General features: G+C 36.8%; 3 protein-coding genes and 1 long non-coding RNA gene across 5 annotated transcripts; 3 read left to right on the top strand and 1 right to left on the bottom strand.

Moving 5' to 3' along the window:
- The first annotated feature begins 19,638 nt into the window (after nt 1-19,638).
- Nucleotides 19,639-21,799, top strand: LOC110695503 (LIM domain-containing protein WLIM1-like). The gene is made up of 5 exons (XM_021872731.1): nt 19,639-19,993; nt 20,563-20,659; nt 20,769-20,809; nt 20,927-21,013; nt 21,324-21,799. The coding sequence occupies exons 1-5, from the start codon at nt 19,856-19,858 to the stop codon at nt 21,534-21,536; spliced, it is 576 nt and encodes a 191-aa protein (XP_021728423.1). The 5' UTR covers nt 19,639-19,855; the 3' UTR covers nt 21,537-21,799.
- Nucleotides 21,800-24,402: 2,603 nt separating this feature from the next.
- Nucleotides 24,403-26,242, top strand: LOC110695580 (protein FAR1-RELATED SEQUENCE 1-like). Its single transcript, XM_021872795.1, has 2 exons — nt 24,403-24,604; nt 25,089-26,242. Exons 1-2 carry the CDS (start codon nt 24,403-24,405, stop codon nt 26,240-26,242), a joined length of 1,356 nt encoding a protein of 451 aa, XP_021728487.1.
- Nucleotides 26,243-48,994: 22,752 nt separating this feature from the next.
- Nucleotides 48,995-52,102, top strand: LOC110695502. The gene is made up of 2 exons (XR_002506082.1): nt 48,995-49,282; nt 51,654-52,102. It is a non-coding gene; the product is annotated as an uncharacterized LOC110695502 (long non-coding RNA).
- A 4,468-nt stretch (nt 52,103-56,570) lies between these two features.
- Nucleotides 56,571-62,036, bottom strand: LOC110695501 (F-box protein At3g12350-like). Of its 2 annotated transcripts, none has more exons than XM_021872729.1 (2): nt 60,696-62,032; nt 56,571-57,306 (listed from the first exon to the last, which is right to left on the bottom strand). In XM_021872729.1, exons 1-2 carry the CDS (start codon nt 61,587-61,589, stop codon nt 56,851-56,853), a joined length of 1,350 nt encoding a protein of 449 aa, XP_021728421.1. In that variant the 5' UTR covers nt 61,590-62,032; the 3' UTR covers nt 56,571-56,850. The 2 variants fall into 2 exon arrangements, with proteins under 2 accessions (XP_021728421.1, XP_021728422.1); XM_021872730.1 differs by lacking the exon at nt 56,571-57,306 and adding an exon at nt 58,449-58,960 and having other exon boundaries at nt 60,696-62,036.
- Between the last annotated feature and the right edge of the window lie 10,053 nt (nt 62,037-72,089).

Below are 72,089 nucleotides of genomic sequence, written 5' to 3'. Positions count from 1 at the left end.
GGATGCGCTCTCAAAATTAGCATCTTCGGCATCATGTGATACTCCCAGATCAGTGTTTTAGGAAGTAAAAGAGAAAAGGAGTATCAATGCCGAGCCAGTATAGACCATTGATAGAAGCTCCTCTTGGATGAACGGATTCGTCTCATACTAAAGGGACAAGATACTCCCGGCCGACCCAAAAGAGAGATGGCTGATGATGAAGAGAGCGGCCTGGTTTGAAATGAAGAGAGGGGAATTGTTGAAAAAAGCTTTTGTGAAACCTTACTTGAAGTGTATCACCCCGTAAAAAGGGCATGATTTGTTGGACAACCTCCACCAAGGGCATTGTTGATCCCATATAGGCGGACGTGCCTTAGCAGAAAAAGCTACCCACTTGAGGTAATACTGGCCCAGCATGAATGCGGACGCCATGAAAATGGTGAAAAAATGTGACAAGTGCCAAAGATTTGCAACCTCGATCCATCGACCAACCAACAGTTTATCGGCCATAAGCAGTCCCCTTCCTTGTGCAAAATGGGGCATGGACATCTTAGGGTCGTACACTCCAACATCCGGACAAAGGTGGTATGTGCTTGTAGCTGTCGACTACTTCACAAAATAGGTTGAGGCCAAGTCCGTCCAAGGGATTAAGTGGACGGACGTATCAGCCTTCATTTAGAATAATATTATTACTCATTATGGAGTATCTCAGTCCATGGTATTTGAAAACGAGCCTCAGTTTGAAACTCGCCAACTCAAGGAATGGCTAAGTGACCAGGGCATCACTCACTGTTTTGCCTCGGCCGGCCATCCCCAAGCCAACGACCAAGTTGAGGTCTACAACAAGATGATCTCCAACGACATCAAGCGAAAGCTTGAGAAAGCAGACGACTTGTGGGCGGATGAGTTGGTTAATATCTTATGGTCCATACGTACCACAACAAAGATTTCAACTGGAGAAACCCCATTTTTCTTAGTTTATGGTGCTGAGGCAGTGATCCCAATTGAGATGTACGAGCCCACTCTTCGAGTGATGTTGTATGATGAAAATTCTAATTAGGAAGCAATGAAGACCGCCTTGGATTTTCTCCCAGAGGAAAGGTGCAACGCGGCGCTTAGACATGAAATCTACCGTCTAAGGATGACAAGAGCTTACAATCACCGAGTGTTTAAGCAACCGCTGAAGATGGGTAATTTTGTCCTAAGGAAAATGGAAGTGGTCGGCCGAGCTAATGAGGATGGAAAGCTAACCCCAAATTGGGAAGGGTCGTACCAAATTAGAGAGGAAGTCCGAGACGGCACTTACCGTCTCGAAGCCTTAGATGTTCGTTCGATTCCCTGAACCTGGAACACGGACAATCTGAAGAAATATTATGTTTTAGTTTTCTTTTACTTAGCTAAAAAGTTGTATATACAGCTAGTTCTTGATGACCGAGCGATGTAATTAAGTTCGTATGGCCCCAACAATGTAATTTTGACATTTCCACTTTTTTAGAAAAGAACAACAATAGAATTTCACTTTTAATAGGAAGTCTTCGTATGATTCTTAGGTTTTTTTTTTCTTTTTGAGTTTATTTTCTTCTCATTTTAAAACAATTAGAAAAACTTCCATTACTCGAACTAGAACAAATTCCTAAAACGGATATGTGGCTTCGTACTAGAAAATTTTTTGATTGGTAAGATTTTATTTAGGATTTCAAAAGATAACCTAGTAGGTTTGGTTTTTCAATTTCTTGCGTCTATCTAATGGAATAGAATTCCAGATGTTTCTCAAGAGTACATGTATAAATGGAATTTGTTTCTTGTACAACACACCCAATTTTTTATTAAAATTACCTTGACAAAATACTTTTCAGATTGATCCCATTTTCTACTATTTTTTGTTTTTGGATTTTTAGAAGTGGAAACGAAAAAGTGAAAAAGAATGATAACTTAAGGGAATTCTTGATTAGCTAACAAATTCCATTTTTCTATTTTTTGGATTCAGTTTGGATAAAAGAGCTTCCTATAGTATACTATTCAATTTGCGACCGCAAATTGATATGATAGCTCAAATATTGTTATTCCTATTATTAATCTGAGATGTGGTGGGTTGTCACAAACAATCGAGGATAGCTACAAGCAGTGGTCTTTGACGATGGCGTTCACGAGGCACTGTGGGGGTCATCATAAAAAAAAAAAAAAAAAACAACAAAATTGGTTACTCCAGAGACGTGTGCTCGACGGTGCAAGATACGCGACACTAGTTTGCAGGTATCGGCGTTACAAGAATGATTTAGGATCCCAAAATGTTCTGAATCATTCTCCGTCCCTATCGCTACTTTGACTTTTGTTTTCGAAACTTGCGTTTCTCCAAACTCGGTTAAAGTAGGGGCTTCTTTAGACACCTAATTGTGTCTCCCCAAAAACCAAACCCTGTGATGAATATCTTTCACATCATTTGATTATGGAACGAGGTAAAATGTGAAAGAGACTTGTGAATGCTTCTGTTTTAACAAAAATACTTCTTTCTGTTTTTGAAAATATTTCTTTTCTTACTCTATTTATGGAAAACATGCAGTCTAGTTTAGTTTCATCCATGATATATGTTTAATAATAGTGTAGTTGGATTGGGCTTGAAAATATATTTCCAACGATATATTATAAGCCCAATTCCGATGAATAATGAGGAAGTTATGGCCAAAATACTAAACTGGACCCAAATCGAATTTTACATACAACCAATGATCATGTGGAGGGTCCAAAGGGTCTAATACCATTCCTAAATTAATTAGGATTTATTAGAATCTTCTATAAGTTTCTAAGGATCTTAATTATCCTTTTTTAAAAAGATAATATCAAAGAATTTGAAATTGAATAAAACTTCTCTTTTTGAGAGTCCTTAATATGTGCGAAATGGAAGATGGTCAGATGTTATTTTCAGGCCTTATAATTTTTATCCAAGTATTATATGGTTGGATAGATCTTGAAATTATCTTTCCGATAATATATTATAATATTAATTCTGAGCTATAACGAAATAGATATGAAAGACATACGAAACTCTATTCAAAACTGATACCCTTCTACTATTTCGGCCATCTATTTTATTATACAAATTATTATAACATGATTGTAATTGGTTTGGAAAGTATACTACAAGAGCTTTCCAACAACATATTATATGACTTATTTGAACTTCTGGATCAATAGTTATGATAAAAACAAAATCTGCAAAAACTGCTGACCGTCGAGTTTTATTTCGATTCGAATTCGAATACTTTTCTATTCCTTCGACCCTCTTTTTTCCTTATAAATAGAGGTCATATCACCCCCTTTTCAACAATTCACAATCATATAATTCTATTTTCTCTCTCTAAAAGCTAGAATCTTATTTTCTCTCTATTATTTTATAAACCTTTCCCTCTTACAAAATTCCACATTCACAAGTTCTAGACACACCTAGCAAAGTTTGAAGTTGTCTTTGCCCTAGACGTGAAAGGTTAATAATATCTGAGGGTTTGGTCCCAAATCTCTATTTCAATTATTTAAATTAATTGTTTGATTTAATATTTTCCGTGAAGTTACTAACACGTGTATTTTGTTATTAGAAAGAGATACGAGGCATTCAATTAAGTAATTTAATTGTTATTCTTCTGATATAGAAATCATGCTTTGATTATTTTGATTCCTAGTATCATGTTAGGATGTCTTTATGATTCCCAATGTTTAGGGTATTAACTAATATTTCGAATATCATGTATGTTTCTAGTATCATGTTTAGGTTGCCTTCTATTCTTTCTAATATCATGTAAGGGATAAAGCTTTGATCTTTATTGTTTAGTGACATGCTAGGATTTGTTATTAATCTTGTTAGTATCATGCCTAGGATCTTGCTAAAATTATTATAGATTGAGATTATTATGATGATGATTGTGATTATTATTTTTCTTGATTATTATTATTTTTTTTATTTCTTGATCACACCTTTTATGCATGTTTAAAGGGAATTTGTATTTGTAATCACCCTTAATAAGATAATTAATAATTTTTTAGGCTAATGTGATTATAATTCAAGTGATCGCCAATAATAATTTTGTTTGTGCATTGATATTCAACCAACATAGATTGATTAAACAGGTTTAGGGTTAACCTATTTATTGTATGTTAGTCAAAAAGCACGCATGAATATGAGAAGAATAAAGTAAAGGTCAATTTTTAGGGCAGGTTCAATCTCTTTTAGGTTATATTTGTACCTTCATCCCCAACAATCTAGTCATGGTTCCAGACCGCTATGAAGTTAGCGATCTCATGGATCGTGAAGGGGAGTAATCTTCACCCTGTGAACGGTTTACAAGTTCCTAAAACTTGTTGGAGACTCTTTTACTCTAGCTTCCTTCCTTTGGATGCCACCATGCTTAAGTATATGATCACAGTGGGGCTCAAGTGTGGGATGCTTGAAATATTCCCTACAACGGCTGATTAGGCTCATCGACCGCCCAAACTTCTTTTCTCTTTTTACTCTCTTCAGCTTTTTGAGTCAGCTGAGCAAACCGACTCTCTTTTTGCTTGTCAGACTACTTGGAGTTCGACTGATGGCTTGACGAGCAGAGGTTAGTAGCTTGAATCAAACTCTCCACCTCTTGAAGGGTGAAAACCCTCTTTTGGACAAGGTCGAACTTAAAAGTCGACCCACCCTTCATACCCTTGAAGAAGTCTGTATAGGCTACCTCGTTAGACAACCCCTGAATCTAAATTCTCACCAGATTGAACCGTCTGACATAGGAGCAAAGTCCTTCGCTCTCTCCCTTTCTCCTTGCCGTATGGTGCTCAAGTCAAGGATTGTTTTCTTGACAGGGATGTTCATCGAGAAGTTGGAGGCAAACAGGAAGGCAAGCGTCCTGAATCTGTCAATGCACTCGACCGACAGGTTGCCGAACCATTATTGGGCTATGCCCTTTAAGGTAACCGGAGTAGCGACACCACATAGCATCCTCCAACCCTTCATGTGCATAAGGTTGGAGTAGGCCATGAGGTTGTCCTCCGGGTTGGAGATACAATCATAGGAACCTACCAACACATTTTTAACCTTGGTCGTTATGACGCCTCGGTTATCTCCTTAGTGAACGCAGAAGTTTGTTCACCAAGTTTGAGAAAACAGAGCTGTCAGTCCAAAGGTTGGACATTGTATGTCGCCTGCCCCCCAAAGAGAGTCGACTGCATAAAATGAGGAGAATATGGGTCGTATACCATATGGGGTACGTACAGAGCATTCACAATCATCTGAGGGCTAGAGTGGACGGACTTGCCGCCTTTATGGCTCTCATGCAAGGACTGAGTATTACTTAAAGATGTATTCTTGAAGTTGTCTGGAAAGCTCGAGGTGGAGGCTGACTCAAATAGCTGCTGATTTTTATTTCGTTCGATAACATGTCGAGCATCGGTGAAAGTCTTTTTACTGCCATCTGACTGAACAGCACGGATGACCTTCCTTGTGTCCGTCTGGGGCAGAAGAATCTGTTACCAGTCAAGGGCAGTTGTAGTCTTCTCCTTGGGATGTGGAGTAGGCTGCCTGTACCTGCAAAACAACAAAGACTCCGGGTGTTTGGAGCTCTGCCTCCAACGATCAAGTTAGAACGCGTTGGAGAATGTGAAAAAGGTGCGGAAAGTAAAGTGAGATCTTCTCGGATTATGAGATCAGATGTTTTCTCTGTTGTGAGAATATGTAGGGTAGGTGTAATAAATGATTGAATGTTTCCCAAAAATGGGGGATATCTCCCTATTTATAGGGTCATTGGGAATGGTGCCCTCTCTTAGGTCATTCTGACCTAGATTTGGTGGGATGTGCCATTTTGTGGCGCTCTAGGGAATTGGGCCTTGAAGGCCGCAATTTTGAAGGCCGCGATTTTAGCGAGTATCTGAGGCTGACACGTGTCAGCTGGTGAGTGGCCCAGGTGGATCGATCCAGGCTTGACACGTGTCCCATTCTGATTTGTCCATATGTTTAAGGTATTTTTACCCAAAACACCTTCAAACCCATAGAGCTTTCAATGTCACAATTTCCAACCATGAACGCTTTCTTTAGCATGGCCAAGGTAGTCCCGACCATGGCTCAAGAGCTAAGCACCCCAGGCAATAGATCTACTAAATAAGATGAAGAGAACTCAGACAATTCAAGAACAAAGCTAATTGAAGGAGAGAGAAGAAAAAATGAGAATATATATTACAGAAGGGAATTAAAAAAAATCTAGGCTCCGTTACATTTCAAATTATAACGGGGTAAACCAAAGGTCAAGTCCACACATTGTACAACTAAGCTTGTGAAAATTACCAGCTTACCCTTCTATTTACTCCCCAAACCAATAAGGACTATGTGCCAGACTTACTCCTTTTTCATATGTTACACGCACCATTTCATCATCAAGATTTCTAAATTTTATTTATTTATTTTGAAACTTTTTTTAAGTTAATATACTATGTGGGTATATGTAAGGGTCTTAGTAGGGTATGGATCTTAAGGTTTTATGGGTAAGGTCTAGGTCTGAAACATTATACTCGAACCTTTACCCTACTTGGTACCACCTAAACCTATACCCTACATGGACCCAAATAAGGTCTTGAAAACTATAACTCATACCCATATTTTAGGGTAGGAATGATAATTGGGTAGGGTCCTAGATCCAATGCAATCCCTGGACCTACTTTCCAAACTACCAATGCACTGCCCACCATCCACCTTAGAATCCACCAATAGCTTTGAAATCCACCTTATCCACCACCCAAAATTACCCCTCCACCTGAAAATAAACCCCAACCACCCAAAAACAACCCCCAACCACCCGAAATCTACCCTACCCACCCAAACATCATCCATAATCATTTGAAAACCACCTCACCTCTCCTGAAAACTACCAATAACCATTCGAAATTAACCCACACCTACCCAAAAATGCCCCACCTTACTCGAAAACCGACCCAAATCTTCACAAAAATTCACTCAACCACCACCATAAGTGTGGTGAATAATTTCAAGCGTTAATCCCCTTGCTTGAACCCCACTGTGATCATACACTAAAGTACGGTGGCGTCCAAAGGAAAAGAAGATAGAGCAAAAGAGTCGCCAACAAGTTTTAGGAACTTGTAAACCGTTCACAGGGTGAAGGTTACACCCCTTAACGATCCACGAGATCGTCAACTCCAATAAGGTCTTGAACCAAATAAGGGTTCGGGGATGAAGGTACAAATCCAACCTAAAAGAGATTGAACCTGCCCTAATAATAGGCCTCTACTTTATTCTGATCGTATTCATGTGCGCTTTCTGGCTAACATGCAATCAATAGGATTAACCCTAAACCTGTTTATCTATGTTGGTTGAATATAATGCACAAATAAATCTATTATTGGCGATCACATGAATTATAATCAAATTAACCCTAAACAAGATTATTAATTATCTTATTAAGCGTGATTACAAGTACAAATTCCCTTTAAACATGCATAAAAGGCGTGATCAAGCAATAACAATAAATATCAAGCAACATAATAAATAATCAAAATAATAATAATAATAATTATCATCATAAAATTATAATCATAATAGTAAATTATAATTAAAATAATCATAATAATAATCAAAACAATAATCATCATAATAACAATCATATTAATCATAATAATAATCATGTTAAAGCATAGCAAGATCCTAGGCATGATACTAACAAGATTAATAACAAACCCTATCATGTCACTAAGCAATAAAAATCAAATCTTTAACCCTCACATGATACTAACAATCATAAATATTAGAAAGAACATAAAAGGCATCATAACAATCATATTTAGCATTAAATCTACCCTAGACATGTTACTTGGAATCAAAATAACAACCTAAGCATGAACTCTATATCATAACATCAATAAAAACCATTAAAGCACTTGCTTGGATGCCTCGTACCTCTTTCCTCAGAAATTAAACCTTTCACGTCTAGGGCGAAGGCAACTTCGAATATGGCTAGGTGTATCTAGATCTAATGAATACGGAATTTTGTATGTGAAAGGCTAGTTTAGAAAAAGAGAGAGAGAGAGAGAGTAATCAAGGAAAACTTGATGAGATTTGGTAAATGAAAACGGAGTTTTCACGACGTTATTTATAGAGAAAATCAGCCAAAAAGATAAAATATCAAAACAGAGTCTGGCGCACAAAAAACTAAACCAGCGCCAACGCTGGCGCCAGGCGCTACAGCTGGCGTTTGGCGCTGATTTAGAAAATCACGCTTTTTCTTAAAATCAGATAAAATTTGCCGTACAGGAGGATAAAATTGTATTTTTCCTCAAAAATGCTGTTTGATTTTAATTAAACTCTGAAAAGTCAACAAAAGTCAATTTATCAATGCTAATTGAATTAGGAATGAAAAGGACTTTCTAGAAGAATCTAGAAGACTAAAACCATTCCTAATTGCATTAGGAATGATAAATCATATTAGGCCCTCCCCTAGATCATTGGGCCGCATATAAAGCTCAAACCGGGCCCAGTTCAGTAAATTGGCCATAATTTCCTCAATGTTCATCAGAAATGGGCTTATAATATATCGTTGGAAAGCTCTTATCAAGCCTCATCCAACTACACTACTATTGGACCCATATAATGGACCAAAAAAACTAGATTGGCTGTTTTATTAAAATAAGTTTTCAAAAACAGAGATAATAGAAAAGAAATTAAAACTATCTGCAACACTAGACTTTTCACACTTTCGCTTCATTCGATTATGATTCGACGTGAAAGGTACTCATCACTGGGTTTGGTTTTGGGGAGACACATTTAGGTGTCTACACAAGCCCCCACTTTGACTGAGTTTGGAGAAACGCGAGTTTCGAAAACGAAAGTCAAAGTATCGATAGGGACGGAGAATGATTCAGAACGTTCACTACAACAAAAAGTGGAATAGGGAACTGTTAAAATAGGCTTTATAGAACGCCTCAGAGGCGTTCTTCTGCTAAGCGTTGAGTAAAGTTTATAGAACGGGTTCAAGAGACGTTCTATATGCAAAGGAAAAGAGAACGGGTACAAGAGGCGTTCTATATGGAAAAACAACCGTTCTCTATTCTGTTTCATATGCTTACAAAAAATGAATAATAGAGAATGGTTAGCAAAGATAACAGTTCTCTTTGTTGAATTTTTTTTTGAAAAAATATTTTTTAAAAAAAATATTAATTTTTGCATCAGGGAGGTTGCATACATACTAATCTACACCATCAATCAATAAAACAAATTGAATTGAAATTGTAAAAGTCAAAATTAAATACCAAAACAAACTTTATTATCCTTTATATTCAATTAATTACATCGCATGCTAAGAAATTAAAAAAATACCGTCTAATGTAATTAATAAACAAAATCATGACATTGCTCCCCTGCTACAATAACATCACCTACTACCAAAACAAAAGGAGAAAGACTAAGTTAAGGCTTCCCATTCGAGCTCGATCTTCTCACTCTTATCCCAGATGTCGAGCAAGCAGCAACCCGTACCTCGCAGCCAACACTTCAGCTAGTTTCACCGAGACCTTCCGTACAACAATTCGGACCCCAACAGCCACCAACTCCCCTCTGCTATTTCTGGCCACCAGACTAAGCCCCACACCTATACAGCCCATTAAAGCTGCATTAGTTTTAACGTTGACAGCCCCTAGAGCCGGTGGCAACCAACTATTGCGAGACACACTCCTATTCAATATCGGACTCGCACTAACCTCAACCACCACAGAGCCTCCACTAGTGCACGCAAATATTGATGTTGTACCAAACACTAATCAAAGATGAGAAATCAGAATTTAATCCAAATCATAACATAAAAATCAATTGATAAAAGTTATAGGTCTAGAATTAATAATTGAGAGTTAAACACTAATCAACCCGCAACAACTTGAGACCATAAACAGAGCAAAATATAACATTATTTGACTATAAAAATCAATGGTTCGATCTTTCGTGCTGGACTTTCACGCACCGCACTACATCAGAGTTGGGGTTGGAAAACAAGGCTCGTTGTCTTTCTAAATTATTTGTAACATTAGTGGTGGTACGGATAAGACAACTATGGTGGTGAGGAGGTTAATCGGATGTCTCAGCTTGGAGTTTTTAAGACATTGAAGGAAGATGGAAGAATAGAATGGAGTTAACGTTTTAGAGGAGAGAAGAAGTAAAAGAAGATGAAATGAAGAGGAGAAGATATGAATTAGGAGAATAAGGGATTGACGGCTATCTTAAGGAAAGAGGAGTTAGGGTTAGAATTCATTTGGGCCTTTTCATATGTTAGGTTTTTTTTTTCAAAAAAATAATGTTAAGCATATAGAACGGCTAATTAAGAGGGGCGATTTGTATCTTAAGTGTAAAATTTAGATATATCAAATAGAACGGTTAACTAAGAAATGCGTTCTATAAAATAAAATTAAAATTTAAAAATAAATAAATAAATAAAATAGAACGGTTAACTTAGATAGGTGTTCTGTATAATCCAGGAGATCGCCTATCTAAGTTAACCGTTTTGTATTTTGCGTTTCTTATTCTAGTTTTTGTAGTAGTGGTTCTGCGATCCTAAATCACTCTTGTAACGCTGATACCTGCAAAACTAGCGTTAGTTAAACAGATAAAAGAGTTAATAAACGCGTATCTTGCACCGTCGAGCACACGTCTCTGAAAGTAACCGATTTGCTGCAGTATCCTTGTTTTGATGACCTCCTTCCAAGAGAATGCCATCCCGCTTAAAAACCGCTACGTTTGTAACTGCTTCTAATATTGAAGACTGCTTCACTTGAAACGATCCTCTTCCGCCTTGATAATATTTCACGTCCAAGGGAATACTATCGAAGATTTCTTCGCTTGAAACAATCCTCATCCGCATTGATAATATTTCACGTCCAAGGGAATACTATCGAAGATTGCTTCTCTTGAAACAATCTTCTTCCGCATTGATAATATTCCACGTCCAAGGGAATACTATCGAAGATTGCTTCTCTTGAAACAATCTTCTTCCACATTGATAATATTCCACGTCCAAGGGAATACTATCGAAGATTGCTTCTCTAGAAACAATCTTCTTCCGCTTTATGACCATCTTCCACGTCTAAGGGAACATGATCGAAGACAACTTCGCCTGAAATCACCTTCAGTTGCTTTTTGACAACTTTCCACAATCTATGGAATGCCATCTTGTTGTTTGTTTTGACGATCTTCCGCAATCTAGGGAACGCCGTCGATCAATGTTGCTACATCTCGATCCTTTTCTTGAATCATAAGGACAACCTTTCTAATCATAGCAAAAGTCGTCGAAGACCGCCCCATCATGAACCGCTCTTCTCATATCTTGGTGACAACCTCCACAATCCTAGCGAACGCCGTCGAAGACCGCCCATCTCGTGCTATCTTCTCAAATCTTTACTCAAATCTTAGTGACAACCTCCACAATCTTAGCGAATGCCGTCGAAGACCGCCCATCTCGTGCTATCTTCTCAAATCTTCTCTCAAATCTCAATGACAACCTCCACAATCTTAGCGAATGCCGTTGAAGACCGCCCATCTCGTGCTATCTTCTTAAATCTTTGGTGACAACTTGCACAATCTTAGCGAATGCCGACGAAGACTGCCCATCTTGTGCTATCTTCTTAAATCTTTGGTGACAACTTCCACAATCTTAGCGAACGCTGTCGAAAATAACTTTACTTGAAGTCATCCTCAGTTGTTGCGATAATATTCTGAAGAAAAATTTCTGCTTGTCGATCTCTAAAGCTCGCTTGATCTTTGCTTCCGCTAAAACCAGTATGTCGGTGTCTCCGTGATGAGCCACTTCTTAGGCGCTTTAAGCTAAGTGAGACGATCTTTCGTCAGGTCGATCACTTATTTGCGGTTGTAATCAAATCGACTACTTAATCATGTCAAATTGCTTATAGGGGCTAACTGGCGTACCAAGGAACCCGGAATTGCTGTTCTGAGAGGCTTCGAGCTCTGTCGCTGCTGAAATATCTCTGGCGCCGCGATTTTGCTCTGTCGCCAGACGCTGGGATCTAGCGTCAGGCGCTGAAATCTATTGCCAGACGCTAGATGTTTTCGTCTGGCGCTGAAGTAGGGTCTTCCCTATTCTGCTGCACCTGTATTTATTTTTGACTATAGAACTTTGCCAATCTCTTTAATTATCTTAGGGTTGACCTAAGGTTTAGCGTCGCTTGACTCATTGACTCGGCACGACTCAAGGCATAAACTTGACTCTCTGTGATTAACTCGAGGTTGACTCGACTCGAAGTGTTTGACACATGTGACTCATGACCCATGTGTGCATAGTGTTGATTCAATGTTTCTCAAAAATGCAAAAAAGCAAAAAATTTCCGTCATTTTTGTGGAGGGCACCGACTTTCTCCCGAAAAAGAAAGACGCGAAAAAGAATGAAGCGAAGTTTTTGAAGGTGCATGTTGAATGAGATTAGTCAAATGTTGTTTGATACGATCTCTCAAGGTGCAAGGATTAATCCATCCTAGGAAATCTCAATGGTTGACTCAATGATGAAAGTATTTGGGTAACTTAGGCACAGAGGCTAAGCACTTCATACTTGACGCAATGACAAGTATGAGTGATGAGCGATGTTGATATGACAAGGCATGCTTCAGCATTAAGTTAAGATTTCATGACAAAGGGTGCCTAAGGGAAGTATATTTTGTCATGTATTTGTGCTGTGTGTGAAAGTGACACTAAAGCTAGGCCGCAAGAGCTAAGTGTGTGGGAAGATATTTTTTTTAGAAGAGTCAAATGATGGTGACTCTTTAGGCTAGGTAGGCTAATGATGTAAGGATCAAGCCCCCAAGTCTAGCTCTAAGTAAATAGGGATGAGCATAGGAGATCCCTTGATATCACCATGATGTGTGAATACAAATGTGAATATGAATGCATGTTTATTACGGCCGCACCTCGATGTGAGGTTGCCTACGTATCCGTTAGGAATCAGGCCGAACGTAGCTCTAGCCGAACCTCGCACAAGTATGTGTATACCTCAAAAAGGTCTTTTTAAGGGTTGTAACGTGGTTAGGATAAAGGCTGAAGAAGAAAGGGATAAAGGCTCAAAACCCTAGATAAGCCCCCAAAGTGTGCAACCTTGCTTTTGAATCTTTGTATCTTTATGCTTGAGTTTCTACTCTTTTTAGCTCTCTTTTTTTTTATTTAGCATTTGTTTTATTTTTGCAAGTGTGGGAAATCCCGATCATGCGGTCTATCACTCACTTGGCATTCATGTTTCTCAGGCACGGTACCAAGCACTCGATAAGAGACGCAATCTGAGACATGTTCTTATCGAAGATATTTTCATATCAATGACATTGGAACACTTTCCCTTTTGTACACTTTTATTTATTTTTTGCTTTTATTTTTATTTTGATCTTTTGAAATCACTCAAGCTTTTTTAGAATTGCATAAGTTACACACCATCCCATCCCAAGGTTAGGTAGATGTAGGTTGAAAAAAGAAGGGTATATCGTTAGACGAGGCTCAAAGTGGTTTATGAAGAAGGGATTGTAAATTTGAAAGGTGAAAGGAGATATGATGTGGCTACAAGGGGTACCTCAAATCATTGGTATACCTTGTTCTTAATTCGACATGGATTTTTTTTTTTAATGCAATGCAATGAAATGATCATATGCAAGAGAATAAATGCTCATTTTATTAAAAGAAAATAAATAATGATCCTACAAAATAAATCTAAGGAGAATAAAAAGGTGCCTATGCTAGACTTATTGGGGAGAGGGTAAATAAAAAAAGGAAATAGAAAAAAAAAAAAAAAGAGGTCACGATAGCCTCCCTCAGCTTCCAACAACTCTCAGTAGCATGACCCCTACCTTGATGGTACTTGAAGTGTTCATCAGGATTCCAACTAGGCAATCTCTTTTCAGGTACGGGATCTTGAATAGGTCCAATGGGAGTAATGAGTCCTTTGGCATGGAGTCGATCGAAGGCAGTATCGTAGCTCATCCCAATGGGGGTGAAGTCTTTCCTTAGTTGCTTCTTAGATCCTTGGTTATCCATGGCTAAAACTTCACTGAGATCAAAGGTACTAACATTGTTACTAGAGTGGGCGTTTTCGGAAGAAGAAGGATTGTCGTCCTTCTTTCCCTTCCAGCCACCGTGGTTACTATTGTTAGTAGCTTTTTGCTTTGCGAGGTCATCTTCGATTTCAATTCCGATGTCATAAACGGCCTTGAAAGTATTCAGATTGTGTTGATATTTTAAATGCTTCGAATACTTCTCTTGGAGATTCTTGATAAACATCCTCACAGATTCTTTTTCAGTGGGCACCTCAATCATCTTAGCGGAAATTTCCCTCCATTAATTAAAGAAAGAAGTAAAGCCTTCATTCTCTTTTTGTCTTAGCATCTCAAGTTGTCTATGGTCGGTTTCAACTTGAATATTGTACTTGAACCTATCAATGAAAGCGTTTACTATCGATTCCCAGGTAGAGGTTTTTTCTTTGTCAAGGGAGAAGAACCATTGTTGGCAAACGGTTTCAAGAGATAGTGAGAACAGAGAGGGGAAAACCTTCTTATCGATACCCTTAATGTTCATTATAGTTTCGAAAGCTCTTAGATGGAAGTAAGGGTTATCTGTTGCCTTGAATTTAGGGATGTCAGTAGCGTTGAACTTATGCGGAAGAAGTACCTTGTCCAGCGAGAACCCATGTGAACTCATTCCCTGAAATTTATAGTCACTAGATAGCTTGCTTAAACTCTCTTGCATGAGGTCCATCTGTTGTTGCTTCACGGGATCATCGATCTTAAGTCTGAGGAGCTTCAATATCTCAGTCACGGTAACCAATTGGTTCCTAAGCTCATTGACTTCTTCTTATGTTGCCATTATCATTTTAGCCTTCCTCTTTTGATGAATCGGTTTATCAAAAAGCGAGACCTGAATAAAGAGGTTGTCCTTGATTAATCGCCCTTCTCTCCTCGACCAAGCACTGTGGAAAAGGAATTTGGGGATATTCATAGTTAATTATTTGACTCAAACTCTATTCAACATGCAATGGATGGAGGAAGTGAAGAAAGATTGGAATAGAATGTGAAGAAAAAATGATGTAGATGGAGGGATATGAAGAATTAGGAGTAGAATGTACCCCCCAACTCAAATGACGGAAAGACCGACTCCTGCATGGACCTAAGACATGGTCATGGTGATATGTACTCGAAGTGTGAGATAAGACTAGTGAGTGTAGGTGGTACACTAAGACTCGTGTCATGACCGTGTGGCTAGACTATGTGACTAGACTCAATTAATGACTCGACAAGGTGTTATTGACAGCGAAATTTAACCGAATTATTTAGCAAACTGGTTAATTAGACACTAGGTGATGACTCAATCAATAAACCGAACTGTCGCCAAAACGACAGGACTGGCGCCGCACTGTGTAGTGTAGTGCCAGACAACAGAGCTGTCGCCAGGAACCACACTCCACAGAGTGGCGCTATAGTCCATACTTTGGCGCCAATGTTGGAGCTTCAATCTAGGACTGTTTTCGGTGTTATTAATCAACAGGGGTATGCCTAAAGTCGTACTAGGTCAATTCTGATTAAAATATTAGACTTTATTGACTCAAATTAATTAATTAATTATTTAATTAATTAGGCAAAGTTCATTAAGTCATTAATTTATTAAATCTCAACACAAGTCAAACAAACGGTTAAGAGAAACATAGAATATATGCACAACAAATAATGCACAATTAGTCAAGTAGGCACAATATGATGCAATGAGTTTGCAACCTAACCATGGCTCTAGTTCTCTAAAGTTTGGGATATGGTTTAGTCAATAGAGGGTCCATGATTAATTGTCCAGATGCACCGCGCGGAAGCCTAATCGTGAAGGGTTGGCGCGAGTGGATGGGACACCGCGAGTTTTAGAAAAACTCGCTTCCATGGTTTGGTGAATTCAACAATCTCGGATGTACCTTTTGTTGCTCAGAGGGTTCAATCAGGTAGATGGAGCATGAATTCCCAGAGGGTTATATCCATATGTAGAACACATATGGGTTTCAGAATAGTGAGAAAAACTCAATTAGGAAGTAGGATCGACCCAACAATACGAAAAACTGGTCGAAATTAGAACTCATATTTCTGGCTCGGTATTGGGGGAATTTGGCGCCAGCAAACAGAGACTGGCGCCAGGTTTTAGCTGTAGCGCCTGGCGCCAATGCTGGCGTCTGGCGCTACGGTTAAAAATTTGGCGCCAATGCTCTGGCTTCTGGCGCTAATTCCTACATGCCTCAGCAGCTTTCTGTGCTCGATAAAATTTTCCAGTTTCGCGCAGTGTTATTTCGGTCCTAGTTGTGAAAGATATTTCTCAAATTTCCTACGTGTAAAATCCTATGTTTTTAACTCATTACGGATGGTCTTTCCAATGATTTCTTTTTTATTCATATGACAATAATGTTAATCAAAATTACGCACATGAAATACTTAGAACGTTTTGAGTCTCATCCACTCATTCTAAATCATTACCGAAACAAGTTCATGAATTAATATAGATATCCTCCCCAGAGGAGTCACCATAAACTGTGGGGAATAATTTCAAGCGTTAATCCCCTTGCTTGAACCCCACTGTGATCATACACTAAAGTATGGTGGCGTCCAAAGGGAAAGAAGATAGAGCAAAAGAGTCGCCAACAAGTTTTAGGAACTTGTAAACCGTTCACAGGGTGAAGGTTACACCCCTTAACGATCCAAGAGATCGTCAACTCCAATAAGGTCTTGAACCAAATAAGGGTTCGGGGATGAAGGTACAAATCCAACCTAAAAGAGATTGAACCTGCCCTAATAATAGGCCTCTACTTTATTCTGATCGTATTCATGTGCGCTTTCTGATTAACATGCAATCAATAGGATTAACCCTAAACCTGTTTATCTATGTTGGTTGAATATAATGCACAAATAAATCTATTATTGGTGATCACTTGAATTATAATCAAATTAACCCTAAACAAGATTATTAATTATCTAATTAAGCGTGATTACAAGTACAAATTCCCTTTAAACATGCATAAAAGGCGTGATCAAGCAATAACAATAAATATCAAGCAATATAATAAATAATCAAAATAATAATAATAATAATTATCATCATAAAATTATAATCATAATAGTAAATTATAATCAAAATAATCATAATAATAATCAAAACAATAATCATCATAATAACAATCATATGAATCATAATAATAATCATGTTAAAGCATAGCAAGATCCTAGGCATGATACTAACAAGATTAATAACAAACCCTAGCATGTCACTAAGCAATAAAATTCAAATCATTAACCCTATCATGACACTAACAATCATAAATATTAGAAAGAACATAAAAGGAATCATAACAATCATATTTAGCATTAAATCTACCCTAGACATGTTACTAGGAATCAAAATAACAACCTAAGCATGAACTCTATATCATAACATCAATAAAAACCATTAAATCACTTACTTGGATGTCTCGTACCTCTTTCCTCAGAAATTAAACCTTTCACGTCTAGGGCGAAGGCAACTTCCAATATGGCTAGGTGTATCTAGATCTAATGAATGCGGAATTTTGTATGTGAAAGGATAGTTTAGAAAAAGAGAGAGTGAGAGAGTAATCAAGGAAAACTTGATGAGAATTGGTGAATGAAAACGGAGTTTTTACGACGTTATTTATAGAGAAAATTAACAAAAAAGATAAAATATCAAAACAGAGTCTAGCGCACAAAAAACTGAACCAGCGCCAACGCTGGCTGTTGGCGCCAGGCACCAAACGTAGCGCCAGGCGCTACAGCTGGTGTTTGGCGCTGATTTATAAAATCACGCGTTTTCTTAAAATCAGATAAAAATTGTCGTACAGGAGGATAAAATCGTATTTTTCCTCAAAAATGCTCTTTGATTTTAATTAAAACTCTGAAAAGTCAACAAAAGTCAATTTATCAATGCTAATTGAATTAGGAATGAAAAGAACCTTCTAGAAGAATCTAGAATACTTAAAACATTCCTATTTGCATTAGGAATGATAAATCATATTAGGCCCTCCCCTAGATCATAGGGCCGTATATAAAGCTCAAACCGGGCCCAGTTTAGTAAATTGGCCATAACTTATTATATCGTTGGAAAGCTCTTGTCAAGCCCCATCCAACTACGCTACAATTAGACCCATATCATGGACCAACCAAACTGGATTGGCTGTTTTCTTAAAATAAGTTTTCAAAAACAGAGAGAAGAGAAAAGAAATTAAAACTATCCGCAACACTAGACTTTCCACACTTTCGCTTCATTCGATTATGATTCGACGTGAAAGGTACTCATCACTGGGTTTGGTTTTGGGGAAACATATTTGGGTGTCTACAATAAGCCAATGAGAGCGCAACGAAATTCAATACAAGGAAGAAGTAGTACATGGAGAAGATACTCCGAGAGCTCAACAACCAATCTTCATTTACGGGAGAGCTTTGTAGGGTTTACTAAAATTATTGATCGGTGTATTTCAATCATTAAAATCCACAACGGCCATTGATCAATGATGTGAAGGAGGTTTTCATCTCCCCTTGATTTATTGCAGCCAACAAACGAAGAAAAGGAAAGGGGTTTTTAAGTCGATGGGGAAGGGTTTCATGTTGGTGGCAGTGGCAAGGCTAGGCCAGTGCAGGGTGGGTGACGGCTCAGGGCCCCCAAAAAATAAAAGGGTCCTGAAAATTAATATATATTGTATATAATTTGTTTCAATAATAATTATGTACTTTGTATATTACAAATGGATAAGTGGTTATATAGTTTATTAATTATACTCTCTAAACCAGAGTTTGAATCCCATTGGATTCTATTTTTTACTTTTTACTTATAAATTGACAGTCCAATTTAGAGGTAGGGATAGCCAAATGATAATAGGGTCATGGCCAAGGTTAAAGGGTCCTTAGTGGATAAGGTCTTTAATGAACAATACTCTCATTGGCAGATTCAATATAGGACGAAAATGGTTGTCTAATATAATAGATAAAATAATAAACAAAGACAATAGATAATTGACTTGTGACTCGCATCGGCCTGACCTGGTCTTGGCCTTATAAAATGTGATTCTCTTTGACCCGACACACTTAATAGCTATGGTCTAGTATGGTGGTAATGGGTGGCGTGGGGTGGAAGTAGTGGGAAATTGATGATAATGGAGTGGGTGATTATGGTTAGAGAAGCAGAGAAGGAAGGGAGGGGCGTAATGGTAATTTCCCAAGTATAATCAGTTAACTGTGTTCTTTTTAAAAAAATATTTGAAAATTCGAGATATCAGGCGAAAACCCCGTTTTATTTTAAAACAATACAAGTATTTTTTTTACACTTTTAATTCACGGTTTCCTAGACAATTTTTTAAGCGGAGAGAGATAGAGAGGAAAATAAGATGGACCAATGTAGGTAGGAGAAAGATAGAGAGTAAAAAATGTCAAAAATAAAAAGTGTAATAACTATTTTTTTTTTTTTTTTTTAGGGAAGTGTAATAACTAATTAACAATTAGAAAATTAGAAAATTGTAGCAACTAAATAGAAATGGAGGATGTAAATAAATAATAAAATTGGGGAGAAAAACTGAAAAGACAGCGGTGGTTACTAGTTAGGTGCTTTAAAATCGGACAAAATGATTGCCAAAAGACCTCTGCTTTCAATTATCCAACTTCTAACTTCTGCTTTTGGTCTCCGCAATCTCCTGCCAGCCCCACCACCACTCCTCTCCCTCATCTTTTCTTCCTCCCAAATTTTTCAAACAACCATTGCTAGCTCTTAACATTACAGGCTCTCGCATTTTCCTTCCAATTGCTTTTGTGATTGTAACACCATCATTCTTTCTAAAGCAGGAGAAAAATGGCTACAATCACAAGCACTAACCCCAAATGCAAGGCCTGTGATAAAACTGTCTATCTTGTTGATAAGCTTACCGCCGACAATAAGGTCTATCACAAAGCCTGTTTTCGTTGCCATCATTGCAAAGGCACCCTCAAGGTATTGCCCGTACTTTGTATTTTTCGTTGTTACATTTATATTTTCATTACCTGAAACAATTTACGCAATACATAACTATAACTATGTTGTTGGATTGTACAAATTTCTCTAATGCAGATATCTCCATCTTGGATCTAGATCTTTTTAGCCGATGAATACAATTTTGATTATTAGCTTGGTATAAAGTTACATTATCTATGTAACATCATTGGCCTTTTGACAATAACTGTTAGAGCTGTGTTACAATATCATCAATTAGACTAATTGATCAGTATGTGTTGAAATTTCTATGTGGACTTGTGTATTGAATTGAATTGAAGGGAGAAAATATTGCAGATTTATTTTTGAGTCTATAAATTTTGTTTTTTATGAGTCAAGTTTTGAGTCCATCTTTCTGTGTAAGCAAACAGATTCTAGTTTGATGGGTCAACATTCAAGTGATCTGTGCAACTTCTAGACCTTTAAGCATGGATATTGTAACAATGCTTAAATCAGGCAGATCTGAAACCAGATTGCATCATTTGTGAAATTTAGAATGCTTTGCTGAGAAATGAAATTTGTTTTTGCAGCTTAGCAATTACAACTCCTTTGAAGGGGTGTTGTACTGCAGGCCGCATTTTGATCAGCTGTTCAAGCTAACTGGCAGCTTAGACAAAAGCTTTGAAGGTATACCGATTTAAGATCCTCAATCTTACAATACAAATACAGTAACAAATGAATATAGCTGTGATTTCTGGTGAATTATTATTTATCAAATTCCGAATTTTGGTTTCAGGTACACCTAAAACAAAACCAGATAGACTCGTTGATAGTGAGGTATATCTTATAGGCTTTGACATAATATAAGTGAACATACACAATTACTCTGTTAATTCTGAGAGCTTGTTATAATATTCGATTTCTCATTTTGGGATAATGAATTACTTTGCTCAGAAACCTCCTAGCAAAGTCTCTTCCATGTTTGGTGGAACTAGAGATAAATGTGCGGGTTGCTCCAAGACTGCTTATCCAACTGAAAAGGTACTGCTCACTGTTCAAATGTATTCACTTTCTGTTTTATTTTAGGTCTTCAAATCTGTATTGTATATCAAAGAGATTAAACTGTCTTACATCTTCACCATGAATCTATGACCTTTCCTAAAAGACATGACTATGCAAAGGGGAAAAAAATTAGTACTCCTTTTGTTTCATTGTATTAAAACATCCACAATATTTGCTGCAACTGGGCTAATCCTGATAAATGTTAATAAATTTTGTAAGTTGATTTTATGAAAGTACTTTTTAAGGGCTCAAAGTAAAGTGCACTAAAAAAATGTTAATCTTTTTGAAGGTGACGGTTAATGGCAGTGCTTATCATAAGAGCTGCTTCAAGTGCTTCCAAGGAGGATGCACAATAAGCCCCTCAAACTACATTGGCCATGAGGGCCGGCTGTACTGCAAACACCACCATACTCAACTCATCAAGGAGAAGGGAAACCTTAGCCAGCTTGAGGGTGACCTGGAGAACTCAACAAAGGTCAGAGAAGTTGCCGCAGAGTCCTAACAACGCTGATTTTTGTGTCTTCTTCACGTCTCTTTGTCTGTTGTTCATGCCTTGTACGTCAGATAAGAGAACACCTATTTTCTCCAAGTTTAGATTATTGGTTTTCACTCCAATAGAGACCTAAACCTCCAAATTTGCTGTTTGTTGTGGTGGTAGATTTTGGTCATGATATTTTGAGTTGTGTTGTGTTGTATTGTGATGTTGTACCATGCAATATGCTGAAGCAATAATGTCCAATTTGAATCCAGTTTTGTAAAAAGTTCAATCCTTTTTGTATTACACAATTACTTTTTATGTTTTATCAAATACATCTTTTACTCTCTCTCTCAAAGAGTAAACTGAGACCGAGCATAAACAAACTGTGGAAGATGTCCCTATACATTTCTTGAGACCCTAATGCCTTTGGTTGTTCAAGGGTCCATAGTGAAGTTATTAGGTGCTTCTAGGAGAAACTATTTCATGTGATGTAGCTAAGTGACAACAATCGAAGGGCCAAATTGGTTCCCAAAAAAAAAATAAAAAATAGGTTGCCATTCTATTGATCCCTAAAACGTTGTCATCACATAAGAATTGAGAATTTGAGATCATGTGCTTGTGACTTGTAAGGTGTACTTTAAGGTTAAGTCTTGGCGCATAGCACCTATGGATGAAGGAGCATATAGGATGGCAATTTTGCAATTAGCTGTAACTTTATATCATGCAAGTGGGCCATTAGTATAACGGGACAACTGAAGTGTAACGGGGAGTGAAAAGAAGAAGCGGGAAAACATTTTCACTAAGGTAAAGATGACTTGCATATCAGTTAATTTTATTAAAAAAAAAAATGGAAGCTCTTCATCAATGGAGACGAAGAATGTAGCTCAGTAAGCCAAATTTTTTTTTGTCAAATTGTGAATTCGTAAGTGCAGCAGTGGATTAGTAGAATGAGAAATCGGGTAGAAGATATTTTGGGTGTCGATCTGGCGGAAGCAATTCGGGAAGATAGAGAAGATGGGCATGGTTGCGCAAGGGAGCTGAGATTCGACTCTGAGATGGTAAGTTATGTATTCTAAAGCGTTGTTGTTAGTTTCTTAGCGAGAATGGGGTAATGAATGAAAGCAATTGTGAAATTTAAAAAGTAAAGCTTGGGTAAGGAGAGGTTAGGGTTTGTATTGAGTATTTTGAAATTGAGTAATCATGCTGGGGGTTATTGGTAGGGGTAGTATTTAACTGAGTAAGTATTGTGTATATTGTAATGTGGGTAATGAATTTGGAGTAGGGGTTAGTTTGTTTTTCAATTGTAATCGTTTTTGTTGTTGTTGTTTGCAATTGATGGTAGGCTAATGTAGTTTCAATTGATGGAGTAGATGTATATTAATGTTGATTTTTCCTTTTTTATGTATTTTGTGATGGCATTTGTTCTAAAATTTTGGTTTTGTGGGTTGTGTGATTTCAAATATGAGCAGAATGCATGATATTTTTGTTGGTTATATTGTCTTGTTTGGTTCTATAATGATCCACTACAATGAGATGTGGATGTATATGTGTTGTAGGTTGGTTTTGAGACAGTTGGAGATGATAGTGAGGATGATGTGTATGTGTATGATGAGGGGTTAGGGAGTGAGGATGGATTTACATAATGGGATGAGGAGGAAGAGGAGGAGGAGGAGGAGAATGAAATGGGAGAAGGAGATGATGGAGAAAATCAGGGGTCAGATTATGAGTCAGTTCATGGTGGAGAAAATCTGGGGTCAGATTATGAGTCAGTTCATGGTGGAGAAAATCTGGGGTCAGATTATGAGTCAGTTCATGGTGAAAACGTAGTTGATGGTGAAGGGTTCACAACACCAAAGAAGGGCAGGAAAATGGTGCAAACTGTGTTCGGTGTTGAAGAGGAAATACCACCCCCAATTTTGGGCATGGTATTTGGTAGTTGGGATGAGTTAGATACTTACTTCTGGAGCTATGCTAGGCAAAAGGGGTTTGGAATAGTGAGGGCTGCTTCTGGATGGGTGAAGGTGAAGAAGGAATTGGGTACTGGAAAGTGTTGTAAGCAGCGGAGGAATGCTAAGTGGACCTGTGACTGCTACGGAAGACCTTCTAGGAAGCGTAAAGTTGATCCACTGAAGGAAGGTTTGATTCAGGACGAGGAGACAGTTGTACAAAGGAAAACAAAAAAGTGTGGATGTGAGGTGGAGTTGTATGCAAGTGTTAATGCAGAAGGGAATTGGGTTGTTCGTAGGGTGAAGTTGGAGCACACTGGTCATCCAGTTACACCGGGAAAGTCCAAGGATGTTTCCATGTACAGGAAGCACGATTTGGTTAACAAACATAAGCACTTGGTGAAACAGGTGGTTTCTGCGAAGAAGTCAAGGGTGAAGGTTTCCCAGATGTACGGTTGTTTTGGTAGGCAGGTGAATGGAGTGGATCAGTTGACTTTTACTCAAAAAGACTTGACGAATGCGGTGGCTGAGGAGGAGAAAAAGAGGCTGGAGCTTACCGAGGGTGATGCAAATGGGATGATTGAGTACTTCAACAAAATGAGTGCAGATAATCAAAATTTTTTCCATCTGTGTAGGTTTGGGAAGGATGGTTCCTTACAAGATGTTGTATGGGTGGATGCGAGGAGCAGAGCTGCCTATGAGGAGTTTGGCGATGTTGCCTGTTTTGATAGTACGTACTTTGACTAACAAATTCCATTTGCCCTTTGCTGTATTTGTTGGTGTGAATCACCACAGACAGAGTATATTGTTTGGTTGTGCATTGATCTGACAGCAGAAATGTATGAATGGGTGATGAGGACATGGATGCATTGTATGGGCGGTAAAGCCCCTACAGCTATTCTGACGGATCAAGATCCGGCAATTAGGAAAGTTGTGCATTTACAATGGCTGAAACGACCCATAGGTGGTGCATATGGCACATCCTGCAGAAATTTGGTAAGTATGTGAAGGGTGATGATGATTACGAAGTTTTAAAGGGTGACTTTGATAGCCTCATATACGGTAGTTTAGATGCTGATGAATTTGAAGCTCGATGGTGTGATGCAATTCAGCATTATGAGCTACAAGACAATGCTTGGCTAGGGGGTTAGTTTCTTCCACTCAATGGTTTATACTTTATCGTTTCTTAGTAAAGTTACTCATGATTTTGTATGTGTTTTTGGGGTGTTGATGATCTGAATATTTGAGTAAATATATTGGTCTGTGCGTTATGTACCACTAAGTAGTAGCATTGTTCCAATGGTTATTTTTGTTTTGCCACTAACAATTTTAATGTACCACTGCAATTAGTACGTACAGGTAGCAGAAGCTTTTGTAGCTGTCTTTGTTTGTGTCACTTAGTATTTGTCGTAAACTAGTGTATATTGGATGAAACTAATAATTGCAGTTATATTGAATAGGGCTCTATGAGGAACGAGTAATGTGGATTCCCGCGTATTTGAAACATTTATTCTGGGCTGGGATGAAAACGACTCAACGTTCAGAGAGTTTCAATCATTTTTTAAAGGGAATGTTGACAAGCAGACAACATTGTCTCAGTTTGTTATTCGGTATTGCGATGCTATGACAGTTAGGGCCGAGGCCGAAAGAATGGCAGACTCGAACACACAACGGTATGTGAGGCATTTAGTGACTGACATCCCAGCGGAGGTGTTGTTTCAAAAATGTTATACGGATGCAAAATTCAAAGAAGTGCAGGGACAGTGCAAGAAGATGTTGTATGTTCGTCCCCTAGATCAGTATGAAATTGGTATTAATCTAATTGAGTTTATTATCGAAGACCGTGTTTGGATCAAGCCTAAAAATGCGATGAAGGATGAAGTGACAAAGATTCGTAGATGCTACCGGGTTGTATATGATAGTAGTACGTATGAAGTTGCATGTGACTGTAAACACTTTGAGTGTCATGGGATCATTTGTCGACATATGATTCTTGTGTATGACCTTAATGGAGTAACTGTTGTTCCTGAGAAGTATGTACTCCGTCGTTGGAGGAAGGACGTACAACGGAAACACACACGAGTAAAAGTTGCTTACCATGATCCATTGACTAGTGATGAAGTGAGGAATTATCACAATCTTATGGGGACGTATGAACCTATTTGCTCTAAGGCTTCCATTTGTAAGGAGGCAGTGCAGGCTGTCAAAGAGATGTTGCAGCTCATGGATCTGAGAGTGGATGAAGTTCTAGCAATGGTTGCGAAAAGGCAGCTTGCAGGAGGGAATGAGAATGGTCCTGGTGAGGATGAAGGTGTACATGGAGTTTCCCGAACACCGTCTTCTGTGGCACAGAACAAGGGGCTTGAGGGGACAAACACACCAATGACAGTGGCATCAAGAATTCGTAATAACAACACTACTCCAGTTAGTGGATTCCAAGGAAGCTACGAAGGATCTGCCCCAGGTAGGATTAAGGATCCACCCTTACCCAAGAAGAAAGCACATCGCACTACAAGTGTTAGATACCCGTCCTGCACAGAGAAGAAAGGAAAAGAAAGGGCTGCTAATAAGGCAAAAAATGATGCTCGGAAGAAAGCTAGTCAGGCCCCAACCAGCATATCATTAGGAACCAGTGAGTATATTCGATCTGTTGGGGGAATACAAATGAGGGATTTGGATGGGTCGTTAGGATACTTTACTACGGTTAGGGGAGGACACTCTGGTGGAGTGTTTGCTTCTCTCCTTGGCCTCACTCTTGGCACATCTGGATCCATTCACAATTAATCTATTCTTTTCAAACTTTTTACTACGTATAACTATATTATTTGCACTGCTCTGTAACAACGGTACAATTTAGCAATTGGTACAATTTAACAGCACAACTAGTAGCATATAAAATGTATCCCTGGCATCTATTTTGAATATAATTGGTACACATAAAAGTACCACTGGCATCTATTTTGCTTATAATGAGCACACATAAAAGTACCACTTAGTACTACTCTATGTTTAATGATATCAATATATTCAATGGCGACTAACAAAAATAACATGATTAAAGTAGGATTCCATAGTAGGGCAAAAAAAGAAAGACACTTAAAATGTCGAAGGACAAGAAATGAAAGGCATTTGAAATGTGGATGGCAACCATTTGGAATACATGCTTTACAAAGTAAAAAGACTATTCGTAGTATTGATCCAATTATAGACTTAATATATCAACTCTTAGTACAATATATCATCCCTTTATTATTCGAGTTTATATGCTTTTACACAATGGATGCCATTAACACTAGTAAAGGTGCCGTTGTAATGCAAATGGTTATTAACCTGTTAATAGTGGTACATGTTACCATATGATTTGTACCACTGAGAGTCCTTCAATGCACTTGTATGTGTGTTCCACCAAATGAAATTCGATCTTCACATTAAGAGGGAGTGCACACTTGGGTAGTTCAGCTTTGTCACAATGATACCTATGAAGACCATATAGTGGTACAAATAAAACAAGTTAGTTAGTCAATGGTACATATATGTACCATTGTATTCGATTTAATGTTTCTTTTGACAAGACAGTTCTCTGGCCTAGTCACTCCACCTATTGCGTCACGCCGTCACCTACAGTAGTAGGATTACCACGGTAACAAGGTAAATAGGATCAAATATTCAAATTTAACTTTTCCCTCCCACAAAACTAGTTCCCTTCCTATATTTTTTAAACTTAGCTCACATTCTCACCCCACTAATTCTATATTAACCAGTGGTACACGTTTAGGGTACCACTTGATTCTATATTGTACCACTTCAGTATTAATGGTGTAAAATATATGATTTTTTGTACCACTGTCTAATAAAATGGTAGAAATTGCAGGCCCTTTCAGTAGTGAGTTAGTGTGGTTAAAATTGTGAAGTGCAGAAAAAAAACCTTGAGTATTCCATGGTTTAGAGGTTTATGTAGTATATATTATGGCGTTACGAGTCCTTGGTGGTTCGGTAGAGGATGAAGTTACGTCTACCTTAAATCAAAACATATACGAATCGAAATCACTATCTTATCCTTGTAGTGAGTTACTTTGTAAGACAACATACACTTCCATCAACCCTTGTGTAGGTAGTTATTCAGTTAGTACGCACCTGTGCTTGTCGCTTATCGAAATCCAATTTTAGTGCTTCGATGTTATACCCTACTCCTATAAACATGTTTAGGGGCAATAGGGTCTCTAAAAAATACCCTAAACATGTTGTATTCACCCTAATCTCAATGAGCCTAACCATAACCACTTAACAAGTGGTACATTTAACGGTCAGTATCGTACCATTCTATACGATATGGTACACCGATATTTTGTTAGGGTACCATTAAGAGGGAAACACATTTAGGGTACCACTTGATTCTATATTGTACCACTTAAGTATTAATGGTGTAAAATATATGATTTTTTGTACCACTGTCTAATAAAATGGTAGAAATTGCAGGCCCTTTGAGTAGTGAGTTAGTGTGGTTAAAATTGTGAAGTGCACAAAAAAAACCTTGAGTATTCCATGGTTTAGAGGTTTATGTAGTATATATTATGGCGTTATGAGTCCTTGGTGGTTCGGTAGAGGATGGAGTTACGTCTACCTTAAATCGAAACATATACGAATCGAAATCACTATCTTATCCTTGTATTGAGTTACTTTGTAAGACAACATACACTTCCATCAACCCTTGTGTAGGTAGTTATTCAGTTAGTACGCACCATGTGCTTGTTGCTTATCGGAATCCAATTTTAGTGCTTCGATGTTATACCCTACTTCTATAAACATGTTTAGGGGCAATAAGGTCTCTAAATAATACCCTATACATGTTGTATTCACCCTAATCTCAATGAGCCTAACCATAACCACTTAACAAGTGGTACATTTAACAGTCAGTATCGTACCATTCTGTACGATATGGTACACCGATATTTTGGTAGGGTACCATTAAGAGGGAAACACGTTTAGGGTACCACTTGATTCTATATTGTACCACTTAAGTATTAATGGTGTAAAATATATGATTTTTTGTACCACTGTCTAATATAATGGTAGAAATTGCAGGCCCTTTGAGTAGTGAGTTAGTGTGCTTTAAATCGTGAAGTGCACAAAAAAAACCTTGAGTATTCCACCATATGAAATTCGATCTTCACATTACCTAAGAGGGAGTGCACACTTGGGTAGTTCAGCTTTGTCACAATGATACCTATGAAGACCATATAGTGGTACAAATAAAACCAGTTAGTTATTCAATGGTATATATATGTACCATTGTATTCGATTTAGTGTTTCTTTTGACAAGACAGTTCTCTGGCCTAGTGCTGCACCTATTGCGTCACGCCGTCACCTATAGAAGTAGGATTACCACGGTAACAAGGTAAATAGGATCAAATATTCAAATTAACTTTCCCTCCCACAAAACTAGTTCCCTTCCTATATTTTTTAAACTTAGCTCACATTCTCACCCCACTAATTCTATATTAACCAGTGGTACACTTTTAGGGTACCATTTGATTCTATATTGTACCACTTCAGTATTAATGGTGTAAAATATATGATTTTTTGTACCACTGTCTAATAAAATGGTAGAAATTGCAGGCCCTTTGAGTAGTGAGTTAGTGTGCTTTAAATCGTGAAGTGCACAAAAAAACCTTGAGTATTCCACCATATTTCTTCTCCATATGTGGTGTTTTGGTAAAGATAACATGGTTGAGAAGTATTGAAGATTGAATGTGTTAAAATAGGAACAACAGTAACAATACGTTAAAAATGCAAATTTTTATTCCATTTAATAAGGGACCATTACATTACTTCAAAAAAAAAAAACAGAAAAAACAAATAATTTTTTTTTAAAAAAAGGCTCCAAGAACAATAGCAGCAAGGACGACATCCAACAACACCAACCCATACACTACCCAGAGGGGGAAGGGGGGTTGAAGGTGCTTTCGTTGACCTGCAAAAACTTCTCCAGGGCCAAGTGTGCTGCCCTCACCTTCATTGGCCGCTTATCGGAGCCGTAAGCAATACCGTGTGCATGTTGGAGAAGAGACACGTACGTGAAGTACCTGATCTTCTTGCCCAAGCAGAAAGGGCACCTGAAGCCGCCGCGGTCTGACGCAGCTTGCAGGTGTCGTGGACAAGAGCAATGTATGGTTTCTCCGAGCACTCCTCGAGTTCGGAGTCGCTGTACACAGATGAGTCAGTTGAGCTCGACATTTTTTATACCTTTTTTTTTTAAAGGGAAGGGATGAAAGGATATTTGTTCTTCTTTTGTTTGGTTTCTCTTTGTTGATACTTTTTGAGATTGTGAATATACACTCCCTACTTGATGTGTATTTATAGTAGGGTAAGGGTGGGTCAAAGTCTAGTCTACATTAATTGGGTCAAAGTTTGTACTACTGAATGTTGTTCTGTTTCCCAATGGAATTTCTAAAGGTTCATCATAAATTTTTTGGAAAACACTGTTCACACACACCTAGGTCAATCGTGCACAAATATACCACTGGAAGCTCAATGGTATATGTTACTTGCGTGTGTTGTACTACTAAGAATAAAAGTGGTGAACAATACATTGCATAGCTTAAGGGGATTCCCATGCATTGAACGGTACAATATCTTTTTCAGTACCTTGACCTTTTGTATGACTCATGTTATTTAATTTTTTATTTTTTTTTGGGAAAATGTATCACGATTTCTGAAATGACCTGTTCACACGCATTTAACGGTTAGTGGTACATTTAACGGTTACTCTTAATAATACCCTAAACATGTTGTATTCAACTATTCACCCTAATCTCAATGACCCTAACCATAACCACTTAATTAGTGGTACATTTAACGATTACTATTGTACCATTAAGTACGTTATGTTGTTTATGGTATAAACGTTCTGACTTAATATACCATATAATGGAATTGTCGACGTAATGGTACATATGAAAGGGATAAATGTCCCACTGTATGTGTCGTACCGTAATGAATGGTAAAAGTCAAAATTGAGCTCTGTAAATGTAGGGTTCCAGTAAAAATCACGCGCCAAAGAAGAACAACTTTCACGCTCTTTGTGGTATTGATCATTTACCCCCCTATATATATACTTCTTCCTTCTACCAAAGGGATTCCAAGTCATATTTCACCCTTAATTCCTAGCTCCGGCCATTCCCTTTTCATACACCATCTCACGCTAGAAGCTTGCGAAGTGGTACTCCAGAAGCTATGTCAACAATGTCATCAGCCTCTTCGGGGAGTCGTGTAATTCGTCGACCTTGTGCATCTGCTGACATCTCATGGATCTCTGCATATATCTGCAACTGCTCCGGGGAAGATGCTACCCTCGTCGAATTCCGCATTTCGATGTCCGAAATGAACCCGAATAGGCCGTATTATAAATGTCAACACTGTGGTTACTGGGAATGGGCCGTTGATTTCGACCTTGTCAAGGACGGACCACCAAACAACATCGGGGGCGTAGTTCGTAGGGTGGAGGTGTTGGAGCACCAAAACATAAACATCGTTAAGATCGGTCTTACAATTTTAATAATTGCAGTTTTATTGTATTTCAAATCGTAAATCAAGTAATTTGGGTAGTGCAAATGGGTTAATGGTGTACCAAGTTATGTAAGAATGAAGTACTCTATCTATTATACCATGTTATGTTACATAGATTGGCATTTTTGTGACATAACATAGATTGGCATTTTTGTAAATAAGATGGCATTTTTGTAAATAATGGGAATCTAAAGGTGAAAAATATGATGACAAAAAGTACCACTACTTGCATAATAGTACATAAAAATATTATTCAAATAACTTATACTTTAATGGTACATTATACATGTATAGTAGTACACCAAAATGTACCACTATACTAAAATAAAAGAAAAAATGTACCACAAAACTCCAAATTGCCTTCCTTTGTGCATGCCAAATACATAGGCCCTATGCGTTGCGTTTATACGTCACCCCATGATCTTATAACTAAATAACTTCCTCCTCCCACTATTTATTTATTCGATTCAACTTCTCCCTCCCATCATGATCTTATAACTGAATAACTTCCTCCTCTCACTATTTATTTATTCAACGTCTCCCTCCCAAATATTTATTCAACTTCCATTCCTCTCCATTTCATTAACTTCTCTCCGAAAATCTCTTTCTTTGAGAATCAGAATTATTAACCTCTTTATTTGTTCCAAAAATGGTGAAACAGAACAAAGGAAAGGAGCCAATGGAACAATCACAAATAGATCAACCCAAATATTCAGAGCTGCAGTTCCTTAGAATGAAGGAGGAGATGTTAATAGAGCAGTTAAACCACCATGAATTCATATGCAACAGCTTGAAGGTTCAGTTGAATGATGTTTCAGCAGCCATTGCAAACATTAACAAAGAAAGGGCACAGACCAATGTTGCACAGAGCACAAGCGTGAGCAAAAGTTCCCTAAGGTTGGGTGGTAGGGGTAGGGGTAGGGGTAGGGGAAGACCCACCAGGGGAGCGAAGACGGTGGCTATGAAGAGGGTGTCTGGTGCAGGAGGAGAAGCAGCTGGTACTGGACGAGGAACCACAGATGCTGATGGACCTACTGGGCAAGATGGGGGAGCAATCCAACCGCCGGTGCAGGTCGTGGCACCTGAAAGGCCCAGGCGTAGGGGAAGGAAAATAAGGCAAAGGTGTCCCGAAAGCCCGAAGGATGTTTCTCCATATGCGTCGTACCATGTCCGTGATAGGTGGTCTCAAGAGGTTTCCCACACAAACTCCGGTGCGTATGGACACTCGGCTTCAACCATTGAAAAACTCAACTGACGGGTTAACTGATCTAAGTCAAATATTTATGTTTTTTTTTTAACTAATTTCTCATTTCAATGCTTTACTCTTCTTATGTAATTGGCTTAGTATCTCTTTCTCTGGTTTGATATGTTTGAAGATGAACACTTTGTTTAATCACGATGCTTTTGAACACTTAGTTTAGTTTTGGCTTCTGTTTTAAGTACTCAATCACAGTTTAGCTTTTTTTGCACTGTAATTATATTACATGTGATTAACTGTGATGATGGTAATGAACACTTTCTATAGTTCTGGCTTCTGTTTTTTGGTCGGTTTTTCATCTATATTCAATTACATTATTTGTACCATCTGTAAAAAAAACCATCCATTCGGCTTTTTCAATGTACCATTTATATTATTAATGGTGCAAATTTCATATTTATTTGAACATTGAAGTACATTTGGTTTAAGGTTAACTAAATGGTACATTTAACTTTACAAAATGTACCACTAAACTATTCAGTTGGGCAATGGTACATACATATACCATCTTCTTCTAGTTAGTGCTTCTTTTGACAAGACATCTCTGTGGCCTAGTCCTGCACCTAGTGAGGCTACTGTACTGGCAAATTTTGAAAATTGCATTTTCATTTTCCTTTCCCTCCCACGAACTTGAATTTAGTAGAATAAGAGAGTACTAGGGCTCCAACCAATTCTCTAAAGTAATTAATTCTCCATCTTCCAACCTTTCTTCACAACAATGGAAAGCTTTCATCCACTTCCTGTTTCATTTGTTCATGTCGTTCCCCACCCACATTCGCCCATAATGTACTTCCAGAAATCGAAGCGGGAATACAACGAGGTGAACTTAGATCTTGTGAATTATTTCAAGACAACTGACCACTTAGTGAGTGGTTCTTTCCACCCTATCCAAAATTTGAGGGCATGGCTGCTACAAGGAATGAGCTCCCCAACTCAATTCATGCTTCTCGAAGACGGTAGCCCTGTACTTGGTCATTTACCGCTAGTAGAGGATATAGTGGGCTGCTACAATGAAGGAGCTGTTGTATTGATATTTTGGCTGCTCCAAGCCTTCTATTCCTCTTCTTCGTTACGCACGATACCCTGTGAATTGGATGAAGCAATTGATTTGGAGCCCGTTCTGAACATATTCGAGGCACCCATATATGCCTTCCCTATGATGTGGCGTAATATATTTATTGGGTATACACGGATACGCTCCACGTATTGAAGAACATTGACGGACATACCCACATGAGGGTCAACATATCTGGTTGCACAATTAAGCCCAAGATCCACCAAAATCTGCCTATCAGAAAGAGATACCACCTTGTCAGTTACACAGGAGAGTATCTGGCCTCAAGCCGTAGCTACGAGACTACCATACAGATTGGCTCGTTCGCTTTGTGTTGGAATTCCAGAGGATGCACAAGGCCTTCGTTTGTTCGTAACTTCACAACCCTGCATCATCATTTTAACCCAATTTTACTAATCATATTGGAAGCTCGTGTAGGCAACCACTACGCGAAGACAGAGCTGTTGGGTGATATCCCAGGTGACTATGAAGTTGAGGCAGCAGGTCCAGACATTAACCCAGGGGGAGTTTTGGTGTTCTGGAGGCCAAGGGCACTTACTGCTAGTTTCTCGTACACATCAACAAGGCCAGAGGGAATGGTTTTGGATGCCGTTTTTTCGGGTATGTCCTCTATTAGCTTCACATAGTTCGTACAACTTATTACTTTTAACTAATTACGGTGTTTTTAAGTTATATTAACAAAAATATTTTTAAATTGGAAGCCGCCACCACCAACATGGACTTACATCCCACCCCAGCAGTAACCACAACTGAACAACGACCCAACCAGCTCAGACGAGGAGCCTGCCATAAACACCCACTGGTTTGCTTCAGGCTTGGCTTTTGATGGGTCGCACCACGAACAATTCGGGAAGGACCTTTGATGTGTAGGTGATCCTGGTTGAAGCTGTCTTTGGGTACTAGCTCTTGTTTTAATTTGGGTCCTACTTTAAGCAAGTCATGTATTTATTTTGGTTGAGGATCAAATGTTTGGACATCTTATGTAGTAGTAAATTAACTTATTTAACAATCATTTCCTAGTGAGGCATTTGTAGTAGTAAATTAATTTATTTAATCCTTAAGTTAAAGATGAGTAAAGGTAAAATATCATGAACAACTTAATAAGTGGTACATTCATGTATGTACATGTCAAAATATTGTACCACTGTCTAATATATATATAAATATGTCCCACTAACTACCAAGTAACTACAATAACTTAGCGTTGTACCATCAATGGTACAAACAAGAACCCCAATATGTACCACAAAAAAAGTCTATTTATAATTATGCGTACAAAAATGTGATTACCTCGTTACTTGATGACTTGGGTGTCCTACAACATGGGCAACCGGTTTTTTAGCATGTTGTTAGTCCTAGCGTATTGAAAGCACATAAGATTTGTAAAGGTACATCTATGCAGAGGTAAATGTGCTACTGAATATAAAATAGTAAATAATGTCATGAAAAGAAAGGAGAGATTGTACCACCTCACGTTGGATGATACATAAAACATGCCTAACAACGTTACATGAACATCAATATAAAAAACAACATAATAAGAAGCAGACAAGTAGCAGGAGTAACCCGGAAATGAATAACCAAGCAGCAATCAGTCATCGTCTAACCCGAAATCTTGGTATCCTTCCCACGGATCCACGTAGGGGTCATTGTAGTCAGGCGCATGTCCGTCCCAAAAAGATCCGGAATCCGGGTTGACCTTGTTGTCATACCTTTGCTTCGCCTCCTTCAACCTATTGACATACCATTGTGGGTAGTCGTCATAGTCAAAAGGCTCCCTAGTAATGAGATCAAGGTGTTGCATCTCATCGTACCCATTTTCAGCCAACATCTTCCTCCTAAAGTACATGCATTGCTCCTCACTGGAGTGGATGATATCATAAGGATCCTCGTGAGAGAAATTCATCCACTCTACAGTGACATGAACCATGTCTTTGTCATAGTCGGACGTGAAATCATGGCCAAGTAGTAGAAGGCAAAATGTCTCACCTTCCTTACAGTGGTTGTTGAGCATGTACTCCAGATTAGTAGCCCAATCATAGTAGGACATAAAGAGCTCCCAAAATCGAATCCAATGGCAACAGTACCATGGAGAACGCCCACAATCAATCAGTAACTCATTGAATTCTCGGAGGTTGACACTAACCGCAATCTTGTGAGCATCTACTAGGTAGTGCATGAAACAATATGCCTCTTTCCGAAAGTGTGCAGGACCTCCTATTTTGAAAGGAGATAGGAATGGGAACTCGGGATGGAAATCGATCCCAGTTACGGGATTTTGAAGCCCACCACGGGCTATCGTCGCCGATTGGTGCAAGAACATCATCTCTCTACCTCTTTTAGGTAGAAAGAAGTCTCGAACGACACCATTTGGATCATGATATCCATTTTTTTTCATAAATTCCAACCGCTTCATAAGTCCCTTTGGGGTCTTATGAGAAACCCCTTTGTTTGCATCCCTCACCTTCTTAGCTACCACCCTATTGCTCCTATTTCCCCCCATAATACTACTCAAGAAGAAAGGGGTGTATGATCTAAATAGTCCTCTGTGAACGTTTATACATACTCTAAAGAAACAATAAATGATTTCCCACGTACTTTGTGACTTACTACTATCTTATATAATAATGTACCACTGGTTTGCATCCACTCACCACGCAATTAATCTTGTACTTTTACCAAGGGGTAAGTGTGACATTGGTAGTTGGATAATAACTGCAAATAATAACTCCCTTTAATGTTGTAATTTTAATCCTGAAGTCCATTCGCAAAGCATTTTGTTGCAAAATTTTTCAGTGGTACTTTTAACTCCCGTTTGTATATAAATTATTTAAGATGGTACATTTTGTAACATTCCCAGACTGCTTGTGTTTGTTATGACAAGACAGCTCTGCCCTACAGCCCTACTTATAGAATGTGGTGCATTCTGTAGCATTTTGTAGATTCAATTTCCCAGTGGTACTTTTATTGTCCATTGATTACCAAATTCCACCAATATTGTACCAATTTGAAGTGATCACATTGATGATTTACATGCAGTGCACCATTCATAGCATAATTTTAAAAAACAGCTTTCGAGTGTACCTTTGGGAATTGTAAAATACCATTGGAAGCAAATTACAACGAATAGCATACAAGTACTCAAAAATGTTACCAAATCCACTAATTGTACCACCAGAAAGAGTAAATGTGCACTACTATCCATCAGACCTCCCAAAATAATTACAGCTAATGTTTACCAACACTTCAAAAAATACAATAAATCATCACAAAGTTGACTGAATCGTCAATGATTCCACGTTGACATCCTAGAACCAGCGGTCAAATCCCCCAGGACGTCTTTGAGCTCATTGCATTCACACTGCACGTCGTCCAGAAATAGATTCTCTCGAGCAGGCGTGATCCTCCCCTACAATGTAAGATCACACCCATTAAACAACTTTTCACAAAAGCTAACCCAACAACAACACCAATGTATAAACATACGCGACTTACCACTCCAAATTTAGTGGTGAATCTTCTGGCAAAGAACTTAATACATGCCAGCATAAACACTCCACAGTATGTGCTGCACCAATGGAGGACCAAAATCAACACACACAACAATCTCAAACTTTTACACTACTAACCAAATAATTAAAGAAGTGCTTACTTATCCCGGGGCTCAAGGGACCTCAACAGTGCATCGTGTCCACAATTTTAGCTGACCACTTGTCCACTGAGGATCACAAGTTTCAAATAGTGCATCGAGACCACTAACCTGTATAGTTATAAAAAAAAACATTAAGCCAATACTGTACTGTCAAAGAGAAAGCACAATAACTCGACACACTCTATATTAATCTACCAGAAGTTCAAACACTTCAGCATGTTTGGTGAACGGATCAGGGCACAAAGAATCTATCATCCACAACTGTTGACCCTTCATATCCAAAGCCAAGCACCACCAATGGGACTCGTCTGGGGAATCCTTGGGAACTTCCAGCACAGGGACGAAGACCTAATACACCATAACCAAGTTTAGAATATGTTCCTGAAACAACATAATCAATTTCGCAAAGTATATAACTTACCACTCGAATCTGTGGTAGCTTATAGCTAAGAAGAAGTTTGCAATACTTGTCAGCAATGTGCTCCTCTTTTCCTTCATTCAACATTAATCGATTCTACAAATTTTTTGCAATAACCATTAACAACATTCAAGTGTACTTGCTGCTATGTATGATTAACAGTAAAACAACCTATTTAAAACGTACCGAATAGCTTGGATCAAGCATAATACGCTTGCTTCTGTTGACAAACTCCCTGGTGGCCCATTGCTTGTTGTATAGGACGCTGGCCATTCTAACATAATCTGTTGAAACCCACGACTTATAGTGCACCACTTCATAGCAATCCCTCTGGCTCGCCTCTTGGTGGTCACACTTTATCAATACAGTACCAGGGCTAAGAATCACCAACATAACATCAAATAAGCAAATAATATGATTAGAATGATTGATTAACATTTGCGATTAAGAAAATGGACATCAGTTATAATTTGAACATCATGGAGGGGTACTCAATTACCTGAGTGGATCCTTCTGAAGCTTCCAGTCCTTAACAAACTTGATCAAACGTGCCTCGCACGATGTATGCCTCCTACTCTTTGCAGCATTGCTAAACAAGGCTGCCTGTGTAGGCTTCACCACCCTCTTGTCACCACTTTTCTCCCCAATCCCATCACAATCATCTTCCTCATCACATGAAGAGTAGCTTGCAGAAGTACACTGAGCATCAACCAAAACAGTTGTTCCCCTAGTTCCTAACAACCCCACAACTATTTGGGGTCCAGGCTCCATGTCGTCATTTTTTTCATCTTCCAATTCTGCATCGGAAGCGCTTTCAAACTCTGGCCCCTCCATGGCTCCCAAACCCTCCTTGGCTTCTGCCCCAATAAGACCCTCCTTGGCTCCTGCCCCATCAAGACCTCCCATGGCTTCTGCCCCATCAACACCACCCTTGGCTTCTGCCCCAACGACTTCCTTCCCAGGAAGCCCCTCCCCTACTGTTGTTGAATCGATGATTTATATCGATTCAGCAACAACCGTTCCACCAGCACTCTCCTCACCAACAGGATTTGTTACTTCCCTAACAACTTCCTTGGGCATGTTTTCTTTTCTTGTGCCTTTTGCACGATCAATACCCATACACATCATCCCATAGAACTGACGGAGGACCTCATCACACTTGTTGTCTATAACAGCCAGTAGCTTTGGAGTTACCTTATCAATCACCTCATCACACTTGCTATCTATAACAGCCAGTAGCTTTGGAGTTACCTTATCAATCACCTCATCACACTTGTTGTCTATAACAGCCAGTAGCTTTGGAGTTACCTTATCAATCACCTAACGAGGAACACAAGTAAAACACATGAAACTCAAACTTTGCATTCACATATAAATTCTTATCACCTATTATACAAACAATTTAGACATAACAAGAATTAGTAAGTCGTACCTGCTGAGCAACCCGATCCAAATAACAGCCATCTGAAGGGACATCCCGAGAGTCCAATGGATGTGGTTCTCCATAAGCAACATCCAGCGACTACAAAATAAAACCACAGAATGTTAACACTCTTCACTTAACTTGAATCTGAAATAATAACCCGAAACAATACAAAAACGAAATAACTCACCAGGAGCCGTCCATAGTCCCCCTTTCGTGTTTTTTTGTCATCTTTTATAGTTGCATTAATTTTTTCCTGCGACCAAGCCTTCAACCTCGGTCTCATACCCCATGACTCAGGAACACGACTAAGGTGATCAAGATAATAAATCTGTATAATGGACACAAAGATGAAGAATATTTCAATCAGTCCAAGACAAGACACTCAAATGCAACCCAAACTAACACAATACCAACTAAAGACTAACAACTCAATTTAAACTAACAACTCAATTTAACATAACAACTCAATTTATGCAACAGACATTACTTACCAAGACGAACAAAATGCATCCGCCTGATCCAGCAACATATCCATCCTCAACAAATTTCTTCTGGAAATTCCTTGCAGCATTACACATCCACATATGCACAAAAGTGCACCAGTCATACTCCGACGATTCATCATAAGTAAGTAAAGCTGGATATAGCTTCACTCCCAGATTTGTTGTGTTTGTCGTAGCACACAACAAGTAACCCAGTATCACAATAAGAAAAGCAACCTTGAAATTAGGCTTCTCTGCATTTGACAGAGGTAGCACATACCCATCCTTATCCCTAACAATCAATGCTCCCAATGCATTTGCAAGTGAAACGATTTCTCCCTTGGCATACAGCCCCCTTAATCTCATCACTTCCGCCTGCTTCACCGGATCATCATGAGGAATAGTAGTAGGGACTGCCTTGGACCCCATTGGAATTCCCAGTACACATTGAATTGAAACAGGACTCATGGATTGCACATAGTTATCTCCAAATGCTATGGAGCCATCACCTAATACCCTTGTCAACAACCAATATGAAAATTTGCGTGGCAAAGTCGTTAGAGGAATGCTTAACAAACCTCCAAAACCCATCTCCGTCATAACCTTCTTCCTAGAAGAATCAAACAACCTAACCACAGTAGACACAGCCTTCACACCATTCAGGTTGGGGGCCTACAGCGGTAAGAAAAAACAATAAGCTCAACACATCCATTAACCACATCCAGTCACTACTTTTTACGATGCCTAATTTAACCACTAACTAATTTACACCCAAATCACCTATATTAAGATAGAAAAAAAAACCTACAAGTTACATGACACAAAACTATGAGCATACCTTCTGCGTTTTTCTTGATTGGGTTTTAATCACCTCCCCTTTCTCGACCACCAACTTCCCCTTGCTCTTCTTTACCTGCCCATACAATACCATTATAAACATTTAATCCTTGATATACTCAATATCACCAATGCAAGCTGTACTTATAAGGAACATGACATAGCCTTAGAAGGAACATAATATAGTTATATAGCCATACCTTTTGCTTCTGCTTTCCTTTACTTTTAACAGAAGGACCTCCCTTCTGCTTTCCAGTTGTTATTTTGTCTGCCAACAACTTTGCAAGCAAAGTCTCCCACAGCTCTTTTTTTGAATCAACCTCCTCCACCTCATCTGACTCAGGCTGGTCATCCTCACCTGACTCAGAACCAGACTCACCGGAGGTACCAGAACCACTTTCTTCTGTACCCTCTTCCTCCGTATCTTCTAGTTCCTCACGCTCAAAATCAGGATCAGAAGCCTTCATCTTCTTCTTCCCTTTCGCAATATTTTTCTTTTTAGAGATCTCATCAGCATCAGAATTTCCTTGTTTTCCCTTGACCAAATCAGATCCATGCTTCCGCTTCATTTCTTTGAATCCTGTCATGGATAACATTAAGGACCTTTAACTACACCTACCTAAACACTGCAACAAGAAAAGCATATACTATATCCACATTCAAATAGCAGATGCATAAATCAATGACTATTTCTCTTACTTAGTCTTCAATCCATCATCTATACACACAAAAAAAAAAAAAACAAAAAAAAAAAACCATGTATGCACACAAAATATTGATTTCAATTACAAGGACTACCCTTATAATTATTAAACAATTTAAATTCCCCTTCCAATATCAATACTACTAATCGCACAATCTAACCCAAATTGGTAAACAAAAGAATGCAGAATTATGCAACAGCCGATGACAAAAGTTAAACATAGTGAGCATGCGTGGGTGAAAATCATACAGCACTACAGTCTGATAAAGTACACAAAGGGCTAGTTGGTGCCAAATAAATATCAAAGGAAACACCAAAGAACTAGAAACGAATCCCAAGATAAAATATATAATTAAATGACAACCAAAAGAAAACCACATTTCAAATCACCAAAATTCATTTTAACCACAAAATGAATCTGGCTTCATTAATCTAAAGCATACACCCCCAAAAACAAAGAACACAACACAGTCACCAATTGAAATCCCCATCACATGCCAACAACAGATGAATGTATCAAACAAGGTAATAAAAAACACATAAGACGACCAATTGAAACCACAATCAACCAAAAAAAACAACAAGCCTTGTAAAATCCATCTTTGAATGGCCTAATCAACACAAAATAACTTCGCATTCACCAATAATGAAATACCAAAACAAAACAACCTAAACAATAACGCATTTAACTCTGATTACATGTAAAAATAAACAAATAAATATTTCCATTACTTCAATCTTTGATTTTCAATTATTCATTAAATCATAAGCACACAATAAAATGGTTACAATTATAGGGATCATCCATATAATTACACAATATCAAATCCTCTCGAAAACCAAAGAACTGTATGTTTAACATGCCACAAATAATTCAGAATCAAACAAAGAAACACTAATAAGAACCTACATCAACCCACCCCTAACAAAGCTAAATCAAACAGCCCACAGTTGCATGAACTCAGTACATTCAACTCGCAAAAAACCCTACTAAAATAATTCATTTAATCCAACTCGCATAATTGCTTACTCTACTTTCAATACATAACCAAATTTCAACATAACCACACCGGAAAAAACGATATTTCAATTATTTTAACATAACCCCTAAATCGAATCAATTATGCTTCACCGTAACCCTAATTTAAGTAAAAATTCGCAATTTAATTGAAATTCTAACTAATTACCCACTCAAATTACATCTACAAACACATATAATCCTTCGTCATTCGAGTAGCGAGATTTTTGTCATACCTTTTACAAGCAACACAATTTAATTCTGAATTGGGAACTTCTTTGTCCGGAAACAACCACAATTCGCTGCGCCAGTAAATTGAGCACCAAAACCCTAAGATCGCCCTTCGTCGGAATGGAGAAGATGAGAAGACAGAGAGAGGAGTGAAGATGAAGTGAAGAGAGAGAGAGAGAGAAGTGAGGGAAGACGATGAGAACAGAGAGAGAAAATTAAATTAAATGCCAAAAACGAGGCCCCGTTCCAATTCAAAAAATAACAGAGGCACATGCAAGGCATGTGATTTTTTATTCCAGCAAACAAGAGTTTATTCCTCTTTTGCCCTCCTATATGCTTCCTTCACCCATAGCACCTATGCGCCCAGACCGACTCGTACTTTAATAATTTGGAATGTATATTATAGTTATTGTTGTTTGAATTTTGAAATTAAAGTCTTTTCAAACATCAAATAACCAAAAAGATCCACCAGAAAGATGCCAGCAATGCGGATAAATGCAGCAGCTATCTGATAGTGACATAACATCTACATTTTCATAACTTAATTTGAAAACTACTAGGCTCCAACTACCAACCAGTGCAGGCCTTTGATTTACTTTCCTGCATAGGAAACACTAAAGAACTGTTTCTGTATATCACCTTAAAAAAATATGGGACTTTCCAAAAGTACAGGTTACACATGCAGTAAATTAAGATTGTCATCAAGTCAGAAAATCAGACGTGTGTGTAGATGGTGACTTGTAAACTCATATTGGATTAAAACTTCTTCCATAACTCTGTTTCAAAAAAAAAAAAACTTCTTCCATAACTCATGAAGATCTTCAGTATTTGACACAGAAGATAGACAAACAGAAAATTGGCCGAGATTACATACCTGATTTTGTTTCCTTTGTGCTCTTGTCTGGGCTCTGTCTATGTTCATTGAAGTTTAGTTTTCTCCACATGCTGAAAATTTTGGCAACTTAAAAAAATAAAAATAAAAAATAAAAAATGACATCTTCTGTTAGATAAACAACATTGAATTACTATTATGATAACGAACTTCTATATGTGATTTTGTGATGAAAGTCTTACCACGATGTCCATGATAATGATTTTCCACCAATCAAAGAAGAATTCCGTTTACAAATTATATTGAGTACTTAAATGTAAATACCACCTTTAGGGTTACTTGGAGATAATACCAATACCATGAACACTGACATAAATTCTCTTGGGTAAAGATATTTTTTTGCTATCATAGTATCTAATTATCAATCCATTTTGCATGCACCCGGTGTATAGTATTTTTACTGTACATCGGACTGTTAGCACGTGTCACTCATTTAATAGGTTTTTTTTTTTAAAAATAATAAATAAAATAAAATCGCGAAATTTAATACCTCAAAATCAAAAAAACGCAGAACAATAATGGAGGAGAGAGAAAGTGAGAAAACACAGCTCTTGATCATCAATTGAGGAGAGAGAAAGTGAGAAAACGCAAAAATTGTAGAAATCGATCATCAATTGAGAAGAAAAAAAGGTGAAAAAACGCACAAATTGAAAATTTCGATCATCAATTAAGGCAGAGAAAGTGAGAAAACTTACAAATTGCAGAAACCGATCATCAATTGAGAAGAGAGAAAGTGAGAAAACGCACAAATTGGAGAATTCGATCATCAATGGAAAATTCGACTTTCGATACCACAAATTGTAGCAATCTCATCCACGAATTGCTACAAAAACAGAGGCAAATTGAAACTGAATTTGAAATCGATTTAAATCGATCTATTATAGAAGAAGAAGAAGAAGAAGAAACTAAGAGTTTTAGAGATGAATTCGTACCAATATTCAACAATCCAAACAATGGAGACGATGCATAAGTAGTAATTAACAATGCAAAAGAAGCAATTGAGAATGCAGAAGAAGCAATTGAGAATGCAGAAAATCAAGTGGTTCCTGGCAAATCAATTGATTCAAATTCCGAACAAACAACCAAATCGAATGCAACTGAAGGTAATTTCTATAAACATTTCAGATTGTATGCAAAAAGTAACCCTTTGTATGCCTTAAAGTTACCCTTTTCATGCATAAAAGTGACCCTATTTATGCACAAATGTTACCCTAAGATTGTATGCAGAAAAGTAACCCTTTGTATGCCTTAAAGTTACCCTTTTCATGCATAAAAGTGAACCTATTTATGCACACATGTTACCCTAAGATTTTATGCAGAAAATTCAGATTGTATGCAAAAAGTAACCCTTTGTATGCCTTAATGTTACCCTTTTCATGCATAAAAGTGACCCTATTTTTGAACAAATATTACCATTTTGTTTCCTCTAATTTGAATGATATGCTGCCTCTGGTTATAATCTGATACATCTGTATTAAATTACAGTTACAAATCCAATTCATGCTTCTGGTTTAGATCTTAGAGGTTCATTTTTTGGTGTGGTAAGAGAAACTTTTGAAGAAATTTTGGAATTGTATGAAAAACATGCTGCTATACTGGGGTTTTCAATACGAAAACAAACAACTAGATACCAGACACACACAAAAATTGTAACTGAGAAAAATTATGTGTGTTCTGCTGAAGGAAAGAGAAATTCAGGTTACAAGAAAAAAAAGTTAGTTGAAATGGTTAATGAAGAGGATGTGAACGTAAAAACAAGAAAGCCAAGACAAGTAGCCATTACAAGATCGAATTGCAAGACATGCATAAGAGCAAGAGTGAATAAAGAAGGAAAGTTTGAGGTAGTGGCTCATGTTATTCAGCATAACCATGAGCTAACAAGGTCACATTGGCATTATTTGCATTGTTCTGAAAGAAAAATAACAGAAGAAAAAGCTGAAGCAATAAAAACAATGAAATCTTCAGGTCTAACTACAATTGACACTTACAATTACATGGCTACAGAGGCTGGAGGAGAACAGAATGTAGGTCATAGTGTTGTAGATCACCTGAATTTTTTCTCAAGGTTAAGAATGGAACAAATTGAGGCTGGAGATGCTCAAAATTTAGTGAACATTTTAAATCAGGAACAATCAAAGGATCCAAACTTCTTTTTTAGAGTGAAGTTTGACAAGGAAGGAAGAATTTCATTCCAATATCTTTTTGGAGAGATTCAATGATGCTATAAGACTATAGGATATATAGAGATGTGCTTGTCTTTGATACAACATACAGAACCAACATATATAATCTTATATGTGCTCCATTTGTTGGAATAAATAATCACTAGCATAATTGTATGTTTGCATGTGCTTTTATTGGGGATGAAAAAACAGATTCATTTGTGTGGCTACTAGAAACATTCTTGAAAGCTATGGAGAATAGAACACCAACTTCAATATTCACTTATCAGGACCAAGCAATGCCAAATGCAATTAAGCAGGTAAAAGATTTATATTGACATTTTAAAGATTTTAAACTCTGACAATAATGTTTTCCTTTTTCCCATAAAGTTACCCTTTTAACTGCATAAAGTTACTCTTTTAACAGCATAAAGTGACCCTTTTAACAGCATAAAGTGACCCTTTATTTTCAATGTAGGTGCTTCCTAATACAAGGCATAGACTTTGTATCTGGAATTTGGAACAAAATGCCATAACCAGATTTGGAGCTCTTAAAAAAGGCAAAGAATTCAAGTATGCATTCAACCAGTGCTTAAAGATGTGTGTGACAGAACAAGAATTTGAAGCAAAATGGCAAGCAATGATGCATAAATATGAGTTGACAACACACTCTTGGTACCAAAGAGTGTACAAGTTGAAAGAGAAATGGTGTCCTGCCCTTAGTAGAGATTTCTTTTCAGCAGGAATCTTATCGTCACAAAGGAGTGAAAGCACTAATCATGCAATAGGATTCAGAGCAAGTAAAGCAACTACCTTGACAAAATTTTATACCATATTTAAAAAGACAACCAATCGTTGGAAAAGCATAGAGAAATATGATGAGTTTACCTGTAGCAAGTCAATAACATTCACTTCATTGCCATTGTCTGGAATGCTAAAACATGCTGCACAGATAAAAAGTTAACTGATAAGTACATTAATTATAGCATTTTAAATGTAGCTAAATGATTTTGGTGAACAGGTTTTCACTTTGTCACTCTTTAGAGATTTTGAAGAGGAGTTTGGATACTCTATGGCAACAACTGTTCAAATGATAGGAAGAAATGAAGAATGTCTACTTTATCAGGTAGCCCTAGAAGACAAGCCATGGTCTGCACATCAAGTAAACTATATACATGAGAGCTAGAATGTATGGTGTACTTGCAAAAATTTTGAAGCATTTGGATGGTTATGTTATCATTGCATCAGAATTCTACACTTGCATTCAGTAACATTAATACCAGACAAGTATGTTTCAAAAAGATGGACTAAGTTTGCAAAAACAGAGGCATGGGATAGGTTGAAGAATCAGGATCCTACACATCAATATATTCCATGGAGACAAACAATGATAAGGAAATACTACAATCTAATCTTAAAGAGTCAAGAAAATGAAGAAACAAGAGAATTTATGGAAGAAAGTTTCAGAAACAGTCTTAAAATGGTGGAAGACTTACTTGCTAGTGCTGCTCAGAGAGAAAGTGCAGAAGCTGCTTCTAAGATTCCTGATGTGGCAGACAGCAATCGCAGCAATAATGATGTTTCTTCGGCATCGAGTACAAGCACAAGTGTACCAACAATACTTGATCCACAAAGGGCTATAACAAAAGGAAGAAGCAAGAGAGCAAAAGGAGGTCTTGAAAAAAGCAAGAGAAAAAGAAAACCAGCACTGCCACCTCCACATTCAGAATTTGGATCTAAAACACCTAATTTGAGACTCTTTTAGGAACTTTTTTAGATCATTTTTTTTTCAAAATTAATGTACTATGTATTCTAAAACTGTATATTTTTTTTTTACTATGTGACTAGTTTAATGAAAATGTGATTGACACTATTATTAGCAAATCTTTATTTAGTTAAACGTTTAAATCAAGAGTGACCCTTTTAACAAAAAAAATGAACCTTTTCCAAGCAAAAAGTGACCCTTTTAACAGAAAAAAGTGACCCTTTTCACATAATAAACCATTTACATAAAAGTGAACCTTTTCATGAATAGAAGTGATCCTTTTTCTACATAAAAGTGACTCTTTTCATAGCTAAAGTTACCCTTTCTAATAATTAAATCTACCTTTCTCTTGCTTAAAAGTTACCCTTTCTATAAATAAAAGTTAGCCTTTTTCTGCATAAAAGTTACCCCCATAAAAAAACATAAAAATAAACCTTTTAATTACTTTATGTATGCACATACATCAGTATTCTACAAAAACAACCAAAGACTTTACAATAAGTTTAATTACATCATTGAACTTAATGTATGCACATACATTAAGTTTTTTCATTGTTAAAAAAAACCCCTAACCTAATCAGCTAATAACTATCAATTATTTCACTATTTAGAAGGAGTATACTTTTTTGCTTGCTTTTTGCCCTTTTTCCTTTGGTCTTTTCTTCTTCTGCCTTTGCTGCTGCTTCTGCTGCCATTTTTCTTTCTTCTGTTTCTCTCTTCTTCTTCTCAGCAATTGCAGCCTTTAATCTTTCTTCAACTCCATTGACATAAGCAGGATCTTTCTTCTTCTCGTTGAACTTGGGTAATTCTGACAACACATCATTCCTAGATTCATTCAAATCACATAGCACCAGTGTGGTACAGATCTCTCCTCGTAGAAATTTCCTTCCAATAATCTCACAACAGGAAAAAAAATTATCAATAAGTAATTAATAAAAGCATTAGAAAGGAAAAAACTACATAAACTATATAGATAATTACTGTTTTGAGTTCATTTAATTTGAACGATTCGCCAACAAAATGGAGCATGTGATACATGACAAAGACCCCACAGTCCAAATTGTCAACTTTTTCTTTTCTCCATTCCCACTCAACAACTTCAAAACCATAAGAAGGTAGCTGAGAACTCTTTGGATGATTTCTTTTTCCAAGAAAAGCACCCATTTGAACACACTGACATAAAATATAAAAGTTTAGAATACATTAAAATCAAAAAAGTTAAAATGGAAACAATGAATCAACAGAAACATAACAAAAAATAAACACAAACATACCATATATGAACACAATTCTTTTGTATAAACAAGAGCAGAATCACTCCAGATAACGTTGTCAAGATAATATACCAACTCTTTTGTATGATCAATAACAAACAAAATGTAGTGATTCTCAATAAGAACAGGAAAATAGATCTGAAACAGCAAAATTAAAAGAGATTTAGACAGAGCATATCATAAACAGAACTCTTTAAAATTTATGACATTAAGTTTAGCATAAATATACCAAATCAGCATCCATTATATCACATTCTGGATTCTCATAGCTAACCCAACCTTCCCATAGATCGTGCAAATCCTTAATAGCACTAGAAATGTTACCTTTGCCAATATTGCCACAAACATGCAAGAATGCAAACTATTAAAGTATAAGATCTCAATAATATATATATATATATATATATATATATATATATATATATATATATATATATATATAAGAAAAAGAAGAATTAGCAACTGATTTTTGCGACTACCATAATAAGCAGTCGCAAAAATTATTTTTGCAACTGAAAAAGACGAGTAGTCGTAAATTTTGCAACCAATTTTACATAAGTTGCTATGTGGTCACTAATCAGCAACTGTTTTTTGCGACTACCAAATAATCAGTCACAAAAAAAATTTTGCGACTAAAAAATAAGAGTAGTTGCAAATTTTGCAACCGATTTTTTAGTAGTTGCTAATTGGTCGCTAATCTGCGACACTCTTATGAGTTTTTTGCGACTAAATTATAGTTGCTAGGGTGAATTATTTTGAAACCATTTTTTAAAAACATTTGTGACTACTATTGCAACTAACATGATAGTCACTACCATTATTTTTAAAATTTATTAATAAAGAAATTAAAAACGTAAATAGTATAATAAATTGTTGCCTAAAAAAACACAAGAACTAACTATCACTCCTTAATCCTTATTATTCATAATCGCAATACATACTCTTCTTCCTTTAAAAAAAAACCAAAGGCTTCCATGGCGAATTTCAAAACCAAGTTCAGAACTTCAGAGTGAACTTGTTGCCGTCGTTTTCATCTTCCGCCGCTGCCAGCACATCTCCTCCCAGGTTAGTTACGCATTCTTCCCCTTCCTACCGTCCATTCCATCTTTCTCTTAACACAATTTGCCAATTGCAAATTTTAGGGTAATCTTTGAGTTTTTTTGTCCAATTTTTTATTTTATTTTGGTTTCCATTGCGAATTGCGGATCGATTTTAATCTAATTATTGTTTGAAATGCGTATTGATTGAGTTGCGAATTGATTTTAATCTAATTATTGATTAAATTGATTGAATTGCAAAATGATTGACTTGCGAATTGATCTGACTTTAATCTGGTTTCCATTTGAATTGCGTTGATTGAATTGATTTTAATTTGGCTGCCAATTGCTTAATTTAGGGTTATCATTGAAGTCAATTAATGTGAAACCATTCAAAATTGATTGATTATTTAGTTTGTGTATGCGAGATAGCTACAAAATAGCAACCTAGTATTAATTTGAATCGTGAAAGTCCGTTATTTTCCATATTCATTATTTGTTATGTAAAAATAAAAAGTACATTTACCCCACCATGATCTGCATTAAATTATTAGCTAATGCACAATGAAGTGCTCAATTGGATATATAATAGTAGAATTGACTAAAAAAACTGAAAGCCTCGCTGATGCACAAGTTTTATATTGAGAAATGGACTAAAACAAACATGTCATGTATATGTAATGTAATTATGATTCTTGTTTTCCCATTTCCTGATTAAGGTTAAATGAAACAAATTTGCAATGGTTAGATTTATGACAGTTAAGCTGTGAAAGTATTGTGAGCGGAGTTGAGGTTATCTATGTTTTGGTTGGGGTTTATAAAATCAATTCCACTAACTGAATAGTAGATTTCCATACTTATTGCAGTCCTTGTGTGTGTTATTGTTAGTAATACATTTGGTGATGGAGTGGTACCAAATATTCGAAAAATGGTTCATTGATGTATATTATTTGCTGTAGAAATGATTCATTGGTTTATAATATAAATGCCTCGTAAAGCTGGGTGATCCACACTACAGTGACGGTTACAAATTCTTGCTAATAGTGGCATAAGACTCATCTCAGCTTTGAGTTTACCTTTCATTCTTGTCTGATCTCTTTGTTTAATTTTTTTTTATTTGTGTGCAAGGGAATTACTTAATAAACTAATTGGCTACAAGAGGGTTGGAATTACAGCACTTTGTGATACAATCTCTCATTCAACTGCTGTGTCGGCTCACAAAGTTTAATTTGGTAGGTTTGATGATTATAGATTCAGGGACGTGGTAAAAGAGTACATGAGCTTTCTTAGCTAGGTGCTTATTGTTGTAAATATGCTTGTTAATTTCATTTGTAAGGTTGACGCAGTACTCAAGAGCAGGTGTTTAGTAGATAAGTCTTGATGCTTCCTTTTAGTTGTTGGCTAAAGCTTGTTCCAGTTAGCTTGCACTTCACATAAATTAGTTCTCACACTAACATAGTAGCTTCAAGGAAATGCTCTTTCCTGTACGAAAAAACAAAAACAAAAAAATAAAAGAAATGTTCTTCAGAAGAGAAGATGACAAACAGAACACTAACACACACACACACAGCTAAAACTCTTTCTCTTTCTACTACACACACACAGCTAGAACAAGTGGATTTGAGTCCATGATTTGTGATCCATGATATACAATTATAATCTTCTTAAAAATTAAAGCAATCTCAAATTTACTGAAAATGTTTAATAATACTCTCTATATTCCGAATCTGGTTTCAAGTGTTATTGATTGTTCTTATCTATAGTCTTATTAAGGGTTTTTAATTTTATTACTTTGTATGCTGGAAAATAAGTCCTTTTGCGCCTATTTTATGATTTGAAATATTTAAGTACTAGGCTCAGCTGCAGAAAAACTTAATATACCTGGCTGTAATGGCTGATGCTCAACCGCCAGCGGCCAGCGTCATAGGGTTTTATTTTTTATAACAAACTGATTGGATATTGTGCATTGCGATCTTATTATGAATATCTATCAAATAAATGATCTGAACATGTTATAAGTGCTTTGTTTTTGGCTTATTGTCATAGATTTTGGAATGTGATAAGAATATCATTAAATCAAGTATATAAAATTAAGTGTTCTAACTTACTGCATTAGTTGTTGATACTTTGGTATTTTAGGCCCTGAATGTGTACTTATAAGAGGAAGTCTATATTCCTTCCATGCCTCCTAGGCTGCCACCTCTTCATATCTTCCCCTGTCCCCTCTCTTTTCGTGCTTCTTTCTAACATTTGGCACTTGAGAGATTTGGGTGGAAGAAAAAATTGACTGCTGATTTTTAGTAGCCTCTATCGAGTAATGTCTCCGTGTTGTCAAATTTTGACAATTGTGTTTTGTAAATTCTAATGCATATGGTTTCAACTTGGATAATCATGTGCAGCATACATATACTTGAAGACCTGAGTTTGAAGAAAGCCAAAAAATGGCGGCAGAAAGTTTAAAATAGGCCAAGGAAATTGCTGAAAATCATGAGATAAGAAAAAGCAACACCGAAGAAGAAAAAAATGGCTATGCACAAAACATCGAAGGATATTACAACCTTGTCCAACATTACTGTCTTACTAAGCCTCCTACGTCTACTTTCACCAGCTCTCATGATTCAACTAAGTGATTTTTAATTTCTTGGTGATAATTTTGTGAACAGCTAATCTTTAATATTTGGAGGCATATTTGTATATCGTTATTAGTTTTTATTGGAAGTAGCTTCTTTTATATGAGGTGATTTTGAAAAAAAATTAGTCATATGGTTGAGAATGTTGTTTTTTAATACATTGATACAAAACTGATGATAATTTTGATTTATTAATATGGTTTGGATATTTGAATAAATTTGACATTTTTTTTTTGTGACAGATATTAGTCCTCGCTAAATCATGGTCTCCAAATATTGATAGTCAATCGCTAGATTTTTGCGACTTCATATTTGTTTTAGAGAATGAGTGCTTAGTTGCAAAATAATTGGTCTCAGTAGTATAATCCGTCGCAAAAAAATTAGTCTTGTAATCGCAAATTCGTCGCAAAATAATTAGTCTCTGTCGTCGCAAAAGTTTAGTCTCGCAGTCGCAAAATTTTGGTTAAGTAGTCGCTAATCCGTCACAAAACATTGGTCTCCGTAGTCGCTAATTCGTCGCAAATATTTTACAACGGACAGTGATTTAGTTGCTAAAATTTTGAAGTTAGTCACTAAATGGTAGTTGCAAATCCGTTGCTAAATTTGTGACTGTCCAAAAATTAGTCGCAAAAATAGATTTGCGACGAGGTGTTTAGCGACTAACCAAAGTAGTCGCAAATCTGTTGCAAATCCATTTTTGCGACAGATTTGCGACTACTTTGGCCGTCGCTAATTTGCCTTTTTCTTGTAGTAATATATATATATATATATATATATATATATATATATATATATATATATATATATATATATATATATATATATATATAAAGTAAATGTGTTAAAATATTATAAAAAAAAAAGAATGAAATAACTTATACTCTACCTAACATAAAAGAAGAATTTTCGAGGACCAGTAGCCTCAAAACATGCTTTCTCATTCTAATACAGACAGTAGCAATCAATAATGCACCATCGAATCCTGAGTGGAGCAACAAGGGACACCATGTCTTCTCTTGGAATTAAAAGTTCATTCCAAAAGTAACAAGGCTCTCATTGAAACAATAAAAAATAAGATCAGCATTAAAAAAAATATAAGAAAAAAAACAGATAAAAAAATAATTATCATAAAAAATGACACTTAACTTCCTATTCATTAAAACATCCTTCAGCAAACAATAACCGAGAATTTCCAAATGTAACTGAGGCAAATTCCTGAAAATCCGAGCATTGCCTTTCATAAACAGAGTTACAAAAGGCACCTGCACACCTACTGGTCCACAGTCCCCAAAGAGCATAGAGATTTATTTGCTTTGATGATACGTCGAGTAGGTTCATTTTGATCAATATGCCCAACAGGAATATTTTCAATAGGACCAGGAATGATAGCAGAAGGTCCAGAACCATTAAGACCTTCATTAACTATTTTTCCATGACCATTGTCATCATCCTTAGGAATATCTTCATTGAAACCTTGTGCAGGTTCTTTTTCAGGAACAACATCTTTATTACCTTTTGTAGGTTCATAAAAACCGCAAAACAAATCATGTACAAACTTCATTTTATTACACTCATCAATTAAACCATCTAAAATCTTCAGATAATGAGGATCAGAGAGTAGCTGTTCAGTTTGAGAAACTGAAACATAATCATCAGAAGATAATAAAACACTTCTGCGAGAAGTAATCAGATCATTCAAGGTTTGAAAACCAGTTGACTGGACAAATAATAAAACATCCATATTTCTTTTAAACAAAAGAAATGTTTCATGAACAACCTACAAACATATGAACAAAGAAAAATAAATAAATGTTACAAATAAAAATAATAAAATAAGTAAAAATTCAAAATATATGCTTAAAGTGACCCTTTTAAATGCATGAAGTTACCCTTTTATATGCATAAAGTAACCCTTTTAACTTAATATTTTGGATAACTTAATGCATATAAAGGGTAACTTTGGTGCAAATAAAGGGTAACTTTTGTACACAAAAGGGTAACTTTTGTCCCATAAAGCAATAATAACTAAACATATAAGAAAACAGAACACTTACATCAGTTGAAATTTCTTTAATTTCTTCATCAGTCATAATACCTTATGGAAGCTCAAATGCAACAATGTGGCCAGTGGTACCACTTGTAGAAGCACCGTTATCATAACCCAAAGTAGGAGCTGGTTTAAAAACAGTTTCCCTAAAATTAAGCTGTGACACAGGATATGTAAAAGTATCCAACGGTCCCTGCCCATAACCACCAGCTTTGATCTCTAACTTAATCCGCTTCTTATCTTTACATCCGTCCAATGTTGAATCAATGGAAGAGTACTACTTTCCTTTTCACCTTGAAAATTTAGACGATGAAAATACATAATTTGCAAAGCCAGCAAACAACCACTAACATTTTGAGAAGTTTCATCATCCTTATACTTCTGAACAACCTTCTTTAACTTTTTCAAAACATATGAACACCAATCGAAAGTTTTAATTTCATCAACTTTTTCAACAGCTTTCAGCAAATTCAATGAAACAGTCCTATTAGTATAAGGAGCTAAAAAGCTAGACATAGCTTGAAGAACAAAACACCTCTTAAATTCTTCCCCTCCATCAACCAAATCAACCATCTGAGACTCCAATTTTGACAAATGAAGAGGTTGCTTACCAGAAAGACCATAATCAGATCTCCATGCCTGAATGATACGTTTATCTACACTTTCATCTTCACAATTTTTATTAAGTTCGGGAACGCAAATATCACTCAAAGGCAAGCAAAACACATCGCATATATCATTTCTAGTAACAACAAATTCTTTACCAGTAGCGATGGTAAATATGCAGCTACCACCATTGAAATTTTCAACAAGCCAAGGTAGCATTTGACGATAAAGAGTTTTCAATTTCAGATGTAATAAACCTCCAAAACCAATTTCTTCAACAACCTGTTTTTGCTCAGGACTAAAGCTCTGCAACAAAATTTCCAATGAATAGGGTCTACACCTTGCAGTCAAGCTTCTTCGCTCCCTAAATAATAAAAAAAATGTAACTGAAACAATATAAACTAAAAACAAAATATAATTAAAAAATGAAAAAAAAAATACACTCATGTATGCTTACACAAAAGATTCAGAAACAGAATCAGAAAGCATTTCATAATCAGAATCTTCCACTGTTTTAGCTTTCTTAGGTACAATTTTGGCCTTCTTAGGAACTATTTTGGCCTTCTCAGACTCTGGTTAGTCATTCTTAGAAATAATTAAGCCCTTCTCAGGAATTGTCACAGCCTTTTTAGGTACTGCTTTGCTCTTCTCAGGAACTATATGGGTCTTTTTTGGTACTGCTTTAGCCTTAGCAGGCTCTTTAGGCTTTCATTTTCCTTTTGTAGGCATTTTATAACGATAACCACCTATTGAACCCCTGTATCTAATTATTATAGAGAAATAAAAAAAAAATTATAAATTCAGAAATTACTCATGGAAATATTTAGAATAATGTGGATAAATGACCCTTTTAAATGCATAAAGTCACCCTTTTAACAGCACAAAGTGATCCTTTTAACAGCAAAAAGTGACCATTTTATATGCATAAAGTGACCCTTTTAACAACATAAAGTGACCCTTTAAAACAAAATGAGCAATGCACATATGCATGTTAATCAAACACAGATGCACAAACACAATGCACATATGCCTATTATACTCATACTCAAACCAAAACATAAAACCTAAACCTAAAATCAGTTTAATTAGCATTCTCTGCTAAAAACCTAACATGCAAAATTAAAAGAATAATAAGCAATGATAAAAAAAATTCTGAAAATAAACATGAAAAATAGGTATAACATACAACAACACAACAACACATATATAACAAAATTTTAACAAATTATAAACAATGAACAAAAAAATAAAGCAATATTAAACATATTAACTTCAAGATTCAAATTCAATACTCAGAATCTACATGAAAAATCAAGTAAAACTACAAACATAACATGCACTACTAATTCAACATATATTAGCGAAAATTCAATTGAAAATTTTGAAAAAGTGATGAAAATTTAAGTAAACACTCCTTTTTCAACATCTGAAGACTTCTTTGTAATCTTCTTCTTAACCATTGCAGAATAAAACACTACGATAATTGAAAACAAAAACAAAATAAAAAAACCTAAAAATCGAAGATTCAAAACAACTTAAAACTAACAAAAATCGCAAAAAAAAAAAAAAGTAAACGAACCTGAATTCAGCAAATAAACTTCGAAATTCAAACGCATAAAGCAACAATCGATTGTAGAAGAGAGATTGAAGAGAGCGAAAATGATGTTCGAAGAGAGAGAAAATGGCGAATTGAGGAAGAAACAAGAGAGAGAAAGTAGTTTACTGAATAATGAAGAAGAAAGAGAAAATTAAGCTTTTTGTTAATTGAAAAAACTAACGCGCACGTGTGAGTAAAAAAGGAAACAATATTTGTTTCCTTTAAGAAGCAGATTTACACTAAATTAGTGTAAATCTGATTTTAATAAACATTTATAGATGGATTACTTTGTAAAAACAAACTTATTTGCTCATGTATATGCATCAATATGATCTAAATTCTGTCATGTAACTTTATTAAAATTTGAAAAATTATTACAAATTGCGGGGTTTGAGGATCATTGAATATTACAGTATAATCCAGTAAATGCACAAAATTAAAAGAAAGAATGGTTAGGGTTAAATAGAACTAGCCCAACTAGAAAATAACCACTGGGATATCGTACAAGAATATGTTACAACACTACAAGTGATTTAGGGCCTAGGGTAGGTACCTCGGTTCATCGGTTGCCCCACGCCAAATATGGGCCTAGTCACTTACAAGTTACTAAAAGAAAAAAGAAAGAATGAATTAAAACATCTAGAATCACAAGCTGCGATATCTAAAACATTAGAGTTGTCTCTGAACTCTGCACATAAATGGATCCAAAGAATGGATCAGCCACAATAAACTTCAGCAGCATCCAAAAGATAGTCATCTTGGGCAATATGCTTCATGTCCACGATAAAATTGTTACGAAGAAATCCAAACCCAAATGACCCATCAACATATTGCCAAATCCTTCCTTCAACATGACGAGGATTTGTTGAACTCCCTGTAGAATTGGGAATAATAAGGTTGTAACTTGAGTTGATGTACATAACACGTGAAGGCGAATACTCATAAATATCATCTTCTACTTCAGCTGTAGGCCGAAGATGCATCCGGGTATTGTATACATAATCTTCTTCGTGAGATAGTGGGGATTCAATAAATGTTGCATTTGAAGTCCAAAATACAGGTGCATAACCAGAGAGGGGTTGCAAAGAGTCCCCAACTCTTCGACAGGCGACACCTCCAATGTCATCGTATGCCACAAGATAAAAATCAAGACTCATGTCATCGTTTATACCCTGCAGCATCAGGGATAATGTCAACTAAGAAGCTCTTTAAGGCATCCAAAAGATTTAAACAGGATAAAGAAAATCAAAGCAAAGAAACAAATAACATTTTTGTTTCGCCTTCCTTTACACACCGGAATACGAAAAAAAAAAAAAATTAATATCACAGCTTTATCTGAAATGCCAAAGCTCACAATGCAAAAATAAAATTCGATATAAAAGCAACATGTCAAAATGGATTTGCAACATAAATCACTTCAGAGACATGTTCGGCAGATGAAGGTTCATAAAATCATTTTCACAATTAATATAATACTGAAAGCCAAAACGGGCAAACACTACACAAAAGCTTACAGATGATGCTTCTGAATACCATTTTCTTACAATTTATCATCTCAATTTGATGCAGAAGCAGAGACACACATATATGTGTTCGAGCAAGGAGCATTCCAAGCTGTCTTTTAAAGGACAAAAAATGCATTCCAGTTCTGTAGAAAAGATTTCTCAATATTTCCCTTGGTTTCTTTTAGAAAAGGAATATACTGACACAATAACTTTATCTTGTACTTATTTGGCAATGCAAAAAGAGTAATGCAAGCAAGGAGCAATCCAGCTGTCATAAAAAGCACAGATAATGCATTCCAGTTCCACAGAGATTTCACAAATCTTCCCTTGGTTTCTTACAATAAAATTCGTGGAGAAATAATCACATTTCCTCTTTCCATTCTGATCAAAAAGGTGAGGACAAATCATTTGTGAAGCCCACCATTATCTCAACAAGTCAGCAAAATTCATACATGTATGCAGGCAAATTCGTAGACAACACAAGTTATGGTGGTCAAACTATATCATGCACTCTATCACCAAGCGTAAAAACTAAGTTTGCTTCCTTCTATGAAATTGAATAAGCAATGCAAATTCACATAAATTAAAAGTAATGAGAATTAGGGGAAGCCGCATATTAGGAAAAAGAAAAACATTACTATTAGAAAACAGAGAGGGGGTGCTCAATTGTTGTTTCCAAAATTTATAGAACAGAAGTCATATTCTACAAAATGTATCTTAATTTTTCTTTCAATCCCCGCCCCCACCCCACCCCACCCCACCCCCCCCCCTCCCCCTACCCAAAAAAAAAAAAAAAAAAAAAAGCTTTGTCCTTTTTCCCAATTGCCTGAAACGGAGGAATTTTAAGCCATCAACCAAACTGAACATTTTTGCACAGTATTGTAAATAAAATTTCTTTTTTTTTTAACAACTACTACTCTGTTCCGAAACAAAACTATATATCATTAGTTTTTATGTTTTAGTTTTTTCCATAAAATTCTACCCTTATTTTCTTAGTTCCTGTTGTAGCAAAGAAAATACTTAATTTACGTGTACTTCTACTTCCGCCATGAAACTCAGATCCCTCGCTTTTTTTAAGTATACTTTCACTCCTATGCAAAAGGGACCAAAGGGCACCCTGCCCTATACTGGGGGTAAAATGGATCTTCCATCCTATAAAATATTAATGGGGAAGTATAATATGATATGGGCTCTGAAAAGTTAAATGCACTTCCCTTGATTGTAAACATTCTGCTCCTTGAAATCCCCTCTTCCCAGTTCCCATCCTCGTGATCGTGGGAACTATAGCCGTGTGCGCTGGACAGGACAGTTAGAGAAGGATCTGGCATTTTTATTTTTGCCAATTGGAGAAGGAGCTGCTTAGTACAAATGAGATGAATTGAACTTGCAGTAGAAGAGAGAAGAAACAAGAACAGTATATCAACAACAAAATCCGACTTTTCTATAGCGATGACTTCATACAGAGTATTCAACAATAAAGGCTAATAACATTCATGATACACATTTACTAGCTAATTCAACAATAACAGTATATTAATGAACAGTATTTTCATAAACAAAGGCTGAGTTTTTTTTTAGAACAATAGCAGTTATAGCAAATTCACAAAAATCTACTGTAATTTTCAAGTTCAATTTCTGAATTAAATTCAATTTTTATGCACAGACAATGCATAAATCATCACAACTTCTATAAAGAGAGCAAAATCCAAAAACTACTAAATAATATGCGGAGTATTACAAACAATTAAATCAAACCCACAAAAACCACTGAGATCCAATAAGATATGAGTTTTGCCATCATCATTCTCGAGGTTATCTTCATCAGTAACTTCATCCATTGACAAACATATTACTCCAAAACACTACGGTTCTAGCTAATTCAGCAGAATTCAACGTGATTGAGTATTGAAAGAATGACCAAGAATAATCTAATACGGAGTACAAAGTAATATTGGTGGTGGCACTGACAAGATCTTGGCTGATGAGATGCCACCTTTCTTCTAAGCCTTAATGCCACTGTTTCCCAGTTTTTACTCTACAATTTACCCACTTTTTAAATTTTATTAAAGGGTTTTTTCATCTTTTGTAATCTGATAAAGGGCAGTCCTACCTTATATGTTACCGAATAGAAGGGAAAGTGCATATTATCCAACTAAAATTACAAACGAGTAGCCACCTCCTGGAACAATCTCTTTAAAACGTCACTTAAAACAGAGATTTAGGCCATGTTTAAACTGATGAAACGATATTACAAAATACATAGTAGTCCTTTTAAAAAGCTCTATATAGGCTTATAGAAGTACATATTTTCAAAGACTTGCTATACATGAACTGGTTTTAAACAAGATTTCCTATCAATATTATATTCCATGCCATTATAATAAAATTTTGTCGAGACTTAAGTCTTTTAGTTACTAATAACTTAAACAGTACAACATCAAGTCAAAAGAGAAATAACCACAAATACTTACTGGGCCAAGGGAAGTATACTTCAAAGATGGGGAAGGGAAAAAGCAGTAAACCTTTTAGAATGAAAGGCATATTAACTCATCAAGTAACACCTTAACTAACAAAGGAGCAACAATGAGGTAACCTAAACTTCACCATGAATTTTCTTCAATATCAGAACAAACGACAGGAAAAACACAGAGAAATGAAGCTGTAAGTCATGGTTAAAACGTCCAGCATTTAAACTTTAAAAGAGTAGGCGGCAACCAAAAATAAGAATCAGAAATCAAACTTATAAGTTATAACCTTTGAAAAAGATGCTGAATACTAAATATCACTTGAAACTTGTAATTCGACAGAAAACCTGAAAACTAAACTACTTGTATTACCAAAAACTATCCATCATAGTAACTGAAATGCTTAACTTATCAATTCTAATATAGTAATTGATCAACAATGTTCCCAGTCTCAATGCACCCTCAGCATCATATAATAAATTTATAATCATAGGAAAAAAAAATCAAATTGAACAGAAAATGGAACAACATGAAACATCATAAGATGTAACAAAGCAAAACAAAACTACAGAAATAAATCAACATACAAACCTTCCAAAGGCCCTGCAAAGGGCGCGAAGGAGAAGGGGAGCAATTAACTATCTTAACAAGATGTTCAGGCTCCCACTTCCTCCTCCCTTGCCTCTCTTTCTCCCTCCTCCTCTGCCGCCTCCAAGCCCGCTCCCCGCCCGCCCCAGGACTCGTCCTATTAGCAAAATACTGATACATCTCCGACATCATCCGGTCCGGCGGGGACCCAATCTCCACCTCTGGACTCCCTACTATAACATTGTCAAAATTCTTATTCCCATTACCATTACCATTTGGAGAACCCACTGAATTCCCACAATTCCAATTACTTTCCTCTAACACCACATGACCTTTCCCCATAAAATTAACATTCACTTGAATCAAATCCATCCCCGAACTCGAACTCGAACACGAACCCAATTCCTTCTCATTGTATTGGGTATAATTTATTAGGTAATTCAAGGGCTGCCCATCAGCAGATAAACTCAAGCGAATGAAGGGCGACTTGATGACATTGTAAGAACCATCTTTGGAAGGTGTTAACCTAGACCCTGTTACACAGGATTCACCCCACTCGAAGAACACAAGAGGGGCGTCGCCGAAGATTCCTCCGCCGGCAATTCCGCCGCTTCTCCGCCAAAATCCGACAAGATTCTCGTACTCCGACAACGTCTTGTAGAGGAGTTTGAACCCGATTTTTCCGTCGCCCCATTTTCTGATCTGGGTCTTCGAACCCCACCTTCGGCCACACATGGCGTACCAAACGCCGCCGTTTAGAAACAGCGATATGAAACGTTTCGAGGTGCAGGCAAAGGCGGAGATTTCAGTTGGTGTTAAGAATGATAAGATGCAAAGTTGCACATCTTCTGGGAAGTCTGAGAATGTAAATGCAGACATCTCACTGCAATTCGCCATTTTTATCCAAAAACAAGGAATTTGATATTTTGATCTGATTCTTTTTTTTTAAACCGATTAGATGATGAAGTTAAAATGTTTGAGTTTAACGTTGAAATTTGTGAATTAAATTGTGGTTGGTATTTGAGGAAGAGAGAGAAGAAATGAATGTTGCTGAATTGCTGATGGTTTTCAGGAGGAAGATCCTGTATTTTGTGCCTTAGCTATGCGAATCTAGTTGAACAGTAGACGGGTAAAATGGTAATTTTAGAAGTGAGTGGTGATAATGTACAAACTACACGACTTCCAAACACGTTGAATACAATTTTCATTTTTTTTTTATTTTTTTCTTTACAAAGAATCATTGTCCAAGCACTAACCCATCTCTGCTTGTTGAGAGTCTTTGAACCAAGACCCATCTATTTGCATAGAAAGTAAAGCTCTCCCATGGTTACACCGTCCCAGTTGAGCTACGTAGAAACAAGGCGGAGGAGAAGCAGGTGCAACGGCTACCTCAATATTAGGGGGGAATTCATTGGCGCCGGAGTTAACAAATATTGAATGAGAATCCATAACCTCCGCGAACTACGAATCAAACGGTCGAGATGCATTAGAATCTCTGAAGATTCGAGAATTCCGACATAACCACAAACTCCATAGCGTACCGACGAAGGTAGCTAAGCGAGTACTAGACGGCCCATCCTGACTAATAAAAAGTCGGATATAATCTTAGATCCAATCCGAAAGGGAAAGGTCTCCATTAAATTCTGAGTGGATACCAAGGCATCCACCCCTCCAAACTGACCGTGCACACAGGCACTTCCTAAAGAGGTGCTGTAAATCCTCAGGTTCTAAACGACAGAGGTCACATAACACATCTTGAATTGGAACACTCCTATGATGGAGTTCCACCTTAACTGCAAGTGCCTAATGCAGTAGCTTCCATAAAAACAGCTTCCACTTGGGTTGTAAGTGGAGAGTCCAAAGAACTTTCCAGAAGGGGGCAGTAGTAGAATGTGTGGAGGCATGAGCAAGTTGTTGTTGAAGCATTGCATACCTTGTTTTCACTGAGTACTTTCCCGAGGGAGTACTTGCCCAATAGCGAAAGTCTTACTGTGATGTATCAGATTCCTCCAATGCAAGGATTGAGGAAGCATTTGTAGGAACAAACCAGTCCACAACTTTAGCCGTATCCCATCCCAATGTGTGAGGATGGATGAAAAAACTGACAGTATGATCTGCAGAATTCGGTAACAGAATGCCTGGCTTGAACTCAGGGATGCACCCATTTACCCAATTAGCCGAATCAGCAAGAGTAGAATGACCATTACCAATTTTCCAGTTACATCCCTGTTTTAACAGAGCATCTGCCTTTAGTAACCTCGAAGGCCATACGAAAGCCGACCAGTAACAGACTGCCGACTATGAGCATTGTTGGAGTGAAAGGTCGTACGGGCTTTAAAAACTTGAGAAACTAACAATTGGGGGTTGGAAACGAGTCTCCAAACCTGTTTCATAAGCAATGCCTTATTTAAGGAGGACAAGCAGCGAATGCCCAAACCCCCCAAGCCACGAGGAAGATGCATGGTATCTTTATTAACCCAATGCATACCTTTAGAATTCGAGTTCGCCCAGAAAAAGCGCAGGATTAAGGAATCAATTTTTCCCGTAATAGAGACCGGTAACTCATAGCAAGCAAGAACATGAGAAGCCATAGCTACAAGGATTGAGTTAATAAAAATTAACTTTTGCGATTGAGAAAGCCGTATAATATTTAAACACGTGATCCTATCCACAATCTTGTCAATGATGAACTGGAAGTGGTCCCTTTTTTTTTCCAAAAAAATCGATTGGGGCCCCCAAGTGATGATCGAAAACCTGAACTTGCTTCATCTGAAAAATATATTTGAAAGCAGCCTAAGTGGAGGTTCCAATATTCGGACTAAACTTAATCAAGGATTTCGCCAGATTTAGCTCCTCCCCAGAGATCTTAGTAAACCATTGAATAATCCGCATAACATTTGTACAAGACGCAGAAGATGCCCGGAAAAAGATGATAGCGTCATCCGCAAAGAATAAATGCGTGATAGAAGGACTCATCCTAGATAACTTAATTGCCTGAAATAACTTCAAATCCTGTCCAAGGTGAAACATCCTCGAGAATACATCCATGCAAAACAGGAAGAGGTACGGAGAAAGAGGGTCACCCTAGCGCAGGCCACACTGCGGTTTGAAGGGGGACGACGTCGTACCATTGATGAGGGACTTGTACGAGACCGTGGATAAACATTGTTGGATCATTTGCAACCAAAGAGGCGGAATTCTGTACGCTTTCAGTACCTGTAAAAGGAAGCTCCAATGAACTCGATCATAAGCTTTTCTCATTTCCAACTTGACCGCAGCTAACCAGTTAGAACCAGATTAAGAAATGTTAATTTTCTCCATTAATTCATGACTCAGCATAATGTTATCTGTCATGAACAAAGGCATGTTGAGAATCTGAGATAAGAAGAGGGAGGTATTGACGCAATCTGGCTACTAAGCATTTGGAAGCGCACTTGTAGATCGTGTTACCGAGGCTAATTGGTCGCAAATGTTTAATCTCCATTGGTGTGCCAATCTTAGGAATCATAACAAGGAGAGATTGATTCCACTCTTTCAGAAGGAACCCTGTATGAAAAAAACTTTGAATGCCATTGATAACCGAGTCACCAACCACATCCCAATGCACTTTGAAAAACTCAGCTGTGATCCCATCTGGGCTAGGAGACTTTCCCGTTCCCTAAAGAAAACATGCCTTCCTTAATTTCCTGGGCCGAGAAAGTTCTTTCCAAATTATTGAGCTGTGACGAAGTGAACTTTGGAAGATCTAATTCACGCAGGACAATGTCTATTTCCGGATCATAAGGAGGCATGTCATCAGTCTTAAAGGTCTGTTTAAGAGATGTAACAACAAGACGTTGAACGTCCACTTGACCATGCTGAAAAACCCCTTGGTCATCAAGTAAGGAAGTAATCTCATTCTTCTTCTGGCGACTTTTGACTTTGGAGAACAAAATCTTGGAAAGGCAATCAACTTTGAGTATCCAGTTATTCTTACAGCGCTGTCTCCAAAACTAAAGTTGAAATAAAATACTATCCTTGGAGGTAACAACATTAGCCATATACTGAGCTGCATCATGAACTGACTGAATCGACTCCCCTTGAGTGGCTAGATCCTTCGAGAAATTTTTCCAATCCACGCCCCAGAACTTCTTATTGTTGAGACACCACTTCCGAATTAGGGTCTTAACATGTTCTAAATTTTTAGAAAGGTTAAACATTGGAGAGCCAATAGTATTCCTTTGCCAAGTGTGATGAACGAAGCCATGTACCTGTGTATAGTTAAGGCACCAATTGTCCAATTGATAAGGACGATTCGAAGTGCGGTGGATAGAAGAGTCATCAAACACAATAGCAGCATGATTCGAAACAAGGATCGGTTGATTCAATAAATGACTATCGGGATAGTTATAAAACCAGTCCGAGGTCATATATGAGCGATACAGCCTTTGTAAAATAAGATTATGAGCCTCCCGGTTGTTTGTCCAAGTGTAGGATGGGACTTTGAAAGGAGTTGAAAGTAGACTTGACTTTAATCTAAAATCAATAAAGGGATCCCAACCCTTGATAACACTAGAACCACCCAACTTATCATAATCGTGTTAAATTTGATTAATCTCACCAATAATCAAACAATTAGGAGCAATAGCAAGTAAATCTAAAATCAAACCCCAAACTTGAGGTCTATATTCCACGACAGGAGCACCGTACACAAACATCACACATCTACTTATTTCATTAGGCTTTTTTATATTACACAATACAACGTTTGAACAACAAAAAACGCAAGAAACATCTTCCGAACCAAACCCCAAAACCGCTAAACCCCCACTACTACCATCTGAGTCAACACCAAAAACCGAGGAAGGATTAGAACTACTAAGTAAGCTAGAAACAACCGAAATTGAGACTTTAGTTTCAGAAAGAAACAAAAAGTTAGGGACAAAAGTGTGTATTAACCAAAACACATAAGGAAGTTTCGGAGAACTGTGGTCATTTAGTCCTCGCCAATTCCAAGATGTGATCTTCATAAAACCTTGGGGAGCTGTGAAGGGCCAGCTGCCTTACTAAAGGTGTGAGAGATAGAGGGAGACAAGTGAGTTGAAGCAACCCCATCATCACAAAGCCTTAGACACTTGCGAGAAGAAGTTGTGCTACTCTCCTCGATCTTCCTTTTACTTCCAGACTGTGTACAACCAGCATACGTGCCTGCAAAGGGGTGTGAGGTACTGCCAAGAAACCCCAAGTGCGCTGCATTAGAAACATCAGAATTTTTTTTAGCAATAACCTGGTTAAGGTGATTAGCAGGAAAATGAAAAGCACCCTTGTTGAGCAATTTAAGGGCCCTAATCTTGCGCCTTTTTGAGCCCAAGTAGAACCTGCATACCCAAAAAATAGGTCTTGACCATAAGAACGACACCGATGGAAAGGGACATCATGACTCCTTTTTTTTGGCCTACTATACTGACCAGAATTTGTGGGCTGCACAGGATGTTGAGGTAGCCCATTCCCACCAATGTCAGCCTCCGAGGGATCATTTAAATTAAGACTTTTGAGCAGAGCTGGAACCGTTTCAATTGCGGCAAAAGCAACAGCAGCACAGCAAAAGGCAGCCGAATTTGTAGCAGTAGCAGAATTAACATCAGCATAATTAATAGAAGCAGAATTCCCAGAAGCAGAGCAAGCAACAGTAGAATAAATTGCAGCGGCAGTAGGAGCAGCAGAATGAACAACAGCAACGTTCACAGCAGCAAAGCGCACAGCAGAACCAATAGCAGCAGGCACAGCAAAGTCCTTCGACTCCGAGCTATCCTTAAGAAAACTCTCCTCAAGTGTTGCTGAAATTCGAAACCCCCTTGCATAATTAAGTTAACTTCGATCCTGAGTGAAGGGAGCATACGGATAACCTTGTGGAATAGCAGCCCTATTCTCTTCAAGGAACCTTGTTGAACTCGGGTTATGGTACGACTTCGGGGTTGTTGGGTCTGTTTTAGAAGAAGCGGCACTCTGAACTCGCTGAGATGAAGCAGAATCATAAGTAGACGAACCCGAAGTTGAGGATGAAACAACCTGATTCGAGTGAGATAAGTAACCATTTTGAAAAACCCCATTTATTGGAATAAACTCAGGATCAAAGTTATCATTATTATCCCCTGAAGGAGCAGCCTCGTGCACATTCCCATTTGGCAAACCGTTATCCCCTGCTCTGGATGAATCAGAATCCGAGTTATCCGGTTCATCACCACTATTCGAATCTGGATTATCATCACTATTATGATCATCATCAGGAGGTTCCTGATCGTCCTCATTCATCATGATTATTTCCATTAGGATCATTATCAACATCATTATCCATATCATCATTATCATCCTCATTGAGTGCATCATCCAACCCCGAATCATCATCGTTATACTCAAAATCTTGTGCTAGGACAAGAAGATTAACTCTTGTGTTTCGATTAGTGAAAACATCCCGATTACCCTCAACCATATTTGTATAAAAGGGTCTGTTGTTTTGATTATATAGCACCGTTAACCCCTGTGCCTCGAAGGCTTCCAAACGCGAATTTATCCTTCTAGCAGCCACGTAATCCGAACTATGACAAAAAACTGAAAAATGACCCACCAAACCACATTTTTTTACAGAACATAAATACCCCTTCATAGCGGAAATAAACCCATATAGGGTCATCTTGACCCGGAACAAAAACTCTTGGAATTAATGGTTTAGAAAGATCGACTAATACTTGACCCCGCAATTCAGGCTCCGTAGGAAGGCCATCACCATCATACTTAAGCGTTTCGACTAACCCTACAAGCTTAAGGGTTTCAACGGCCCACTCAGGGTCGAGGAGCCCTAGTGGAAGCCCGTACACTCGAATCCATAGCCTCGTCATGTCAAAATTAACATTAGCAGGGACGGTGTACCTATTACATCTACGAATATTGCACACACGACCATCCAAAATGAAGGTGTGTTGCTCAAGTAAAGCTTCTACGTCGGCTAAATTCGAGCATGCAAAAACATAATAACAACCAGTACGATGAACAACAATATTACCTCGCGAGAGCCATTGAGAATCGACCATCTGTTGGACGAGCGCACGACATGGAGGAGTGGGACCAAAAAATCTTCCAATAACCGCTTTGTTCCAATGGATATTAGTAATATAATTTTCCAAATGTTGATCTAAATACACCCCGGATTGGTACACGGTCCATCGATTATTTTGCGCCATAATGAACACGTCAGCAAAGGACAGGTAATTAAGAAGGGAAGAATAACAGAAAGGAAACGCACAGAGGAGTAAAGAGCAAAGGTTGAGTTACAGAGCAATAAATTGAGTTACAGGAAGTGAAAAGAAGAAGAGGTACAGAATTTTGGTAAAACCAAAATAAAATCCCATTAATTTACTAGGATTGACACTAAGCTTCCTCTTGGCCTTGCATGAGATCCACGTGTAGGATCAAGGTGAACAAGGAGAAGCCCACGTTGAGAAGTGGGGCTCAAGAACAATCCTTGAGCACAAAGAAAGCTCCCAGAAAGTGAAATTGAGTTTAATAAACTCAAAAAAGGAGATTGGCTAGAAGAATTAGTGGCCCTCACACCTAAATCAAGTAGACAGAAGCAAAAAGGAACCTTGTAAAAGGATAAAATGAGGAATCAAGAGAAATCCAATCAAGAACAAGAGGTGAACCCTAGAAAACCTAGGAACCGACTGAGGTATTTTTTTTTGAGAGAATTTTGACCTGCTTGCTTGAACTAGCCAATTTCAAGGGTGTTGTAAGTTTTTCTTTCTCATTGATCCAATTTGAATACTTGAATGTACATGTAGCGATGTTCGACATGCTAATGTTTTTCTTTCTTTCTTTTTTTTTTTTTAACGAAATGCTGATGTTAAAAGTTAATGGTATGGAATCAATTTTTTATCTTAAAAATTCACCCATTTTAAAATAAGTAGAATGTGTCCGTGCTAATGCACGGATTATAATTAAGTATAGGATTAAAAAAATACAAAGTATATAGATGCATATAGTATTTAATTAAACCAAAAATAATAACAACAAAAACCCAAAAAAAAAACAAATTGATTACAAATATTTTTTTTTTAAAAAAAAAAGCCAAGTGTTGAATTCATATATATAAAAATAATAATATTAAAGTCTTTAAATATTATGCTGAATGAATCTAAGTCTTCAATTAGATTGTCCACGCATCTCTCGTTTCAGATAGTAGAATTCTTCCTCCCATCTTACTTGTAAAACAGATTCAACTATGATATCATCATTTTCTATCTCAGGAACATGTAGTATAAAAGTGAATGTATTCATCAAACGTTCACTCAGATACTCCTCTAAAAAGTAGTCTCCAAATTCCTGTTCATAAAGAACAAATGTAGTCATCATGCAGGTGAGTAATTCCTTAATATATATGATTAAAGGATATACTTACATTATTTGTCATCGCTTGAATACTTGATATTGGACAACCAATAATCATCTCAGCATATTGGCCAAAGAGTGTAATAGACAATGTATTTGTAGCGTCACCAATTTTTACATTGATTCTATATCTATTATTATTGATATGATATAATTAGGTATAGTGATATGTAAAACACGTTATAATTATATTTTTAAATAAAATAAAAAGTGAAAATACCTTGGCCTACTGAAGGAGGGGTCATACTCCAAGCACATATCAACTCTCATTAAGTGCCGAGCACATGATTCATACCTAATAGGCATGGAAGAATCAATGGATAACACTTTTGCTAGTTTTCGAAAATATTTTACCTGAAAACACACGTCAAATATCAAATACCTCATGTATAAGAAATTGAAATAAATAATTGTTGATATACATACCTTATGAGCAGCTGAAAACTGATTTAACTTGATCCTTTTGGCATTAAACACCATTTCCATTTCAGAGATACTATTGGCTAATATTTGACTCCAACTAATATGGTTTTGGACATATCCATCATTCGCATACCTATATGAGTTATATAAATACATAAGTATGCAACATAAACTTACATTGTTGATTATAATGTTTTTAAGGCTTACCGGCCATGTAGATCATCAGTTGCATCAATATTAGGATCAATAAAAAGTCTGGTACGTCCAACAGTCGAAAGACATGCACATATTGGAAGGTTAGTAAAAGTATTCAAAGCAATGGTAATAATGAAAATGACACTATAGTCTTTCTATGGTTATCTAATTTAAAAAACTTATTTTACCATAATAGGAGCCAACTGATACCATGGATGCACCCAACACATGATCCTGTTTAAGCTCATAGAATAAGAAACGACCTTGATCATGAGCAAACCCTTCCCATAAAGTTAGCCTCATTGTTTCCATGCTGAAATCAAAATATGTCATTTGATTTGTAAAAAAAAAAAATAAAAAAAAAAATAAAAAACTTAACATTGCATAAGTTGTTACAATTACATAAATATATTGTAACTTTTGTAATATGCTCTTACTTTGTGTTGCAGAGTAACACATCTCTTTTGAATTGTTGTCTCCCACCCGAGACTCTATATGATTCAGACACATATATAACTAATCTAATAACATCAAATGTGTCTTTCCAAAACCAAACCCGGTGATGAGTACCTTTCACGTCGAATCATAATCGAATGAAGTGAAAGTGTGGAAGGTTTAGTGTTGTGTATAGTTTTAATTTCTTTTCTCTTCTCTCTGTTTTTGAAAACTTATTTTAAGAAAACAGCCAATCCAGTTTGGTTGGTCCATGATATGGGTCCAATAGTAGTGTATTTGGATAGGGCTTGACAAGAGCTTTCCAACGATATATTATAAGCCCTATTCCGATGAATATTGAAGAAGTTATGACCAATTTATTAAACTGGGCCCGGTTTGAGCCTTATATGCGGCCCAATGATCTAGGGGAGGGCCTAATATAGATTTATCATTCCTAATGCAATTAGGAATGGTTTTAGTCTTTTAAATTCTTCTAGAAGGTTCTTTTCATTCCTAATTCAATAAGCATTGATAATTTGTTGACTTTTTAGAGTTTTAATCAAAGAGCATTTTTGAGGAAAAATACGATTTTATCCTCCTGTACGGCAATTTTTTTTCTGATTTTAAGAAAACGCGTGATTTTCTGAATCAGTGCCAAACTCCAGCTGTAGCGCCTGGCGCTACGCTTGGCGCCTGGCGCTAACGTTGGCGCCTGGCGCCAATAGCCAGCGTTGGCGCTAATTCAGTTTTATCTGCGCCAAACTCTGTTTTGATATTTTATCTTTTTGGTTGATTTTTTCTATAAATAACGTATTAAAAACTCCGTTTTCGGGAACCAGTTTTCATCAACAATCATTAATTCTTATTCTCTCTCATTCTCATCAATTCTAATCAATTCTCTCTACAATTTACCAACTCTCATCAAGATTCTCTTGATTACTCTCTCTCTTTTTCTAAACTAGCTACTCTCAAATATAAAAATTCCGCATTCATTAGATATAGATACACCTAGCCATATTCGAAGTTTCCTTCGCCCTAGTTGTGAAAGGTTTAATTTCTGAGGATTTGGTCCCAAATCTCTCTTTCAATTATTTAATTTAATTGTTTATTTTATTATTTTCCTTGAAGTTACTAACGTGTGTATTTTGTTATTAGAAAGAGGTACGAGTCATCAAAGTAAGTGCTTTAATGGTTTAATTGATGTTATGATATAGAGTTCATGTTTAGGTTGTTATTATGATTCCTAGTATCATGTCTAGGGTAACTTTAATACCAAGTATGATTATTATGATGCCTTTTATGTTCTTTCTACTATATATTCATGTTAGTATCATGTTAGGGCTAAAGTTTTTATTTTTATTGCTTAGTGACATGCTAGAGTTTGTTATTAATCTTGTTAGTATCATGCCTAAGATCTTGCTATTATTATGCTTTAACATTATTATGATTATTTTTATGATTTATGATTATAATTGTTATAATGAATATGATGATGATTGTTATTATTATTTTTATGATTATGATTATATATTTTTTTTTATTATTATTATTATGCTGCTTGATATATATTTATTTTTATTGCTTGAGCACGCCTTTTATGCATGATTAAAGGGAATTTGTACTTGTAATCACGCTTAATAAGATAATTAATAATCTTGTTTAGGGTTAATATGATTATAATTCAAGTGATCGCCAATAATAGTTTTATTTGTGCATTATATTCAACCAACATAGATAAACAGGTTTAGGGTTAAACCTATTGTTTGCATGTTAATCAAAAAACGCACATGAATACGCTCAGAATAAAGTAGAGGCCTATCATTAGGACAGGTTCAATCTCTTTTAGGTTGGATTTGTACCTTCATCCCCGGACCCTATTTTGGTTCAAGAACTTATGGAGTTGACGATCTCCTGGATCGTTAA

The sequence above is a fragment of the Chenopodium quinoa genome, unplaced genomic scaffold, assembly GCF_001683475.1.
Source record: "Chenopodium quinoa cultivar QQ74 unplaced genomic scaffold, ASM168347v1, whole genome shotgun sequence".
NCBI lineage: Eukaryota > Viridiplantae > Streptophyta > Magnoliopsida > Caryophyllales > Amaranthaceae > Chenopodium > Chenopodium quinoa.
This window is presented reverse-complemented; position numbering and strand designations above follow the sequence as displayed.

Bases quoted from the DNA above. Each gene is read 5' to 3' on its own strand.
- LOC110695503 (XM_021872731.1), top strand. From the start codon at position 19,856: ATGGCTACAATCACAAGCACTAACCCCAAATGCAAGGCCTGTGATAAA. The intron at 20,660-20,768 runs GTATACCGATTT...TTTTGGTTTCAG, and splicing joins CTTAGACAAAAGCTTTGAAG to GTACACCTAAAACAAAACCA. The intron at 20,810-20,926 runs GTATATCTTATA...TACTTTGCTCAG, and splicing joins ATAGACTCGTTGATAGTGAG to AAACCTCCTAGCAAAGTCTC.
- LOC110695580 (XM_021872795.1), top strand. From the start codon at position 24,403: ATGGCTGAAACGACCCATAGGTGGTGCATATGGCACATCCTGCAGAAA. The intron at 24,605-25,088 runs GTTAGTTTCTTC...ATGCTATGACAG, and splicing joins AGACAATGCTTGGCTAGGGG to TTAGGGCCGAGGCCGAAAGA.
- LOC110695501 (XM_021872729.1), bottom strand. From the start codon at position 61,589: ATGGCGAATTGCAGTGAGATGTCTGCATTTACATTCTCAGACTTCCCA. The intron at 57,307-60,695 runs GTTTGTATGTTG...CTGATGCTGCAG, and splicing joins CTTTGCAGGGCCTTTGGAAG to GGTATAAACGATGACATGAG.